The sequence below is a fragment of the Acinonyx jubatus genome, chromosome A3 (assembly GCF_027475565.1).
Source record: "Acinonyx jubatus isolate Ajub_Pintada_27869175 chromosome A3, VMU_Ajub_asm_v1.0, whole genome shotgun sequence".
NCBI classification, from domain to species: domain Eukaryota; kingdom Metazoa; phylum Chordata; class Mammalia; order Carnivora; family Felidae; genus Acinonyx; species Acinonyx jubatus.
Window position 1 is genome coordinate 20,949,797 of NC_069388.1, and position 69,287 is coordinate 21,019,083.

The 69,287-nt window shown below is 53.4% G+C and overlaps 1 protein-coding gene and 1 long non-coding RNA gene across 3 annotated transcripts; one reads left to right on the forward strand and one right to left on the reverse strand.

Moving 5' to 3' along the window:
* The first annotated feature begins 8,099 nt into the window (after positions 1-8,099).
* KIAA1755 (KIAA1755 ortholog) lies at positions 8,100-48,748 on the forward strand. Of its 2 annotated transcripts, XR_003424009.2 has the most exons (15): positions 8,100-8,441; positions 19,095-19,292; positions 24,188-25,517; positions 25,964-26,152; positions 31,087-31,210; positions 33,709-33,802; positions 34,643-34,729; positions 36,275-36,391; positions 38,116-38,214; positions 39,162-39,310; positions 41,302-41,440; positions 42,686-42,808; positions 43,500-43,703; positions 45,058-45,297; positions 47,514-47,629. XR_003424009.2 is itself a non-coding variant. In XM_027070070.2 (14 exons), exons 1-14 carry the CDS (start codon positions 8,439-8,441, stop codon positions 48,099-48,101), a joined length of 3,444 nt encoding a protein of 1,147 aa, XP_026925871.1. In that variant the 5' UTR covers positions 8,128-8,438; the 3' UTR covers positions 48,102-48,748. The 2 variants fall into 2 exon arrangements, 1 of the variants encoding a protein (XP_026925871.1); XM_027070070.2 differs by lacking the exon at positions 45,058-45,297 and having other exon boundaries at positions 8,128-8,441; positions 47,514-48,748.
* On the reverse strand, positions 35,305-36,374 carry LOC128311121 (uncharacterized). The gene is made up of 2 exons (XR_008289112.1): positions 36,167-36,374; positions 35,305-35,874 (listed from the first exon to the last, which is right to left on the reverse strand). It is a non-coding gene; the product is annotated as an uncharacterized LOC128311121 (long non-coding RNA).
* Positions 48,749-69,287: the final 20,539 nt, after the last annotated feature.

Consider the following 69,287-nt stretch of genomic DNA (forward strand, 5'->3'; position numbering starts at 1 on the left):
TGATCTGAGCCAAGGTCAAGAGTTGGATGTTTAAATAGACTGAGCCACCCAGGCGCCCCTAAAGTTTCGGATTTCTTTGTTGTTCTCTTTATCCATAAGGTCTATCCCACTAAGGGGTCAGGACTCAGTTACTTGGCCAAAAGTGACTTGAATGAATTCTTTTCTTTGTGTGGCTATACTATTTACTCGACATATGGTTAAGCTCATGTTTTCTCTTTGTTTTCAAGTTTAGAGTTTGGGTTTTCATACCTTTATTTAATTTTTGAAAATGTAAAGTGTTTACATAGTCAAACCGTCAAGATTGTATTATACAAATATATTCAGAAAAATCTCACTGCTAGTTACATAAGCACACACATAGCACAAATACATGGTTTTTAAAAACTTTTTCTTAAATGGAAAATAACACACCATATACAGTCTTTTATACTTTGCTTTTGTCTTTGGTTTTGCTTAACCATATGTGCTGTAAATCACCATATAGGTTCATAGAGACCTTCCTTCCTGCTTACATGACTGTGTGATATTCCTTGTTTGGTATCATAGTTCATTCACCCCATTTCCTATACATGGATATGGCTATTCCAATATTTTGCTATTGCAGATAATGCCTCTGTGAATAAATTTGTGCACGAGGTCTTTTGTTGTTGCTGTTGCTTGGTATTTGTGGGATTGTATCTTCAGGATAAGTTCTGGAAATAAAAATCCTGGGTCGTAGGGTGCAGTGTTTGTCATTCTGCGAGGTATCATCAAATTCCCTTCTACCAGTGAGCGTTCCTACCAGTGATGTGTGAAGGTGCCTGTTTGCTCAAAGCCCCGCCAGCATGTGTTGTCGAGCTTTTGAGCCTTTGCCAACTTGATAGACAAGAAATGGCATTTCAGCGCGGGTGGATGAGTATTAAAGCTTTTCCTACGTGTCAGGCTCATTTGTAGATACGTTTCCCTGGGACACATGCTGGGCTATTTCAAATAATCCCAATGGACTGGATCTCAGGGTTGACCTAACCCATGAGGGGCTGGTGGCTGTGGCTCCCCATCACGCCGGGGGCCAACGGGGTCCCCACAGAAGATTGAGCCAAGGGGGTAAGTGCTTCCTCCGCACAAAGAAGACTCAGTGAGGAGGGTGACTTGCTCTCCGAGAAGTGCTCAAGTCTTGACCTCCTCCACAGCCCAGAGGGCCAGTCGGGGCTGGGGAATGACAGGGCCAGAAACACGGGGTGCAAAGGATAGAGTCAGGCTGCTGCTGGGGGAAGCTGGGTCTGGAGACACGAGGCAGCCCGTCTCCCCAGAATGACTGACACAGCCACTTGCTTGGCTCTCAGCCCCAAGGCTCGTCAATTCCATCGCCCCCTACCTTGCTGCCTGAACGGCCCACCTAAAACTTAGATATGACTGTGGCAGTCCCGGATTACAAATTTCTTTTGGCTTTCCAGGATCTGACCCCCCTCTTGCTTTCCCAGTAGACTCTCTGTCCCTACCTCACACACTCTTTATCCATTCATTCTATCTATCCCCCCCCCCCAATCCTGGGTTGGAGGGTCCACGTGCGGCCCGTTCCCACGGCCAGCAGGTTGGTACCGACCGCCGGCGGGAGGCTTCAGCTCCCCGCCACATGGGTGTTTCTGCAGAGTCACTCGAGCGTCCCAACCACACGGAAGCCGCCTGTCTCTTACGACCTACTCCCGCCAGTCCCGTGCCATCACTTCCTCCACGGTTTTGATTCTTGCCAGGTGGGTGTCTAAATCCAGCCCACACTGAAGGGGGCCCCACCTGGGGAAGGCAGGAGTGCTAAGACATTTGTGGACACCCTATCCATCCCGCCGGCCAGCATTTACCGATCACCTGCTGTGTGCCTGGTGCGGTTAGCAGCTTGCGTGGTTCAGGGCCTTGGGAAGCGTCTCGTCCAGATCAGGGGCGCAAACTTGAATGTCTGCAGGGTCCAAAAAGTGACTGAGGAAGTGTCAGTGAGTGAAGTGAGCCAGGAGTATACCAAGCACCCGAAGTGCACGAAGGGAGAGGCTGCTGCCCAGGTTAGGTAAAGCCTCCCTGTTGTTAGATGTTGACAACTAGTTCCGCTCTGGGTGTTTTTGTTTTGAACCCCGTGTTTGCCTGGTTCGGCCCATACATCGCCACCTTTGCAAACGGATGTGGCCCTCCTGAACTTCTTCTCCATGTTCTCCTGAAACCTTCCTTCATTAAGGGGCGCCTGGGTGGCTCGGTCGGTTGAGCGTCCGACTTCGGCTCAGGTCATGATCTCACGGTCCGTGAGTTCGAGCCCCGCGTCGGGCTCTGGGCCGACCGCTCGGAGCCTGGAGCCTGCTTCACATGCTGTGTCCCCCTTTCTCTCTGCCCCTGCCCTGCTCATGCTCTGTCTCTCTCTGTCTCAAAAATGAATAAAAACATTAAAAAAAAAAAAAAGACGTTCCTTCATTAAAAAACGCATGGGGGTCCCTTTCGCACATTACAGAAACGACTCACAAACACAAACTGTGTCCTTGGCCCGGAAGGCCTTCTCTTTCTTCCCAGCCTCCTCTGACCCTTCTCCTGGGGGTGTTGCTGGTTTCCTCCTGAAGCCTGTCACCATATTTGTGTCCCCAGTGCCATCTTTGTACTCCCCTGCCTCCCTCACCTTGAAGAGGGCTCCTGAGGGCTTCGTGGAGGGACGGGGTTGTTGAGCAGAGGGGGCGCGATCAGGGGTAGCGCGTGGGGAAGAGCTTCCCAAAGGAGGTGGTCCTGGGGGGGGGGGGCGATGCAGATGCAGACGGGGAATCCCCCCGCAGGAGGGAAGATGAACAAAATCAGAGGCAGGAAAGCGTGGGTGGCGCCTGAGCTGGCAAAGCTCCAGCTCCTTTCTCCCCAGACTTCCCCCCAGCTGGAGGGGCTCTTGGCTGCCTTCCTAGATGGTGAGGGGCTCAAGGAGCTCTAAGTAGCTGGGGAGGGGGAGGGGGCTGGAACAAGAAATCCAAGTCCTGGATGAGTCATGGATGGAGTCTGTCCTACAATAATAAGAAAAGGGCTGGACTGGGAGGCAAAGAGAGACCTGGGGGGCTGGGGTGCAAGCCCAGAGGGGTGGGGGCTAAAGGATGGGGTGGGGGAGTGGGGTGGCCCTCGGTGGTCCCTGCCCTGGGGTCTTGACTCTTGGTTTCCACCGTCCTTAGAGCTCTGCCTTTCTCCAGCTCTTCGTGTCAACCCCTTGCTGGTGGGTGTCCTGGCAGCCTCTGCCCCACCCCCCACCCCCAAGCAGCTAGAGGAATCTTTTGGGGAAAAAAGCCTGATCACATTACTCTCTTCTTTGTTCCCTCCCATGGCTTTTCGGGGCCCTAAGGAGAAAAACCTCCCCCACCTCTTCTTGTGTTCCTGTCCCTCCCACGGTGCCTCTTTTGTGCCTCCGACCGTTCTCCTGCCCCAGGACTTTTGCACATGCTGTTCCTTCTGACCGTAATGCTCTTCTCTGACTTCTTTCACTAGTTCATTCTTTTCTGTCTTCAGATCTCAGCTTAAGTTTTCAGAGGAGCCCTCCAAGACCCTTGGAATCTATTGGGTCCCTTTGATATGTGCCTTTCCATACCACACTCTGATGCTTCGTTATTACGACATGATCCCCTACTGCCCTGTGAACTACACGAGGGCAGGGCCCATCTGCCACGTCCACCCTGCTACTCCCAGCACTCAGCACACTGTCCCTGGCATACAGGGGGTGATCAATAAATGCATCTCTGCCTCTTGTAGGACACGGCCAGTGCTCATGACCACTGCCTCACAGCAGACAGGGGACGGAAGCAAAGCAGAGATTCTTGGCTCCGTGGCACAGCTGAGAAAACTGACATTTGGATGATTTAAGTAACCCCCCATGAACCCCCAGGAAGTTAGTTAGTGGGAGGGCAGGGACTTGAACTCAGGGCCCTGGATATATATCATGGGCTCCCCTACCAGGAAGCAATGTTAGCAACAGTCTAAGACCTGGTATCAGGAAGCTGATTTAAACATCACACTTTCACCTCCAAGAAGAGAAGGTCCTTGAGGGATAACACCAAGCCTTTTCCGTCTTTTCTCTTCCCACTGTTTATGAACTGGGCAATGATCCCCCAAGCTTTTGTTGGCTTAACCTGTGTTTCCATCCCCCTCCTTCTCATTTCTTTGAGGAACGTCTCCCCACACCGTGCAGTCCTAACAGAGGTACCATCATGTGCTCTCACGCAGGGGTGGGCATAGAATCTATTCCAATGAAGCAGAATATCCTCGCTCCCCTGACCATGGTGATTGGCTTAGGAATAGCCATGGGGTCCAGACAAGGCCAATCAGGGTCTCTTCTTTAGGATTAGTATATAGATGTGGGGGGGGGGGGGCGGGGCTGGTGCCAGGGGTGCTGAGTTGAGATCCTGTAGGCCTGGAATTCCTATCGGCCATCTTCCATTGGACAGGAGAGAAACTACCAGAAGAATGATGCCAGATATCTGGCACCCATTCTCACTTTGAAGACCCTAAATTCCCTTTTTTTTTTTTAAATTAGGTTGAGTTGAACTTCTGTCATTTACAACCAAGATATGGGCAAGGCCAATTTCACCGCGGGCGGGCCATAGGTTGTTTCTCTACTCGTCAGCTTCCCTGTTCTGGGTCTTTGCTTCCGGCCCTGACAATAATCTCTGTGCCTCCCCTTAGTCCCAGCATCCCGGAGAGGAGCACACTCCCTCGTAACCCAGACTCAGGCAGCTCAGTGCTGTGTGAACCGCATCGTCTCCAACAGATGTCAGAGACAGAGTTAGAAGGGCAGGCAATTTGTTGGGGGTGATGCCTCTGAGGATGAAGGGGAGCTGGGGGCAGGAAGAGCCCGGGAGAGCCTGCAGACCGTGCCACAGTCCTGGCATCTGCGAAAGGAAGAGGGGACGAGAGAAGGACGGCGGAGAAAGAATTTCAGACTGTGGGACAGCGCTGAGAAAGTCTCGGCCAGCCCGGTGGGGACCTCTGGCACAAAGATTGTTCGTAAGAGAGCCCACATCAGGCAGACATGGTGACCCCTTGAGCACACTGTGCTCAGCCGGACGCTACCCCAGAAGCCTGTATCCTAGGAGAATCCACGACTCATGGAACTTCCCGCCAGAGGATCCTTCTTGAAGGGATGTCTAAGTGGGACACTCCATGGCTGATACGGTGCCTCAGTCCCTACTCACTCTAATAACGGTCTACAGGGGATTTTCACGCAGGAGTCAGACCCAAGCCTTCTGCCTCCAGAGCCTGTGCTGTTTGCAGTGTTAATCTTCCTTATACATCAGGGACCGTAAATAACAAATAAGCACTGTCTTAATGCCAACTCACATTGATTGGTAGTGGCCGCTTGGGCTCTGTGTTGAGGGGCGTTCCGAGGCTGCTTCTAAGTTCTGCAGGAAGTTCCATGATTAGTTAATGATGTCTACCATGGGTAGGGAAGGGGTGAAACGTGCAAATGTGTGCCAAGTATTTGCTATTCTTATGGAAGGAACAGATAAATATGTATTGAAAATGAATGAATTCTGAAGTAGGCAACTCTCTTCCCCCAAGTGAGACCGTCTCCGGGTGAGGTGTCCCGGCACCCGGCCCTGGGGATCTCAGAATCATAGGGACAGCTGGCATTTGCTGAGGACCTACTCTACGCCGGGCACCGAGCTCAGCTCTTTCAATCATTATCTCGTTGGGATTCTCCCAAGAGCCTCATGAGGAAATGATGAGAGCCTCCATTTTACACGGAGGAAATTGTGGTCCCCAAAGAGGAAGGATCTGTGCAAAGCTACCCAGCGAATCAGTAGCAGAGACCCATTTCTACAGCGCTTCCCCTTATACACCACACCAGCGTGTGTAAGACCAATGATGGCTTTCATTATTTCTCTGAATCTGGTGTAGCAAGCGGAGCAGTATTCAGTGAATCGTTTGCCAAAGAGAGAGGAAATACTTTGAACAGTCCTTGGAAAGTCCTCTGGAAAGTCCCTGAGAAATACACCAAATCCAATCCAATAGTCAAGCCTGTGTAGCTGGAGACTGATTTCACCACCATTGGCCCCTAACATAAAAACACCATTTTTCCGGGTTCTGTATTGATGCTGCTGGGTACCAGAAACAGTGCAAAGCGCTTTACAATCATTAGCTCGTTTGATGTCCAGCATGGTTTCGTGAGGACGGAAGTTACATGCTCTCTGTCTTACGAAGGATGGATCTGACGCTCAGAAAGGTGAACTTCCTTGAGGTCACACCCAGAACAGAGCCAAGCCATACAAGGCTGTAGGTAGGTGTGTGCACATTTTTGGCTGCGTGCGGAACAGCACCAGGTCAACAGGGAGTATTTTTGGAAGAGTGTGGATGGGAACAGAGGTGCAAGGATGTTGAGGGGCCCAAGGGCTGGACTGTTATGAGTACTGATATTTATTAGCCATTTCAGATCCAATCCTACCTTCTCATGCAGCCTAAGTTCCCTTTAGGTGACCAGCTCTTCCCGATTATGTTCAGTGTTAGGGGACCTTGCGCACACGGCCCGATTAGAATCCCTCCGTTAAGTCTCTGAATCTGCCAGGGAGCAGCACGCGGCTTGGGATTCATTCAGGTAGCGCAGGAAGGTGGCTAACAACATGATTTCTGGGAATGGACAGCCTCGTTCAATTCCAGGCTCCACGGTCAGTACCTATCCCACACTGGGCAAGCTACATAACCTTTCTGTGCCCTGGTTTTTTCATCTGTAAAATAAGGACCGTAACAGAATCGGCTTCATAAATGTTACACACGTAGAGAAGTACTTGACACAGAGAAGGTTCTCCTTTGGCGTGTTTTTCTGTCTTGTTGCATTGCCATCAGTCTTCAAGGGTTTGCAATTCATTCCCACAATGAGACCCCCGGCGCATCTCATTTGGTTCCTGTGCTTTCCAGAGGGCGGGTCCCTAAGCCTTTTCATTGGTTCTGTGAGCTCCCGAAATTCTGCTAATCCATTGTTTCTTGATAAACGAACTCAGCGTCAGTCTCTGTTGCCTGCGACCCCAGAACACTAGATGTAGATGTCATGTCAAATCTGTCTCCCTGCAAAGCTGGGACTCTGGTCCCTCCAAGCTGCGATCCCTCCAATTCCCAGTAAATTCTGCACCTGACATCAACAGGGCTGTTCTCTCCCAAGTTCACGTCTGGGGCAGTGTTACCAAAAGCAGACTGGCTCCTGAAGGTTGGAGATGCTTGTTTGATTGCTTAATACAGACTATCGGGGGATTCTCTGGGCTGAAGCTTAATGGTATCTCAGGGCCTTTGCACATGCTGTTCTTTCTGCCCGGAACTCTGTTTCTTTCCCCCAACCCTACCTCCACTCTTCACCTAATTCCTTACCCTCCTTCAGTCTCGGCTTCTCTGTCCCTTCCTAGACCACGAGCTCCAGGATGGTCCCCCACAGTTCCCAGAGCCAATATTTGCCTTTGCCTCGGTAGCTACCACACTCAATTATTATTTTTTTCCTGTTTCTCTGTTTCCTTGTCCAACTAGGTTATACATTACCTGAGGGCAGAGACTCTGACTTATTCTGGCTCAGGGCTTGGACCCTGTTTGGTCAATATATGGATGAATCCCAGATCATCCAACCAGAAATCATTTAGTTTCTAGTCTCGCTCCAAAGCGGAGGAACAATGGCTTGACCAAGGTCACAAAGCTGTCATTTTCTAGGAGAAGGAAGCCCAGAACTCGCCAACAGCCACTGTCACCTCTAAGTCTTGAATTGAGCCATCGTGATGGTGTGCAACGTGGGCTTCACAGGGGAAGGACGTTGGGACAGATGCCTACTCCTCGCCACCAACCCTAAGAGGCAGATACTATCACCATCATCACACTATCGCCAGCAGCATCACCCACCCCCATGTTACAGATGAGGAAACTGAGGCTTACGACACTTCGTGACTTGCCCAAATCGCCCAACTGGGAAGTAGACGAGGAGGAGCCTCGAACCCAGGGCTGATGCCCAGGTCGGTGCGCGCCTCACCCGGCGGGGGGCCTGGCTCGTCTGTGCAGCGGGAGCTGAAGGGTTGCGAGGACGGAGGGGAGCAGGGGAGCGGTCGGAAAGGCGGCGGGCGGCCCAGCTCCTCTTGGCAGCCGAGGCCCTGGCTGGGAGGGGGCGCCTGCCTGTCATCCCGCGCGGCGGGCGGGGCGCGGGCGAGGCGCCGGCACAAAAGGGCTGCCGTCGCGCCGCCCCGTCCCACGCGGGGAGCAGCGCTCCGACCCGCCCCTGCGGCCGCCGGCGGCCCCCGCTCGCCTCGCCCTGCCGCCAGTCTCCTCTGGCCCGCCGCCTCTCTCTGGCTCTCTCCCTGGGTCCCCGGCCTCCCCTTCCCCTCCCGGCCAGCCCGCTCCGCTCGCTCCAGGGCTAGGTGGGGGCTGGGGCTGCGCACCGGATAGACGGACCCGCGGACCGACTGACCCGGCACCAGCTACAGGAGAAGCCCGTCATCATGGTAACGCCTGCCAAGGCCTGGACCACCTGGCGCTGTCCCCTTTTGGTGGGGGTGTCAGGGCAGACCCCAACCTTTTATACTATGACCCTCGGCACCTCACCACCGGTCCGTGTTAACGGGTCGCGGGGCGGGGCGGGGGGGGGGTTGGGAGGGAGGTGGGCTGGCGGTGCCGGGTACCCCCCTTCTGGCCACGTCCTCTCTCCTCTCTGGGCCCCGTCGATCGTCGATCGAGGCGCGAAGTGGATGGATAAGATTGGATGACTTGGGAACTTCTGATGTTGCCCCATCGCAGGCACAGATCAGAGCTGAACTCCAGCCCTTGGGCCTTAGACGAAACAGTGGGGGGCTGTTGCATTTTAGACTTGGGGTGGAGGGTTGGGTATGCCCAGTGTCCCCGCACAGGGTTTGGATGGAGAGGGGGGTTAAAGGCCCTTCCCAGTCCCACAGAGCTGGGCAAGGTGGGTTAAGGGTGCCCAGGGGAGAGGAGGGAGCTGCTCACCAAAATTTGGGGTGCTCTTGCCACTTGAGAGTCAGGGCAGGAAAGTCAGATGTGCACATAGGCCTGACATGAGGTGGCCCCATGGGAATCGGGTGGGGAGGTAGGCCTAGGAGGAGGGCAGGGGGAGGGCAATACCTCCACACTGCCGCTTCCTCAGCTGGCACCTCGATAAGATTGGGATGCTCTGGGAGGGGTGTGTGTGTGTGTGTGTGTGTGCACCTCACGCATGCCAGTATCTGGGAACAGGGGATGAAAGAAAAGTCTGTTTTCAGGGAATCCCAGCCCGGCCCCGAAGAGGCCCTGGAGCCCCGGGCGGATTCATGGGAGCCGTGGGGATTTGGAAAAGTGCTCTGAAGACAGGCCAAGGCTTTAACCTCTTAGCTGTGATCGAGCGTGTCGAATTGGTGTGGGCTTTCACTGGGTGCACGTTCACACGCAGACTTCTATTTAGAGACATGTGTGCACCAGGCTGAGCACACCAAAACGCGTTCCACTGACCTACGTGGCCGAACCCACGCGCCCTCTCGCGCACACAAGCCTTACCCACCTGCTCTCTCTACCGCTGAAATATGGGCGCACACCGGCGTGCGTGCCGCAGACCTATTGCAAAACCAGGCTGCTAAATCCACACGCCCGCAGGACAGGTGGATTCGCACATCGCTCTTGGAGCTGTTTGACGGTAACCTTCATACGCTAATGGGTATTCACCTCTCACCACAGGCAAGGTCCTGTGCTGTGGGATTTGTGTGCAGGAGCTCGCGTAGCTCACACCAGCTCTAAGAAGACACCTGCTGGTATCTCCACCCCCACAGATGGGGACCTGAAGCTCTGGGAGCTTCCGTGGCTGCCCAAGGTCACCCAACCAGAAAGCAGGAGGTAGGATAGCCTGAATTCTGAACGTGCATTCAGCTGTCACGGCCACCCCAGAGCCACACCTGCACCAAGCAGTGTTTGCTAAGCTTTACCTAGTTTTGGACCTAACTCTGTGATTACTTTTTTAAAATCCAGAAATTCCTTGCTGAACGCCAGACTCTCAGATCAAGAGTCAGGCCTTGGGGGGGGGGGTGCTCCTTGAAAAGGTTTAGCAACTCCTTCCTGAATAGGAATGACGGACAGATTTTTCTCCCACCACCCACCTACCTCTCTGCTCTCACCTCTGTACTTCAGCTGCTCTGACATTGGTTCAGAGCCTTGTATGTTTCAAGCTCCCTCCCGCCACAGGGCCTTTGCATATGCCGTGCCTGCTGGGTGTCACCCCTTCACCTAAAGAATTCTTATCCCTCCTATAAATCTCCACCCCAATATCGTGTCCTCAGGCAAGTCCCACTCTAGCATGCCATGTATCTTTCCTTCGTGGCCCCATCACAGTTGTCCTTTTCATGGGACGATTTGATTAAAGGCTATGTAGTGTTCTGAAGCAGCCCAGTGTCAGAGCACCTTATGGCAGAGGGGCTTCGGGCTTGTCCAGGTTCATGTTCCCGAAATTTTAGTATCATCGTGAAATTTTTTGCATCTTCTCTTACTGGATAAGGTATTAGAAAGAAATAACACAATCTACTATTTATTCTTTGCTTACTATTTCTCTCTGAATCAACTCACTTTATAAACGTAAAGATATATTTAAACAAGACATTTTATATCAAGACCATGAAAAATCTGTACCCATTGTCATCAATACAAAGTCACTATAAAAATGTATACCATGAAGGCGAATTTGTATCCGTCAATTCTGGCCGGAAGAGGTCGGCTGTGGATGATTCCAAGCCAGGGGGCTGCTTTCTTTTTGTTAAAAGGAATAACCGCTCAGTGTCTGGGAGGTATTTTAAGATATACCGGCACTGAACTGAGACCGTCTCTTTGGTGTTACCGTGAGGACTGGATGAGACTTGGGGTAACTTTCTTTCTGTGGTTTCACATAGAGTTCAAGTCCTCCCCAACTCATCCTGTGGTTACCCGCCATCCTATCCCAAGCTTTGAGAAAAGCCGGTTGAATCCAATTGAATTCATTTAACATTGCCAAAGCACTTACCTCATGGCGCTCCCCCGAGGTGCCGGGCCCTGTGTAAGGACCCGAATGAGAAAAGACGACGCCCTGGGCCCTGGCCTGGGGTTACAGTGCCCACTCACTGAGATTTCCAGGCTGGGTGATGGGCGGCGGGAGTTCCTCTCTTTGCCTAGAAGCATAAGTGTCATAAAAGAGAGATGCGGGTTGCGTGGGTCTCTGAAGGGTGGGAAGGAGCTCACCGGATCCAGGGAGGGGCGCAACGCGAGTTCAGGCAGCGCTTTCAAAGTGGGGCACCTGCCATGGGTCCCGGGGGGGGGGGGGAGGGGGGAGGGGGAGACTTTGGCTACACATTTATTGTTCTGCAATTTTTCAGCTTAGTGTTAGGAAGGTAATTTAAGCAGCACAAACACGTGATAATACATAAAAATCAGTGGATTTAAGTCGGAAACAAATTGGCCGAAAAGACAAATGTGAAGTAAGCAACAGTCCATATCAAGGAAAATAAATTGGGGTATGTAAGCCGCAAACAAAACTCATGTGCGAGGCGCACGGGTGACTGGGAAACCCCGGGCCAGGGTGTCTGGTGTGTTAGGAGAAGCAGAAAAGGTGGGCTGGTGTGGACCGATGGCCGCTATTGGCAGGCTGAGTTGTTAAGACGGTGGGGAGCCACTCAAGACTGTTGAGCAGTGAGGGTCACAACCGGGTCTGTGTGTTAAAAGGCCATCGTAGTGGCCAAAGGAGAGCCTGGCCTGGTGTGAGGGAGCAGGGGAAGGGGCAGAGGAGCTGGTGGTGATGGGCGCGTGTCGATACCCCAACTCTACTATTTGCTGGTGGTAGAGAGCCTTGGGCTCAGTTTCTTACCCTATGGAATGGGAATAATAATACGTATCCCACAGAACTATTGGGAAGAGGAAATCAAATAATGTTAATAAAAGGGGGCGCCTGCGTGGCTCAGTCGGCGAAGCGTCCGACGCCGGCTCAGGTCATGCTCTCACGGTCCGTGAGTTCAAGCCCCGAGTCAGGCTCTGTGCTGACAGCTCGGAGCCCGGAGCCTGCTTGGGATTCTGTGTCTCCCTCTCTCTCTGCCCCTCCTCCGCTCTCACTCTGTGCGGCTCTGTCTCAAAAGAAATAAACATTAAAAAAAAATTAATGTTAATAAGAGAATGGAAAATGCTTAGGATAAAACCCGATACAGAAGCTTGCTCAGTAAACAGCTCTAGTTATAAGTGCTATTATCATTATGTTTTCTGGGTGGCAGACGGTGAGCCCCAAAGCAAAGGCCAAGGGGACGGGGAGCGAAAAGAACAAACACAACACGAAGCCCCAGACAGGTGAAGGGACTTGCTCAAGGTTACCCACAAGACGACACATGACAGAACTGGATTTCTGAATGTGGGTCTTCTAACACCTACTTGCTTCTCAGTTCACTGCATCTGGGCTGTTTTTCCAGTTTCTGAAAGTTTTTTTTTTGTTTTTTTTTAATGAGGAGCCAATTCTCACTCCTACCTCCACCCACACACAAATACAAGGGATTTAAAGCAGGAGAAGTTTTCGTTGGACATGATCAACCACTTCCTGGCAGCCAGGGCAGCAGAACCCTGGTTTCGGGACCTCCAGCCTGGAGAAGTTCAAGGGCAGAGTCCCCGATCGTTGAGCCTGGCGGCCACAAGCTGATACCCGCTGGGCTGTAGCTGAGTCACAGACGTATTTGGCTTGGCTAACCTTTAAAACATTGGGAGGCTTTACTAAAATATCAGCAGATCCGGCAACATTGGGCCAAGGCAAGGCTGGGCAGGAGCTGATGAGGTGGGGCATGTGTCCCAGCCCCATGACTCCCTACTGCTTCCCAGACACGGAGGTTGACTGTGAGGGGCCACTCACCGAGGGACCGGAGGGGTGATTTTCTCACACTTGGCCTACTTCTGTCTTCCCTGTCACCTGTCGGTCCCCTGTGGGCATTTGTGTCTGTGGCTGGTGGTGTAGACTCTTCCTGGGCTGAGTACAGAGATGGAGAAGGGTCTTTTCGAACTTTCCCACCAACTGAGGATTACGTGGGTCCCATTTAGAAACCACGTCCCAGCTCCAGACCTTCTGGAGTCCGATCACAGCTTGAATTCTAGAATGGCCCCGACTGGAAGGACCCTTAGAGATAGATAAGCCCAATGCCCCCATTTTACAGATGGGGGAATTGAGGCCATGGTCACCCCGTGAATCAGGGGTGGAATGTCACTTTCCCTAGATGTTTCTGCCACAGAGGACAGTAGGGGATGACAGCAGCCCTGGGACACTGCCTGCCTCAGCTTTTCCCAGGCTTCTGTCTTCCCAAGCTAGGAGGTGCTGATGCTAAGTGATGCGAAAAAGCTTTGTATCTTGTGGTAGATGGGTAAATCTGGGCCTTTAAGAAGAGTTCAGCACACATCTCAGAAAGCCCAGCTAACAACATCTGGTGAGACCATTTAAAAAGGGAACAGGCCTTAAAAACACACGCAATCGCACTTTTATTTTTCCCCCTTGATTATAAAAGCTACCCAGGCTGGTTACAGAACGTTCGGAAAATCCAGCAAACTATGAAGAAAATTAAAACGGTGCCTTACGAGGCCCCTGCCCCTCACAGCGCTCAGGGGTGACTACAGTTAACACTTTATTTCATGGCCTCTTGGCTTACACGCGTTTTTACACAACGGAGATCACACTGCATGGGAATTTTTCTTTTAAAAACTCCCAACAGTTGGAAGAGTAGTTACCTTCGGGGGTGAGGGCCGTGCCGGGGAGGGAGCCGTTTTCTGGGCTGGTGAGATCCTGTGCGTTGACCTGGGTAGTGGTCACAGGGATATGCACGTAGGTAAAGATGCATCGACCTCGTTTATTTTACTGTAAAATAATAATGGAGGCTCCTTGCAAGAGGCTGACACAGAATTCTAGAAACCCCTTTCCTCCCCGCTCCTCTCATACCCAGAGGGAACCACTGGGGACAGACACTTTTCTATGTGGCCTTGAGCTCCATACCAGGTTCCCCGAATCCACCCAGAAGGCCCCTGCACGTCACACATAGTTCTGCGCCCCCGCCCCCCCACGGGGGGCTCCTTGTCTCCTGCCTGGGAGGGGCTGGAGGGCTGAGGACAGACGGCTCTGGCTTGTCTCAGCTTCTCCCTTTCCAGCTTCACGCTGGCTTCTGCCGAGGAACAGTTAAAGGCCCAGCCTGGCTACACTCACTGGGAAGGAATGGAAACACATCGATTAAGTTTCACGGAAATCATTTTGAGGGGCCCACGGCTGGCCAACGGTGTTTGGGTTCCTGCGGTCCCGGGCAGGGCTGCCCGATTGATTCTGAGGGGAGAGTGGCCAGCTTTCCTTCCTGCAGGCTCCTGGGCTCGTTATCCCGTACTTGGACAGCTTATGACGCCCTGGGGTGCGGGCCCGTAGCAGGTAAAGCTCTGGCCAAGAGCTTGGAGCCCCATTAACTTGGAACATTCTTGTTTTTTACTGGCCGCCCCTTAAACGGTTAAAGCGTGTGGCCAGTGAGCCAATTTGCGAAAGCCAAAGGCGTCCCATCTGTGCACTTTAGTGTGCGAGAAGCAAACAGCTTCTTCGGGCCCCGCTTGAAACACTGGAAGACAGGCAGCTGGGAAGGCCGCCCCAAAGGCTGGTGGCTGCTCGTGGCCCCAAGACAGGCAAGGCACTGGGGGCAGGGGAAGAGAGCGCACCGGACTGGCCAAGGCTGCGTTGGATGCTGGCTCTGTCTTTCCCCTCCTCTCTGCGACCTTGGACAAGATCACCTTTGGCTTCTTTATCTGCAAAGTGGGATGTTCCTTCCCTGCTCCAGTCCGATCATGTGCGGAAGCAAGAGAATGTGAGCACAGGGCCTGGTGCCCAGCAGGTGCCTGGAAGCTGTTGCTGTTCTTGGGGTAACGGTAGTGGGTTCAGGAAGGGATCAAGAGGGGGCCTTGTCTTCACACAGAGGCGGCGACTCTAGGCCGCTGTGACAGGAGCAGTAAAAATAAAAAACAGGCGGTCGTACCTTTTCCTTTTCGTGGGACCCCTACATCCGTCATCGCCCCGGCACCTGCAGAACAATCATCGGAGCAAGATAGGATAATTCTAGAATCCCCGTTTATAGATGGGGAAACTGAGGCATGTCATGGCAGAGATGGTTTAGCTTGCTGTTGCCCAGAGGTTGGCATGCAGGCCATAGTTGGGCCACACGTGGTCACAGACTGGAGCGAAATAACGCGGGGGACCGTGTGCTGGGAGACTCGGTCCCTTTGAACTTCCCTCTGATCTTCTGAGGACCCCCAGCGAAAACCGCCCTCTCACGATAAGATGTCTTTACCATTACCACCTTTCTAACGCAAAGAGAACCTTAATGAGCCTTCAGGAGGTGACCAGATGTCCTAGAAGTTCATTTGGAAAATGTATTTGTTCTCATGGCTTACTTGTTCTTCTAAAAAGTAATTTATTTTTGTAGAATGAGAACAGTAAAGATGGGATATATTTTACATAACAGATGTGTATTTGTTATATAGTTATAGAGTACATTATTGATGTAACTATATACTGACACAAGGTATATCCTATAGCTCTCTAGTAAGTATATATAATAAATACAAATGGAATAATGTAAAAACCACCCAAAGCCTCGTTGGCTTATTTTCGGAGTTCCATTCTATTTATGCCAGTTGATGCTGATTTTTTCCTTTTAACACGATGACAGCCCTGGTAATGGCCAGAAACATGGCAGCAATGGCTGTGGCTGAATGGGCACCTGCAAAGCACTAGGCCTGTGCAGAGACCCTGCGTGTCCCATCTCATTCTGTCTCGCTCAGCTCTTTAAGGCAGGTGCGATCACAGGCTCCGATTTCCCGGAAGTTGAAGCGGAGAGGGCTCAGCAGCTTGCAAGGTCTCATCACCAGGAAGTGGCAAGAGCCGGGATTTGAACTCGGGCAGGCCGGCTGCATTCTCATAACCAGTATGGAGGCATTTAGAATGCAATTATGTAAGCTTTTAAAAAGTGAGTGGATTCACAAACACAACACACAGACAAACCAGTAAGCGCCCATAATGCAAATGGTACTTGGAGATGCTAAAATTCGTGACGATGCCAGTGAATGATTAAATTTCCAAAACCAAGATGAAACAAACCTAGCCCAATGCAATGTGCACAGGAGAAAAGAGGCCCAGAGAGGGAAGGCATCTACTCAAGGCGGCACAGTGAAGGGGAACCCAGGAAAGGGAGTGCCCCGAGAGAGGCTGGGTGGAGTGGGAGGGCATGTGGCCGGGCTTACCTGACTTAGTGTGTGTGTGTTCACCGATGTCAGACAGGGTCCTCTAACTCTGGGTCCCCATTCCCACTGCCGTCCTCATGATTGCATGGGTGAGGGGGTAACTATTAGGGTTTGGCCTTGCTTTGGAGGGGAAGAGCATTAGGAGAGGTCGCCTGGCCAGAGGAGCCTTTCCTTACTCTGCCAAATCGAAGACGTCCCCCTCCCCCCTTACCTGGCCCCTCAGTGTGAAAATAGCCCTTCCGGGGCACGCGCAATTTTGTCATCAAGTGCCTGCCTGCAATACATCATCCCCGTTGGGTTTCTGCCACATCGGGGGCAAGACCCTCCTTCCTTCAGAATGGGGGTTGCAGACATTCATTCATTCCTCCTGCAGAGAGTAATGGGGGCCCTACGCTGTGTGGGTGCTGGGGACAGAACGGTGACAGGGACATTTGTCCAAACGCCGTGGGCTAGCGTCCCTGTTTTACAGCCTCCTGGCTTTGGACTCTTACTGAGGTAGAGTAGTGCCATGTTCCTCCTCCTCAAAGTCCCTGTTTAATCTCCCCGATTCAAGGGACCTCATTTGTAAAAAAAAAAAAAAAAAAAGTGATTTTTCTGTCTTAAATAAGCTCCTTTGTGCGGGAATCTTATTTACTCTCATCTTCCCTTACATCCCTCCGTGACAGATGGACCCAGAGCTTGCAATCAGTCTGGGCCACCCAGCCTGGCTTCCATTAGGCTTTTTAAGACTCGGAAACCATAACCCATGGGTTCTATTACTACACTTGGTCAGAAACCTCTGGTCTTGTCCAAGCTGTTTTTACAGATGGAAAACGTTGTGGTTCAGAGAGGGACATTTTGTTTGTCCTTCCACAACATCGACTCAGCCCCTATGTTGGCCCAGGCCCTGTGCCAGGAATGGGAGACCCCAGATGAAGAGAAGCCAGTGCCTGCTCTGGTAGTTTCTGTCGCTGCTGAGGGTGGTCACAGACTCGGTAGCTTAAAGCAACACACAGTTATTGCCTGGCGGTTCTGTAGATCGGAAGTCCAACGCGGGGCTCGCTGGGCTTAAATCGAGGGGTGGGCAAGCTGCATTCTTTCCAGGAGACTCCAAAGGAGAGTCAGCTCGCCTTTCCCAGCATCTAGGGGCAGCCTGCATTCCTTGGCCCGTCCTCCGTTTTTAAAGCCAGAGACGTCACATCTCTCGGATCCTTCTTTCATCACATTCCCCCCTGACGCTCACCTCTCCGGTACCTCTCCCACTTTGGAGGACCCTTGCGATTGCGTGGGGCCCACCTGGAAAATCCAGGAAACTGTCCTTATTTTAAGGCCAGTTGATTGGCAATGATGATTTTATCTGAAGCTTCAATTCCTCTTTGCCTTATGAGGTAGCATATGGACAGGTTTTGGAGATTAGGTCACAGGCACCTTTGCGGGGGGGCATTATTCTGCTTACCATTCCCGTCCTCAGGGAGTCTAGAGTCCTTGAGCGGGATGGCAATCAGGGTGGAAACTGCTATGATAGGAGCACCATTGAAGCCCAGGAAAGGGGGCGCCTGACTCGGGTGGTGTGGGAGAGGGAAGTCAGAGAAAATCCCATGGAACAGATGAGGGCTGACCCAAATCTTGACAGGTGAGAGGGAGTTAGCCAGGTGGAGAGGGAGTGGAAATGGAAGGCATCCCAGGAGGAAGGTACAGCATGTGCAAAGGCCCAGAGGTGAGTGAGAGAATGCACTGTGGCTGAAGCATGAGAGAGGCAGAGAGGCTGGGTGGGGAGGGGGTGGGGAGGCTGAGTATGGGATGCCAAGATCACAGGGGACCTGAATGCCTGGAGGCCAGTGCTTTCCTGAAGGTCGTGGGGAGGGAGCCTTTGAGGGTTTTGAGCATGATACATCCGTGATCAGCTTTGCATTTGAGGAAGTCACTGTGGGGTCCTGGTCTAGCATGGTTGGAAGTAAGGCAGCCTAGAGATTGGATGGCAATGAGGAGGGGATTGAGTGGGAGAGCCAGAGGCCTGAGTCAGGGCGGGCACAGGGCAACAGGGTTGAGTGGGCAAGTTGGTGAACTCTGGAGGTGAGACAGTTATAGGACATGGCTGAGGATTGTGTGTGAATAGAGGAGGCAAGAGGAGGGCGGGATGATGAGCAGAGTTCTGGGAGTCTGAGTGGACCGTGGGGCCATCACTGAGGTAGGGACATGGGGGAAGGGTAGGTTTAGGGAGGTATTGAGTTGGGTTTGACGTGTTGATGATCTGTGCCCGATGGACATCTAGGGGAGGCATCCAGGAGGCACCTGGTTATGTGAGTCTGGATATAGGAACTCACGAGGCAGCTACAGTAACTTCCATTCATCAGTTACCGCTGTGTAACAAACCACCCCGACACTCAGTGGTAAAAAGCAACAATTATTTATTATCGCTCACCCACCCGCATGCTGACGCACCTGCGTGTCGACTGCAGGTTGGGCTTCACTGGCCGCTCGGCTTCAGACAAGGTCTGCAGGTCTGTCAGGTGGTGGGACTTATGGACGCTGAGCTCCCCTTTCCTTCGGGCCCTGACCTGAATCCCCCCTTACTCTTCCTCCACTCTGCCTTGAGCCTGTGGGTGACATTTGCGCAAAGACCTGCAGGAGGTGAGGGAGTGAGGATGTCTCGAGGAAGAGTATTCTAGGCAGGGGGAGCAGCCGGTGCAAAGGCCCTGCGGTGGAACGGTGCCCGCTGTGTTTGAGGAACAGGAAAGAAGGCCAGTGTGGCTGGAGGGCATGATTGAGGGGTGCAGGGGAGGTCAGGGGCATCGGTCATATGGGGCCCGGAAGGCCATGGCAAGTGGCCACTACCCTTATTATTGCTGCCACTGTCACTTTTCACACTCTCCTCCTATCCCCTACAGGACCCCCCGTCCCTGGACACAGCCATTCAGCACGCCCTGGCAGGCCTCTATCCCCCTTTTGAGGCCACAGCGCCCACCATCCTGGGGCAGGTATTCCGTCTCCTGGATTCTGACTTCCAGGGGGATGGGCTGAGCTTCCTCCTGGATTTCCTCATTCCTGCCAAGCGCCTGTGTGAGCAAGTGCGTGAAGCAGCCTGTGTAAGTTGGAAGGGACAGTGGGGCCGGGGGACAAGCTCTCCCAGAACCGCGGGGCTGGCGCTGAGCAGAGAAGGAAGCGGGCCGGTGCGTGGCTTGTCTCAGAGCGAGAACTGAGGACACGGGATGGTTCTCCGGGTATCACCGCTCGCCCAAGGGAGACATCAGCCCCCCAGTGGAGCGGGAGGTTCATTTGACCCTCTGCTCTCTGGCAGCTAGGAGCCAATCATGCCTATGCTTTTATCCAAGAGGAAGTCCTGGATAAAAGACATCCCTGCGTGATGGCCCCTCGGAGCCTGCCCTGGGGCTGGCATTGTGGGCAACACCAGGCTGCCTTGGCCGAAGCGGGTCAGCTTCAGTGGAAATAGAGAATGTTCCAGATCTTTCCTGGAGCCCTTGAGGCCTCAGGACTCACTTTCTTCCCAGCAGACCCCTTTGAACCCAGATCTCAGGGAGGCCTCTCTAAGGCAAAGTGAAAAGAAAAGTGTTTTAGGTAGGGCTCATTGGCTGCAAATAACCCGTTCTTTACTCAGACCGGGACAAGGTAATCGGTCTCAGCCCCGAGTTGATGCACCAATCAAATGCCGTAAGGGGTTTCTGTCTCTTGTCTCTGCTTCTCCTTGCTTGCCAACATCATTCTTTTTTTTTTTTAATTTTTTTTAATGTTTTTTATTTATTTTTGAGACAGAGAGAGACAGAGCATGAACGGGGGAGGGGCAGAGAGAGAGGGAGACACAGAATCAGAAGCAGGCTCCAGGCTCTGAGCCATCAGCCCAGAGCCCGACGCAGGGCTCGAACTCACGGGCCGCGAGATCGTGACCTGAGCCGAAGTCGGACGCTTAACCGACTGAGCCACCCAGGCGCCCCCTTTTTTTTTTTAATGTTTATTATTTATTTTTTAGAGGAAGAGAGAGAGACAGCATACAAGCAGGGGAGGGGCAGAGACACAGAATCCGAAGCAGGCTCCAGGCTCCGAGCTGTCAGCACAGAGTCCGACGCGGGGCTCGAACCCACGAACTGCGAGATCATGACCTGAGCCGAAGTCGGATGCTTAACTGACTGAGTCACCCAGGCGGCCCTTGCCAACATCATTCTTATAGGCTGTCTCCACACGCCTGGAGCCCAGGGCAGCCCTGGGTTCAAATCTTGTCCTGGGGAGGAGAGAGAACTTTTCCCCAACAACAGCAGATAGAAAAGTTTCAAGGAAGGATCCTGATTGGCCAGGCTTGGGTTCTATGTCCATCCTTGGGCCAATCACTGAACCAGAGAAATGGGATAGCAGGATTGGCCGGGCTTGAATCATACCCCTACATCTATGGCCAGACGTGGTGACTGTTGTAAGGGTGGGGACAGGCTGTTGGAGACCACACCCAGGAACTTATGCACACCCTTCATGGGATTGCTCGGTCCCTTGCAGCTCCTGCCTCAGGAATCGCTAAGAGGGTCCCAGAGGGTCCCAAAAGGTCCTGCTGGCTGATGTGCGTCAGGGACACGATACCTCAGGCACAAAAAGTAAGAGCAGAGGCTGTGTGCATCATTGCAGTGGTAGAAAGAAATGGAATGTGGCAGTAGCTAAAAGCTCGGGTTTTGGAGCCAGAACTAGAGATGTTGGACCTGGAAGAAGATGGAGGCCATTCATCTCACGTGCTTAGGATGGTTCCTGGCACAGAGAAGCAGTGAGGTACAGTCATGGTTACTGCAGAGGGAAGACTCACACCGAGCTTATGCTGCCGACTCCCACATATCCACCCCGACACTATTTCACATACGTCCTTCCCCTCCTGACGCCTTCCCCGTGGCAAGCTTTAGAAACTCCCGCTTCCCTTTTCTGGTCATTAAAACTGCATTTTCACGGTCTCCTTCCCTGTTTCTCCCGGGAACAAGGGTCACAACGTTTTAATTTCTCTATTTTCAACGACAGGCGACTTTAATTATAATTATAGGTGACTCCCTATCACCTCCGAGCCAGGGGTGGGATCAATAGTTTGGTTTCAGGAGTCAGGTGCCCCAGGTTCAAATCCAGCCTCTGTCACTGTGGAGCTGGTGGGGGGGGGGGGGTCCGTGTCGCCTGTCTGAGCTTCACTTTCCTTAATGGGAAAGTGGGAATGTTAATAACACAGTCCCTACCTCACAGAGATGATGCGCGCAGCTTAGCACAGAGCCTGGCGTGCAGTGAGTGCTTAGTAGCTGTTGGCCGTTTACTATCACACTCTCGCCTCTCTCCCTTGGAAGTAATGCGCCAGCTTCAGTCTGTCCTTGTAACCTCCAGCACCCAGAGGCAGCCAGCACCCTCAGATGTAGTCCCCTGGGGGTTAGGGACAGACACAGGTGTCCGAGCCTCACGCCCCCTGAGCCTCAGTTTCCTCGTCTCTAAAGTGAGGACAGTGATGCCTCAACTCCCTGCCCCACTGAGTTACTGCGACATTCAGATAAGACGATCATCACCATCATCTCTATGGTGCGTTACCGTTTGCAAACTACGGCCGGGTTGTCCGGCCTCGTTCAATGGGACGGTGAGGGACAGCACGTTGTCAAAAACAGAGCACTAAACGAAAGTGGTGGAGGAACTCACGGACTCATGGGGTTGATGGATGTGAAGTTTCCCCGAGGCAGCTGAACTTACAGTGTCACTGATGTGAACCGGCGTATCAACTTGGGGTACAAATATGGTCGGTTCTTGATATTTCCCCCAGTTCATAGTCCCAGGAAGCACCTGCTTCATTAGCGGGAACGTCAGCGTCATCGTGTGGAGGTCTCCCCGCCCCGACACATCCAGATTACATAAGATTATCCGGGTTCTACTCAATCCGAAAGAATCCGACCCTTTTCCAAAAGCCAGGTAGCGAGAGACCTGTTGTCAGTCTGGCGGGGCTGTTGTTGCCACGTGGGGTCACTGCTGGACGCGGGTCCCGCACCACCCAGTGGAGCGGTCCCACCAAGAGGGATCGTTGTGTTCAGAAGGGCTCCTGGATGCCCTGCTGTGTCTCTACAGAGAATTGCTGGCACCTTCTGTGTAAACAAAGCTTTTTTTCAGTTTCGCCTCACCTGCCACGTTGTTGCCCAGGAAAGGGACATAAACAAGGAAGTAAGTCGATCATAAACCAGGAAACAATACACATTCAGGCCCAGAATAATGGAATGATTTTTTTCACGGTCATCCAGCAAGTTAGTGGCAGGGTCAGATTTCCTGATCTTTCTCTCAGTATTGTTTTGACCTCTCTGTAATCTCTTTACCTAAAAATTAGAGAATGGTGGTGGTGCCCGGAGCGCCTGGGTGGCTCAGCCAGTTAAGCGTCTGACTTTGGCTCAGGTCACGATCTCACAGTTTGTGGGTTTGAGCCCAGCATCTGGCTCTCTGCTGTCATTGCAAAGCCCACTTTGGATTCTCTGTCCCCCTCTCTCTCTGCCCCTCCCCTACTTGCACGCTCTCTCTCTCTCTCTCTGTCTCTCTTTCTCAAAAAGAACATTAAAAAAATTATAGAATGGTATAAATGCAGTAAGTGGCCGTTTTATTTTATTTTTTTCAAGTTTTGTTTGAGTGGGGAAGGGGCAGAGGGTGAGGGAGAGACAGAATCCCAAGCAAGCTCCGGGCTGTCAACACAGAGCCTGACACGGGGCTCAATCTCACGAACTGTGAGATCATAACCTGAGCCAAAATCAAGAGTTGGACGCTTCACTGACTGAGCCACCCGGGGCGCCCCTGGACTGTTTTATTTTATTTTATTTATTTTATTTTCTAAAAATGTTTTTATTTACTTTTGAGAGAGAGGGAGAGACCAAGGGTGGGGGGAGGGGCAGAGAAGGAGGGAGACACAGAATCCGAAGCAGGCTCCAGGCTCTGAGCTGTCAGCACAGAGCCCGACGTGGGACTTGAACCCACCAACCCATGAGATCATGACCTGAGCCAAAATCGAGTGTTGGACGCTTCACCGACTGAGCCACCCAGGTGCCCTTAGACTTTTTTATTATTTTTTAAAAAATTTTTAATGTTTTTATTTATTTTTAAGACAGAAAGAGACAGAACATAGCAGGGGAGGGGCAGAGAGAGAGGGAGACACAGAATCCGAAGCAGGCTCCAGGCTCTGAGCTGTCAGCACGGAGCCTGACGCGGGGCTCGAACTCATCAACCATGAGATCATGACCTGAGCTGAAGTCGGACGCTTAACCGACTGAGCCACCCAGGCGCCCCCAGACTGTTTTATTTTTTAACTGAAAATTCCCACAATCTTTCAAAGGGCAAATGTCGAGAGCAGAGGAAATGAATGTTTGTTGAACATCCACTTAAGTAGTGTATGCCAGGCATAGGGTTGTGGATTTTTGTTTTCACACACACGCACACACACACACACACACACACACACACATAATCTCACTTAATCCCCCTGCCAACCCAATCATATGATACGTATTGTTATTCCTATTTGCAGATAGGAAAATTGAGGCTGGAAGCAGTTATATCATCTGTACAAAGTAGTGATTCAGACCTTGGAACGCACGTCTCCTGGCTCCAAAATGGAGGGCTCAGTCTTGAGCGAGGTTGAGAGAGGTTTCAAATAGGTGGGGAGAAGGGACTGTGACCCGAGCAGAACGGTCTTCATGGGAAAGGCACCTGCTAATTGGTGCCTGCCACGCAGAGCTTTTACCCCTTGGGCTAGTAGGCTAGCAAGCGTTTTCAAGGTCACGACCGGGACTAGGGCGAGGCAAGAGAAGGCACCCACTCTCAGGTTTGTGTGACTTGCAAGAGACGGGCTGTCCTTAGGTGCTGCGCCTCTTAGAGGCCAGGCACCTCTCTTGCCCGAACTGCTCGAGTCCATCTGGGAGAGGGAAGGGAGCAGACCCTCGGGCAGGGGCAAGGTCTTTCAGGGCGGGGCTCCCTGACATCGCCCTTCTGTCCACAGGCCCCGTACTCACACTGCCTCTTCCTGCATGAGGGCTGGCCACTGTGCCTGCGAGATGAGGTCGTGGTGCACCTGGCCCCCCTCAACCCCCTCTTACTGCGCCAGGGAGACTTCTACCTCCAAGTGGAGCCCCAGGAGGAGCAGTCCGTCTGCATCATGGTCAAGTGCCTCTCCTTGGACCTCCGCACAGTGGACGCAAAGCCTGTTCCCACGTCATCCTACCCTACGCTCTTCACCCAAACGTGGCTGGAGGCCATCAACAGTGACTTTGAGGGAAGCCCTCTGCACAACTGCCTGGTAGCTTCCGAAGATGGGATTGCCCCTGTGCCCTGGACCAAGATAGCCAGCCCAGAGTTTGTGGATGACAGACCCCAAGCAGTGAACGTCCTCTCCCGGGCCTGGGGGTCCCTCGAGTTAGAGGCCCTCGATTTGAGCAGCCCTCCAGAGCCTCATCAGCCCAGGCCCTCCGGCAGCCAGGGGCTGCTTGCCCGGAGCTTGGCCAAGGGTAAGGGCAGGACATATGGGAACAAGTACCCAGGACTCATCAAGGTGGAACAAGCCAGGCCGGGGGAGGTGGCCTTTAGGATGGACGATGTGGCCAGCCAGGACTTAGAAGGAGACTATGTGGCCCTCCTGGAGAGCAGAGGAGGGCCTCCCAGTAGGGAAGTGGAGACGTCCAGTGGGTGTCCTTTGGGGGCACTGGAGGAACCATCCAGAACTAAGGAAATCCTGCTCTCTCAAAGGATGCCGCCCCTCTCAGGGGCCAGGGGGGGACCTTCCTTGGAAAAATGGGCTTGGGAGAAGCCAGCAAGCTCAGAAGAGGAGCCCTGCAGGTTGGGCTCGAGGAGAAAGGTCAACTATAAAGTTAACGCATCCACCCAGGACTCAGAACCCCAGCCCCAGGAGCCCTACCTCTGCGTCCTTGAGGAGCCACCGCCCTGTGCCTCTGGCCTTGAGGCAGGTGGTTCCTCCAAGATGCAGGAACCTCTGGGAAGCCCAGAAAACATGGCGCAACTCAGACCTGCACCAGAACGAGCGTCCTCCCTGCACCTGTGCTCGGCTTCCCCTCCTGCTGCTCCAGCCCCTGAAACCAAGTTGGAAGAGAGGGCCAAACAGGGGCACGGGAGACTTCCCAAGCCTGAGACCGGCCCCAGGCAGAATACCTCCTCTTCTACATCCCCTACTTCTGGGCTCAGATTCTCCCTCTTGAAAGGGCAGAGGCAAGCCCCTGGGCCCCCAGAGAAAGCCTCCCTCCAGCCCGACAGGCCCTGGAAAGTCTTGCATTCGCCCTCGTCTCCCACGACCAACCGAGCCAAGAGCGTGGGGAAAGGTAAGGTGTCCGCTCGCTCAGCCGGACGGGGGTGCTGTTCTCTGGATGTGACCAGGCGACAAGGTGGCGCGGGTCGCCAGGGACGGAGCCCCTCTGAACTGGCTCAGTCTCGGGGATTTGGTGCACAGGTGGCATGTCGAGAGGCTTGAGGTCTCATGGGTCTGGAACTGGCTTGGGTTGAGTGGGCCTGAGTCCACGCCCAGCTGGGTCTGGGTGACCTTGATCAAGGGCTCCTTCTCTGTGCAGTGGGGGCCTCACCTGCCTCCCAGAGTCGTTTTGAGGTTCAAAGACACGCCAGAGGTAACGAGCTTAGCACAACGCCGGCCACCCAGTAGGAGATCAACAGCCGGAAGCTTCATCATCAGTCAGAAGGTGAAAGAGAAGACATTTCCTTTGGGAAAACCCAGAGGATTAATACCCTTTTCTTTGTTGTCGTTCATCCCCAGCTGGAAAGACTCAGACCGAAACATCTGGCCCGGCTGCTGACTCAGGCCCACGGACTGGGGAAAAGGCCGGCTTCCCAGAAGTCCCTCCAGAAAGAGACCCCCCTCTGGATGAGGGGCCCCCAGGGCCTGAGCCTAGGATTGGGGCTCTGAGTGTGGAGATCCTCCAGTCGAGGATGGCATGCCTGCCAGGTCTCGGGGGTCGCAGGGCAGCTGGAGGTGAAGGGGAGGGTGCTGGTGGGGGGGGGTGGGGGGGGGTTAGGGCGGCCTCTGAGCATCCTGATGCTGGTGGGTGTGGAGGAGTCAGGGAAAGTCCTAGAGGCTTGTGTTCTGGGCCAAGCCTCTCTGAGACTCAGGTTCTTCATTTTTCCAGCGAAGGAGTTGGATTCTATGAAGCAATTTCTAGATACCCGTCCATCCAGCCAGCCAGCCAGCCATCCTACTTTCAATGAGGCAGCCAGGTGTCTTAGGTCAGTTCCGTGGAAGCAGGGCCTGAGGCAGAGCTCCTTGGGAAAGCGATTTGTTGAAGGTTGCTCTCAGGAGAAGGGGAGTGAGCGAAGCAGGACAGGGCAGGGGAAGAGCTAAGCAAGGATGTGGCCTGACCCTGTGAGGAGCATCAATTCATACCACAGAGCCGGTTCCATTTTAAGGTGTAGGGGGCTGGGCTTTTGTAGGCTTGGGTCCGTTGGTCACCACCCCAGGCTGATCCTGGGATGGGGGTGCATGATCCAGGATGCATGAATGATGCCTGAGCCCATGATCCAGTTCAGTTGGGGGCAATTCTCCAGAGAAGGGAACATCCGTGAGCCAGTACAGCCAACGGCCAACCGCCTCTGGGGGATGGGTATTCTGGTCTGGCAAAGGGATCGGAGTGGGGTGTTACCAGCATCCAATACAGACGGTGTTATCACTCCTGTTTAATATTTATGCATCTTTGCAATAAATATTTTTTTAGTACCTGCCGTGTCCAGCTAGGCTCTGGGCTTAGCACTGAGGACTCAGCAGGGAACAAGTCTGATGTGGGCTCTGCTCTCAAGAAGGCTATATTCTAGTGGTAGAGAAAATTCGACAGTTTTTTACAGCAGGTTATTACAACCCCGTGTAAACATATCGCAGCTGTGGGGCAGTACAGGGCTCTGTGGGAGGACAGATGCGCACCGTGGCCCAGGCTTGGGGTGGAGGAGAGGTCAGGGCAGAAGGAGGAAGCAATATAGAGCTCGGTCCTGTGGTATGAGTAGGTGTTATCCAGGTGAAGGGGTGGGAACAGTGTTCCAGACAAAAGGAGCAGGATGTGCAAATGTCTGGGGTTAAGAGAGACCACAGTGGTCTTCGGGACCTACTGTCTTGAAATTCTATTTTACCTTATAGACTTCGGCATCTCTGCAGGATCCGGGACAGTGCTGTGTCTTTTCGAAGCTCCTAGGGGAGCACTGTCTGTCTTCTTCCTGGTCATCTTTGTTGAAGCTCATGCTGTTTTTTCCCCATATTAATTGCACACAAGGGATCTCACAGTCCTTTTAGGGCTGTCACATTCCAAGCGCTCAGATTGTATCCATCGAAGGGCCCTGCTCTGAGAGGTGGGAGACCATTCTAATTTCAGATCTGTCAGCTTCCTGTGTGATCTTGGAGGAGTCACTTGCCCTCCCTGAGCCTCAGGCTCCTCCTTGTGTAAAAGGAGAAGCAGCAGGCACGACCTGGCTCACCATCACTCTTTCCACAACGACTCTTCTTGGAATTTTGGGACTTGCAACATACACTGATGGGTCCCAAGTGCCTGGAGCAGGGTCTGGTACATAGTAGGTGCTCAAAAGGCATATGCTGAGTGAATGAATATTCTCCATGTAGATGCTTCTTCCAGTTCCTCCCTTGACCTCCTCGTCTTCGGTGATCTTGTCCTCACTTCCCCAGGGACTCCTGCCACAGCCACCTCCGTAATTACACCATACTGCCCCTCTTCCCTGCTCCCCCACGGGCCCAATTTTAACCCTCTTTTGGTCCCCCAGGCCCTCAACCTGTCGGTCCGACCGCCTTCTCATTGTCCCTCCTCACCTCCACCCTGTGCTCACTCCTTCCCAGCGTAGATCCCAGGCTCATGACAATCTCTCCCTTTCGCTCACAGGCCCCTAGCCTCTCCCTGCCACCTGCCAGCTTCCCTGGATACATCCCGGCCCTCCATTAAGTCCAGCTCCCTGCCTGTCCCCGACCCGCACCCTCATAGCTGGACAAAGCCCGGGATTCACACAACGGCGCTGACCGGTGGCCTGTCAGACTAGTGACCGCTGACCGGCCATGGGGCCCTGTGGTGCTGTGGATCCCCTCACCTCCCGAGTCCTAAGTGCATTCCCCCACCGGCCTCATCGATGACTTTGCACTCCACTTCTCTGACCTTCCCCACTGCCTCCCTCAGCTTTCCTCTCAGCCCAGAACCTTCCTCTGTCTCTCAATGAGCAAGGAGAAGCAACCCAAAGGAGGCTACAAACTCCTGCTGCCCCACGTAGCTACCTTCTGGCCTCTGCACAGCCAGCGTGAGCCCTCGCCCGTGCTCCGCTGCTGCTCACCTACTTAGAGACATCCCTCCAGCAAGATTCTCCTCTCTTCCTTACGTGTTCACCTTCCTCTTCTCTCTCGGACCAGTCACACCAGCATAAGATGTGCTGGTACATTACCCATCTGTCTTCCTACCTTTCTCTGACCGCCTGAAGCCAGGGAAGGTGTTCGGCTTTTAAGGATCCCATGATTAGATTAGAGTATGTGACTAGAGTGCGTGACCCAGGCTAATCTTCCAACTGGAGGTCCTGCTTTAATCATATCTGCAGAGTCTCTTTGTCCGGTAAGCTGGCGTTACTCACAGGCTGTGGGATTAGGACATGAGCATCTTTGGAACCATAACTCTGCCGACCACAGGCCCAGGCCTTTGGAGAGGGCTTCTCAGAGTTGTTGCAGAGAAACCCCGGATGCAGAAGAAAGTGAACAGGGCCCCAGGGGTTGAGATCTCACCCCCAGCTCTCAGTTGCTCTGCACATATCTTTGAAATCTTTTCCGTCTTTAAAATTTCTGTCCATTTTGTATGCTACTTAAGAATACATTCGTATGTGTTTCAGTATTAGAAAAAAATGCTCTAAATTGCTTGCCAGTTAGATCACATACCATTTCCCCCTGAACTGGGAGTGAATAATGCTGCAGAAAAGTGAAAGTTTTTTCTTAACGTTTCTTTATTTATTTATTTTTATTTTTATTTTTTTTTTCAACGTTTTATTTATTTTTGGGAGAGAGACAGAGCATGAACGGGGGAGGAGCAGAGAGAGAGAGGGAAACACAGAATCGGAAACAGGCTCCAGGCTCCGAGCCATCAGCCCAGAGCCTGATGCGGGGCTCGAACTCACAGACCGCGAGATCGTGACCTGGCTGAAGTCGGACGCCCAACCGACTGCACCACCCAGGCGCCCCAACGTTTATTTATTTTTGAGAGAGAGAGAGAGCTCAAGCCGGCGAGGAGCAGAGGGAGACGGAGGGAGAGAATCTTAAGCAGACTCCATGCTCTGTGTAGAGGCTGATACAGGGCTCGATCCCACAACCGTGAGATCATGACCTGAGCCAAAATCAAGGGTCAGACGCCCAACTGACTGAGCCACCCAGGTGCCCTGCAACAGGTTTTTGGTGGCTTTCGGTACCCCGCCCCCCTCCAGCAAGGCCTCCCAGCAAGGCCAACTTTCCACCCGAGACTCTGAACCCAATGTGAACAGCGCAGCTTTGAGCCAGGTCTCCGAGGCGCGAGTGAAGGCCTCCCTGGCTCCAGCTGTCAGCCGAGGGAGGCATCTGGGGGCAGAAGGGCCTCCCAGCTGAAGGCACATCAGGGGACAGCTGCCCATGGCTCGAGTGGACCCAGCCAGCATCTGGGTGCTCAGCTAGCCCTGGTGGTGTGCAGGCCCTACCCCAGGCAGGGCTTCGTGGGGAACCAGACACATGAACAGATAGCCGTGTCCCCGTGAGTAATGTTCCGAGTACTTGAGCTCTCTGCTACTCAAAGTGTGGTCTGGGGACCAACTATGTCGGCATTTCCTTGGAGCTACGGAGAGATGCAGACTCCCGGGCCCGGTGAGTCAGAATCTGCGTTCTAGCGGGATCCTCAGGCACATGGAAGTTTGAGAGGCACCCCTCAAAGTTTGGGGTGCAAAGTTCGAGGTCTGCACCCCTGTGTATGACAGCACTTGTGAAGGTAGTTAAGTCTGTGTCTGAGACTCCACGAGCCACAAAGGGTCTTACACACTTACACACTGTAGAGGGTTGTGCCCACATGGAGTGGGGGGTGACCATTGCAGGAAAGTTCTGTGTGAGGCGACTCTGGGGGGGGGGGGGGCAGGGCTCTGAGCCCTGAGTGTGAGACAGGCCCCGTTTCCACGGGTCTGAGCCTTTTATTCCCATCGTCCTTCTCCCTTGCCCCGGTGCGACCGGGCCGTGCTGGTTCCCCGGACCCCGGACTCTCAACCCCCGTGGGGAGAGTGGGTCACACAGCCCCAATTCCTGGAACAGGAAATAGTCTGTGGACAAGCCGTGGGTAAAAGTCTGCAACAGTAAATAGTCAGCTGGCGGCCGTGGCTGCATACCAACCATGCGGGGGGCAGAGACGAGGACAGGATGATGATCCTTAAAACAACCGCTGTCACCGAGCCCTCGGCTCAGCGTCCTTCTCAGGAGCTGTCTCCTTTAGTCCTCGAAATCACCTAACAAGCTCAGCATTTTATTCTCCCCATTTAGCAGATGGGGAAACAGGCTCAGAGGCACATGGACCAGCCCAAGGACACACAGTGAGTCAGTGCAGAGCTGAGACTTGAACCCATCCACGTGGCCGCAGTCTGTTCTGCGACCTGTGCCTCCCAGGGTGCCCTGTGCAGGGTCCACAGAGGGGGAGGCTAATTCTGCATGCGGGGGGGGGGGGCATTCAGGGACGGCTTTTCTGATGAAGTGGCGTTCAAGCTGGGTCTTAGAGGCTGACTAAGAGGTCAGACTTCATGGGGGACGAGAGAAAGGGTATCCCAGGTGGAGAGACCCGGAAGCCCCAGATCAGATTCCTGGAGTGAGGGCTCCACCAAAGTTCTCGCTGCTCACGTGTGTCCTGTCTCCTCCAGGTGGTCGGGACAGGGCCGGGAGGCGCCTGCTTCTGGTGTCAACCACCGAGGGGGCCTGGGAGGCACCGTGGTGCACGGCCTCGGAAGTCACCAAGCTGCTCTCCTACCTGTGCACTGTCCCCAGGTAAGGGGTCAGGCCAGCTGGTCGCTCTGTCCCCCGTCAATTTCTTGGTCCAGAGCCCAGGACCGGGGACTGAAGGGAGAGACCCCAGGAACTTCTGTTCCCAGAGCCAGTCCCAAGCCAGATGCTGGGGTGACGGGGGGGTGGGGTAAAGCAGGACAAACTTAGTCCCTGCCATCAGGGGGTTCCCAGGTTGATGGGGAGGTGGATGGTGTGCAAGAAACAGCATGGACAAGAAGCGCTCAGGGGGGTCTGTGTGTTGAAGAAAACGGGGGGATGTTGTAGATCAGTGGCTCGCAAACCCGAGCATTGCACGAGTCACCCTGAGCGCTGTTAAAAACACATCACCGGGTCACACCCCAAGTTTCTGAGCCGCTAGGTCTTGGGCCTGAGAATTTGCATTTCTAACAAATGTCCTGATTCTACTCATGCTGCTTGGCCAGGGACCCATTTGGAGAACCACGGTTGTAGAGTGGGAAGGGTGGGTGACGAATTTCAATTGGGAAATCAAGGAGGGCATCTCCGAAGAGGTCATAACTGAGCTGGCAGGTGATAATCATAAATACTGTTGAACAAATAGAGGGCGAATGGGTGTGAATGCGTGGATGAGTAAGAGAGTGAAAGGAAGAAGTTGTGAGTAATGGGCGATCCAGGCTGATGCTAATACCTCTCCTGCCCCCACCGCTCAGACTTCACATTGGACCGGCTGGGGAAAGTCACCATCTTTCCTCGCGAGTCCCAGCCCCCGGCTAGGAGGGTCTCAGAAGTGGTGTCTGCTCAGGACCGTGGCGATAGACCCCAACCCAACCTAGAGGTTGTGCAGCTAGGGGTAGGGGGTGGAGGGACTCGTGGAACCCTTTGGAACCTTCTCCCCGTGCTCCATCTCATGGGAGCTATCACTGCCACCTGCTGGCCATTGAGATTTTTCTTCCTCGTCTCCAAAGTGGTGTGGCTTCTCTGGCCTGAGGGGGGTGATGGGACCCCCTCTTCCGTGCTGAGAAGTGGCCAGTGTGGTAAACAGAGCCCTGGAATCCCACCAACTTGCCGTGTGACCTTGGGGCGGTAACCTCCCCCTCTGAGACTCCCGATCAAAAGGAAACACCAAGTGGACTCCGATGGCCAGTGTGAACTGTGGGGTGCTGGGCGCAGCTTCACACTGGGACATGCCAGAGACTCTGACTCCTCACATCGGCCGCTGCCCCCCAGGGGCCTCCAGGCTGGTGGCAAGGCAGGGGTGGAAACAGACCGCTCTCCCAGCACGAACACAGCCAGAGGCAGGTGAGGTGTGGGACATGAACACAGGGGCTTCATCTCCAAGAGCCTCTTCTCACTGTCTGCTACGTTGCTGCTCTGTGCCTCAGTTTCCCTTCTAGGGGAATAGCAACGGAAGACATTTATATTCCTCTTACTCTACAGCAGTCCCTGAGTGCCTTACGCTCATGAATTCATCGGTCCTCACCGCAGCCCCACAGGGCCGAAACTACCATTCTCCCCATTTACAGATGGGAAATTTGGCTCTCGGCAAGATGAAACAACTTACCGGGGTGACCAGATACTATGGCAGTGCCGAAACCCCACCTCCACACTGGCGATCTCTGGTTTTATCTATGAACTGGCTGGACATAAGGCTGGAAGGCACTGGGGGTTATTTTCCCAACCTGCCTGATCATCAGGATGGCCAAGGGCACTTGGAACCACACAGACGCCCTGCCCCACCCTGTACGTGCAGGGCCAGACGTCTGGGGGCTCGGGGTAGGGGCGGAGGTGAGGAATCGATATTTTTAACAACTCCTGACCACTGAGCCAGTTTGGGAAATCCTAACGTAATCGCTAATCGCTGAAAAGTACAGACTGAACCAGTGACAGCGTTTCGGCTGCAAGTAACAAATTCCAATTCAAAATGTCTTTACTCATAAGGAAATTTATTTCTCTTGGTCTCTGCTTTAGAGCTCTTACTAAGAGCCTCTTCAAGGAGAGCCTGTCTTTCCCAGAAGTCCCCTGGCAAACGTCTCCTCACTCCTCATTGGACAGAAACATGTCACGTGACCCCTACGTAAAGCAACCATTGGCCAGAGGAATTGGCTCGCTACTCTCGGCCTCAACCAATCAGAAACCAGCGCCTGGGGGACCTGTTCTATGGAGGGAATTGGATTCTTGAACGAAACCAGAATTCTGCCCATGGGAAGGGGGTGGGGTAAATGCTGGGCGACTCACCCACCGCAACTGGGATGGTGGCTTATAGCTTATGATTGTTAGGGTGTGAGAGAGGGCTGTGTGAGGTATTGTGGGAACACCACAGAAGAAGCAATGGACTCTGCCTGGAGAAAGATCGTGGAGGGCTTCCTGGAGTGGGGTGGCCATGGGCAGTCGGTCTTGCGAGATGAAGAGCTCACCAGTACATCAAGGCTCTGGCAGCCAGCCCCCTCCCCTTCCACGAGGTCCTTCCCCCTAGAAAGTCCCATCCATCCAGCAAGACTGCCGATTCCGTTTACCACCCACAGGCCTGAAGATAAAACCAAGGGGCTGGCGGTTATGATTGATTCCAGGAAACAGCCTCCACACCCTGGTCTGGTCAGTGCCCTGCAGGCCACCCAGGTGAGTGGGGGGCCGACAGCCTCAGCCTAGCAAGGAGCTTGGGAGCTCCAGGGGACTTTTGACATTCATGGGCCCCAAGGGGCACAGACCTGGGACTGGAAACCCCAGGCAGGAACTCTTCGTTGCAGATACAGAAATCCCAGCCCAGGCTTGAAGACAGAGTGAGCTCACTGGTCCATGTGACTTGATAATCCAGAAGTGAAATGCCTGGTTTCAGGGGCTCAGATATTGTCACCAAGACCTGGTTCCTGTCTCCATTTCTGGCCGAGTTCTCCTGGGAGGGCGCCATTCTCAGCCAGGCTTCCCGCCCTGGTGGCAGTCTGGTTCTCACTTCCCATGGTTTTTCATTGAAGCCCACCCAGTAGGAAAGAGTGAGAGATTCGCTTCCCAGAGGTCCCAGGAGGTTTCTTTCTGTCTCCTTAGCTCAGGTGTTCATCCACCAACTGATCTCTGTGGCCACCCCAATGGGCTTAGACTTAGGTCCCATGAGCCTCATGAACAGAGGAGCAAGGAAGAGGTTTGTAAGTTGCTGGCTTAGGCAGCGGAGAAAGTGGAAGGTTGGCATACACTTACTTTATGGTCTGATCCCCTCCTCTTCCTTCCCCTCCTCACTTTATAGATGGGGAAACTGAGGCTCAGAGGGGACTGGTCATCTAGGAAGCTTGCAACTCGGCTTGGACCTGGTGCTCTATTGACTTCCAACCATTCATCTTCCAAACATACCACATAAACGTCCCAGCCGGGCCCCCCCCCACCCCGCCCCAGCTGTTTGCCTGAGTCTTAGCAGGGGGCTCAGTGAAGGTCTAGACAGAGCACCTCTGAAACGGTTCTCTCTGACAGGCCCTGGCCCCAGCCTCCATCCGTGCTGTGTTCTACCTGGGAGAGAAGGAGGCTGCCCTCCAGCTGGAAACATTGCCTGACGTCCAGGTGAGGGAGAGGCTGAGCTGAGCCGGGGTGCAGAATTCACCAGCTGGGACCCGCCTGGAGTGACCTAGTGGAGGTCAACAAATACAAGGCTGGGCGTTACAATTGTCAGCCCTGCCTCCGTGGCAGGTGTGGCCAAATCAATCATCTAGGGCTCGCTCTCTGGCAATCCCAGAAGCTCCTGGTGGGCTCTACCACGTGACCGAGAGGTGCCTGTGGCATGAAACCGATTTTTAAAGTTTCAGCTCCTCGACCCCTCCCTCCTTTTCAGATGGGGAAACTGAGGCCCAAGGCCACCGAGTAAGCTAGAGGCAGAGACGCCTTTTCCATATTGCGGCCTTGATCTTCCCGCCTTTCTCTCCCTGGTTTCTCTCTCACCATCGCCAGCTCAGAGGCTGAGATGACTTGGGACTTTACAGCAAAGAGCCCTACAGTTTTCTTTAATTAGCGCCGTGTACCGCAATCATGAGCGTGGGCCCCCTGCCCTCTGCCCTGCTTCGGGAAAGGATTTTCAAGGCCTCCTTCCTCCTCCTCATTGGTGCAGAGTCGCATTGGGAGCTAGAGATGTGCTTTAAAAAAAAAAAAAATTTAATGTTGATTTATTTTTGAGACAGAGCATGAACGGGGGAGGGGCAGAGAGAGAGGGAGACACAGAATCTGAAACAGGCTCCAGGCTCCGGGCTGTCAGCACAGAGCCCGATGCAGGGCTAGAATTCACGGACTCTGAGATCATGACCTGAGGCAAAGTTGGATGCTTAACCGACTGAGCCACCCAGGCGCCCCTAGAGATGTGCTTTTTAAGGGTTTATGTGCCAGTGAATCCCTTGGGGACCTTGTCAAAGCGCAGGTTCTAATGGAGTAGCCCTGGATGGGGCCTGGGATTCTGCATCTCTAACATGCTCCTAGGTGATGTTGATGCTGCTGGTCCGTGGACCACACTTTGAGTACCGAGGATAACAGATGGGCCCAAACAAACAGAATCCGCCCAATCCCAAGCTTAGGTATCTGGAGCTGTTCCTAGCATAAACCTCCAACTTCACCGTCCGGGAGAAGCAGCCACCTCGTCCCTCCTCCGTGTCTTAGAGGGTACGGTCAGGATTTGGTGACCTTTCTCAGCCCCAAGAAGGAGACGGCACCTTGGTGGGTCACTGGAGAACAGAACAAGGATTACAACAAAGAAGTTACGTGACCAGGGTCAGCTTTCATCCATTTGTGTGATTTCCTGGAGATCTGTGTTGGGAAAGAGCCCAGCTTAGAGGGAGTCAGTGCGGTGATTGATTAATGATGTCTGCCTCGGACACACACTGGGGAAGGGGCAGTAGGGGTGCTGTTTACTTACCATTCCTTAGCCAGGGTCTCATTCTGAATTTTGATTTGTCAGACTTTCCAGAGAAGATCCTTGCCCGGAGAAGCAACTCTTAACGCCAGGGCCAGCCTTACCTGTGGCAGATGGAGTGGTGTTGGGGCAGGGATCTGGCAGGCCCTTCTCAAACAGGTGTGCCCACGCTGAGTCCCCTGGTCATCTTGACTGTCTTCTTTCATCTGCAGGTAGAGGTGGTGACCTCACTGAGAGCTCTCAGCCACCATGTGGACCCTGGGCAGCTGCCCACAGCCCTGGAAGGCCCCTTCCCCTACTGCCACAGCGAGTGGGTGCAATTCTTCCAGGTGCCTACCCTCAAAGCCTTTACCGCCCACCCTAACTCCTTCTCTTCCTCCTTCACTCTCCCGCCCCCTGGACCTAGTGACCCCGTCAGGCCCAGAGACAGTCATCCAACATACATTTATGATGAGGGTGCGGAGTCCAGTAACGAGGAGCTCAAGCTCTGCACCCAGACTGCCTGGGTTCCAGTCCCAGGACTTGGGGAAGTCACATAGCTTCTCTGAGCCCTTTTCCTCCACTACAAAATGGGGGGTAATGGCAGTACCTCTCGAGGGGGCCCGTTGTGAGGTTTAATTGAGTTCATGTGGGCGAAGAGCTTAGAAGAGTGTCGGGCGCATGCTAAGAGCTGTGTCTACGCTAAGTGCCAATGAAATTGACGGACATTCGTTCTGTGGACCCACGCAGCTCGGAGAGCTCAGGGTCTGGTGAGGGAGGCAGACTCGTTCCCTCCTGAAAGAGGGAGGGAATAAGGAAACTCCTTCTCCCTATGATCTCAGGCTCTTCTCCGCACAACCCTGGAGGGGGCATTTCATGCCCACTTTAGTACATGAGGACACACAGGACGGGGGTGGCTGGCACAAGAACACACGAGATTCCTGGCTTAACTCGCACAGAAAGCAGTGCCCATAAGTGCTGCCCTGGACTTTCCCTAGACCAGGGCTGCTCACCTTCGGCACCAGTCACGTTTGGGACTGGCTGCTTCTTTGTTGTTGGGGGTGATCTTGTGCACTGCAGCGTGCTTAGCACCGTCCCTGGCCACCACCCACTCTGACAGGAGCACCTCACAAATGATGACAAGCAAAAACATCTCCAGACATTGCCTGTTGTCCCCTGGGGATCGAAATCCGCCCCCCCCCGCCCCCCCCCCCCCCCCCCGTGAGAGCCACGCGTCTCCACTAACAATCTAATGTGGTGCTTTGTTTATTTGTTTTTGGCCCCGGTGCTCTCCTGCTTATCATGTGTCTGTTTTTGAACAGGCAGTATGTGAAAGCTTCAAATGGTACTAAAGGGTGTATATTGAGTGGTCTCCTTTCCTACTCATCCCACAGGCGCCCCCCGGTTCCCCTCTGGTGAATCCAGTGGCCTTTGAACTGTATTTTCACTTTAAAACCTTCCCTCGAAATGACATCTAACCTGTAGACCCACAATGTGAAACTGATAATGATGTTGGCTGATAGGATACACTGAGCACCTCACACAAATGCACATGTTTCATCCTCACGCTAGCCTCTAAGGTAGGAACGACTGCGATCCCATTTTACAGAGGAGGATGCCGAGGCACAAAGAGGTTAGGCGATTGGCCCAAGGTCTCACAGCTAGTTGGCGGGGAAGCTGGGCCGAAGTGGGACTCAGCAGAAGACGCCCCCTAACTGTGCCCTCCCCCATCTGCTCCTTCCCCTTCCCCAAAGTATCCCCTTGGGGGCCTTCTTTCTCCTCCTCCTTTCATTCCCAGCACCAGTGGTTCTCAAAGTATGGTCCCTGGACCAGCAGCATCGGCATCACTTGGGAACTTGTTAGGTGCACATTCTCAGGCCCCACCCAAAAGGAATGAAACCGGGGACTCGGGAGTGGGGCTCAGCAGTCCGGATTTTCTCCAGACCTCCAGGTGATTCTGATGCAGCTGAAGTTTGAGAACCACTGCCTAATGCCCTCCCTGTGTCCTCCTGGAGTGGGCAAGTGGCCTCACTGGCCCGGGCTGACACTCCCACTCTGGCTTTCCATCATGCAGAAGCTGGACCCCTTCCTTGCTGACCTGCACCAGGTCTCCTCCTTGCTAAAGGCTTCCATCAAGCAGTTTGAGAAGAGTGACCTCCCTGGAGGGGTGCAGGTGAGCCAGGAGCATGGGGTGGGGAAGCCTCACTATACCCCAGATTCCGTGGACCAAGGGCTCAGTGAGGGGGGCAGCCGGGGTGGGCGTCATCATCCCGTTTTTTTTTTTTTTAATCCGCTCACTTGACTGATATTTACTGGACACTCACTATATGTCATATCCTGGAGACCCAGCCTGGGGCACACTGTCCTGTCCCTGCCCTCATAGGGTTTAGGGTGCAGAGGTGGGAGTAGTCATTAAGAAAATAAGCAAAGAAACGGGTGCGTAGTTCCAAATTGTGCCAAATGCCATGAAAATAAGATTGAGAACAATGGGGAAGGAGGGAGGGCCTCCCTAAAGAGATGGCATTTCGGTTGAAGATGAGAAGGAGCTGGCCATGGGAACAGAGGGGGACTGCTCCACCTGGAGAACAAATACGTGCCAAGGTGCTGAGGTGGGGTGGTTCTGGTATGTTCGAGAATAGCATGGAGGCCAAGGTAGAACAGAGCGGTGGGAGCGGGGCAGGAGAAGAGAAGAACTAGAAGAGAAGAAACCAGAAGAGGCTGCATCAAGGACTTGGGTTGGGATTCGACTCTAAGCCGGCAGGAAAGGTCCTGGAGAATTCTAAGCAGCAGGGCGAACACATAGCCGCTTTGAGATCCTGCCAGCTGCCATGTGGGGAAGAGACTGCAGGGGGAGCCAGAGAGCAGCAGGGAGACCAGTGAAGAGGCAGGGGTGCGTGTCCTAACAGGAGGTGTAGACCCTGGGTTGGCGGGGGTTGCTCCCGTGAGGTTGCCATGGTGACAAGAGGAGGCGTGGCTCGAGGAGATGTTTTAGCGATAGGAAGGATAGACTTGGTGCAGGACCTTGAATGCCGAACTGGGGGAGTCGGGCATGATCCGGGTGTGGAAGGCTGTAGAAGGAGAGTGGGGATGGGGCCTCAGGCCACCTCCCTACCCTGGCAGGAAGCCTCCAGGTGTCTGAGCAAGTCCAAGGAGCTGATGGAGGCCGTGCTGAGGGACCCAGGGCTGCTGGGCCTCCAGCGGGAAGGGGGAGCCACTCTGGCCAGGCTACGGCAGGAAGCCAGTAGGCTGGACTTCAACCCTGACGTCAGGTATGAACAGCCAGGTTTTTCCTCCCCAAGTTTTGTCCACTGGCCTGGGAGCTGGGAGCGCATAGGGTGGGCCCTAAGGATGCCTAGCATGGGGGCATTTGCAGGGTCCGTATCCTGGGCTGAGCCTTTGGTAAGGTCCCTTCTCTGCTGCCCCTCCTTCAGCCCCGGCCATCTTCAGCCCAAAGTGGGCATCAGAGGACAGCCCCTGCTCGTTTCCAGTCACCCCCAAGCACTTTCTCTGACTTTCTAAGACACTGGGCTGAATCCCTTCAAGGGTCCATCTCGATTCCTCAAAAGAACCTTGTGAGGGCCACATCGTCCTCATTTTGCTGATGGGTAACCGAGGCTCAGCGAAATGATAGATGAGCCAGGACATCTGAGCAGTAACCCCTGCACCGCCCGGCCTTCCCTGGTGGGTTTCTCAGCCTGGCGGAGAGAACCGTCAGCCGTGGCCACGGTCTCAGAGCCACAAAACAAAAAAAAAATACACATTCCTGGAAATTACGGGTTTTCTTAAGTTTAGGGGCGGGGGTGCCAATCAGTAATTAAATCAGTCAGTAATTGGAGATATTTTGTCTCCGTTAGAACAAACACAATTACTAAGTTCGCCTAAGCTTCCAAGAACAACTTGTTTATTTAACTAACACCTAAATCGCGCTTAGTACGAGCATAGCCTTGTGCTAAGGGCTTTGCAAATATTAACATGTCTAATTCCCACTAGGTGGAGTCTCGTATTATCCTCATTTTACAGTGGAGGGGTCTGAGGCTCAGAGAGAGGTTAAGTGACTTTCCCAGGGTCACACAGCTGAGATGTGTGGGGGTCAGGACTTAACCCAGGCAGCCTGGCCCAGAATCTCGAACACACCGCCCTGAGCTGCGTCCACGGACAGATTCGCACTGATGTGGGTCCTGGTGCTTGTCACACAGCCTGGCACTGTCTTTCCCAGCGTGACCCCGCCTCACTGTCCCTGTCGGCCATAGGCCTCCCCAGACTGTTGGCCACCAGCAGCTCCACCAGGGGGCGGTGTGGTCCCACATGAGCCGCTGCGCTTGTTCTGCAGAGGGGTCCCTGCAGCTCCCGCCTGCCCACCCCTTCCTCCTGGTGTCCGCCAGGCTGGCTGGCATTTTCCATGCACCGACCCTGGGCCTTCACCCCCTCCTGGAGAGGCAGTGATCTGCGGGAAGCTGCAGTCAGATGGGGGAGGCCCAGAGCAAAGATGGCAGGCTTTCCTTCCGTGTCCTTTTTTCCCTTTTCCATCTGAAATAAGACCCTGTAGGGCAGAGGAGGGTGGGGTGGGATGCCGGAGAGTCCTCCCCTCACCGGAGTGTCACCGTGCCTGACTCCCGTCTGCTCCCTTTCATTTATGTCTTGCTGGCTTTGACTATTTTTTTTAATTATGTGCAAAAAAAAGCTGTAGACTGGATTCCAATTCAGAATGCGATGCGTGAGAGTCAGTTCCTCTCTCTGGACCTCAGTTTTCTCATCTGTAAAATGGAGGCTGTGGTGGAAAGGCGGGTTACAGCCACTCACCATCATTACAATAGGAATAATAAGCACTAACAGTGGGTGTTGGATACTGTTAAGAGTTTTGAATGTGTGAGGGCTGGTTCTCAGCCCTTGCTGCCCTCCTGAAACCATCTAAGAAGCTTTAGAAAGTGCTAATGTGCAGGCTGCACTCAGAGCCTGACTCAATTGGCTTAGGGTGGGTGTTGAGATTTGAACCCAGATCTGTCCAACTCGGATTCCCAGGGCATCTCCCAGGGAAGGGGAGGGTCTTTCGGTTTCCCACGGTGTCCTCTGGCCTTCTCCGTCCCAGGAAAGGCCGAGTCTGAGGCCCAGAGAGGTATAGGGACCTGCCCAAGGTCACCCAGCAAGTCGGCAGCTGGAATACCCAGGCTGGACCCACGGAACCGGTGGGGGTCGGGGGGGGGGCAGGCGTACTGGTGGGGAGGGCATCTTGGGCCCTCTTGCACCCTCTTCCACCTCCCAGGAGCCATCTGGCCGAAGCTGTCGCCTGGTACGGCCTCGTGGACGAACAGCTGCATGTCCTGGTCACTGCCTCTAACCACCTCCTGGGGGCGCTGGAGCTCCGCGTCCGCCTCGGCCGCCTGGAGGCTGCCATCCACCAGGTGAAAGGGGAGGCTGGCCTCTGGGTGGGGGAAGGCCCTGCTCCAGACCCTGCCCCAGCCAGGCACTCTGCTCTGGTGTAAGGACACGAGGCTGGCCGTTCTTCAAGAGCCAGGCGGGCGGCCCGTGACGCGGCGTATGACAGGGCGTATGACACGGCACTACAGAAGTGCTGCGCGGGTGAAGACATAACCCCGAAAGCTGTTCTCATCCTGCCGAGCCCCGGGCCAGAGGCTTTGCGTATACAATGATTTTCCAACCTTACCGCCTACCAGGGATGGGGGAAGATGCTAGGACTGCTCCCGCTCATCGATGAGGAAACTGAGGCCGGAAGACATTACGTCACCTGCCTGTGGTCACACACCTGGGAATCTGATCTTGGAGCCCACCCCCGGCATCACCTCATCCGACTGCCGGCGTCTAGAACCAGTGCAGCCCTTCGTGCTGGGGGCTGGGGGGCACATGGATGGCCTGGGCTCTAGTCCTGGCTCCAGCACTGACCCGGACCCCAGACAAGTTATTTAACTATTCGTTGCCTCAGTCTCCTCATCTGTCAAATGGGGGGATAATAGGAGTGCCTGCCACGAATGGGCTTTTCGAGGGTAAAGGGAGTGAGTACATACTCTTTAAGGCATCCCAGGGTAAGAAGGGGACTTCTGCTCCTGGGTTCGAGGGCCGTTTTATCCCCTCTGTCCCTCATCGAATCCTCACGCCTACCCCACTTTGCCACTGAATAAACTAAGGCCCAGAAAGGGGACGCGACTTGCCCAGTTCGCACAGTGAGTTAGTTCACAGCGGGCCCACGCACCTTGCTCTACAGAAGGCAGCATTTCCTGTTTGCATAGCCCCGGGGATGAGGAGCTCATTACTCTCAAGGCTGCCTCTTTTCTGATTAGCAGCACTGAGTGGTTAGAGGAAGCTCAAATTTGCCACCGTGAGACTTCATTCAGACAAGCGCGCACGGACGGCCTACTTCGTGCATGGCACTGGCCGGGCCAGATGCCCCCTGGGGTCCCACTCAGAGAGTCCTGCCCCCTTCAGCTACTTGAAGAACATGACAATGCACCCACCCTCCCCAAACTGTCCCTTCTGCCCAGAACCGGGAGGGTCTCGGTCCAGGCCAACGGGCGCAGGCCCCGCCACCGAATCAGTGAGGACACGATCCCCACTTCCAAGGGAGCGGGGAGCTGGCCGAGGGACGTCTCCCCAGGCACCCCTCATGTCCGCACCTCCCTCCCCTGCCCCAGGTCAGCAACTGGATGGAGCAGGAGGGGAGCCGGTGCCTGCAAATGCTGACCCCCAAAGACAGAAGCTTGGAGACTGTGGAGAAAGCCCACGCGGAGTTTGAGGACTTCTTTCTCCAGGCTGCAGTGCGTTCCTAAAGACGGAGGAGCAGGATCGGAGCAAATGGAGAGGGCCGTGGGGGGGGGGGGGGGAGGGGGCACTGCTAGGGCAAAGGTGTGCAGGTGGGAAAGTGCAAGGAAACGTCCGGAGACAGTGAGGAGACCGGCATGGATCGGAAAGGGTTCCGCTTAGATGCTGTCTCCTCCAGGAAGCCTTCCTGGATCACCACATCCAAAAGAAGACCTATCTCAGAATCCCTGGAAGATTTTATAAAATGCAGACTCCAGGGTCCCACCAGAGACCTATTAAGTCAGCCTCACAGGTCAGGGGCAAGGAATTTGCACCCTTGATGTACGGGAGCCTAGGACACGGGTGATTCAGCCCCTCTCAGCCCTCAGGGAGCTCCCAGGCCAGTGGGGGCTAGGGATGCCAGAAAAACAGGGCAACAAACAGAAAGGGAGAAATGTGGGGACACATGGCAGGAGTCCCTAACCCAGACCCTGGGTCAGGGAAGTTTCCCCGAAGGAGGTGACAGCGAGCAGAGTCCCAGCTAGGCATGGACTGCTGAGGCGGAGGCCCGGTGCCCATTTTGTAGATGACACAACAGAGGTCTGGGAAGCGCGACAACTCAGCAGTGGGGCAGCAGAGGTTCCTGGCCTCTGAGGGACGCCTCAGCTAAGATGGCACCCGAATGGACACCTCTCCTCTCCCGCTCAGGCCCAGTACCGCCGGGGCCTGCAGCTGTCCAAGCAGGCAGCTCAGCTGGGAGCTGCGGCCGGAGGAGCAGAGCTCCCGGAACTGGTGGCCTTCACCTCCACCCAGCGGGCCTTCCAGGCCAAGCTGACCCACTTCTACATGGCGGCCGAGCGGCAGCGCACGGACCTGGAGACGCTGCTCCGTCTACACCACTTCTGCAAGAAGGTGAGCCTGTGGCCGCCCGCACAGACCCTCCCCGCCCCGTCCAGCTGGGAGGGGAGGGGGGAGGGGGCAGGGAGCAGCCCACACACAGCACGAGGCTCTCTGGAGGATTCATTCTATTGTCACCTGCATTTTCCAGAAGAGAAGCAAGGTTGGAGAGGATAGGTGACCCCTTAAGTCAGTCCCAGCCGATCTCGGACCCCAGCTTGTCCCATTACACCAGGCAGCCTCCCAGCAGCCTAGAAGTCAGCTCTCAAAGGACACTCAGATATCATCTGCCTCTTAAACGTTGGGATTAGGGGAAGGGGACCTGGTATTTCCGAGAGTCCAGTCAAAGCCATAGACTTCCTCTCTACGCATAGCTCTCTGCAGACAACTTCAGGCGGTCAGACCAGCCTAAGAAACTTCCGTTGCAGAGCTGGGGAAACAGGATCAGAGAAGGACTGACACTTAGCCAGTGTCACACGGGAAGCCCATGGCACCATCGTAGTGCTCTTTTCCATGCCTCGCCTTGCCTTACACAGTGGGTGGGAGCTGGGGAAGGAGGGGACAGTTGGCGGAGGGTGGGCCCGGAGTCTCTTCTGAGCACCCCCAGAACAGAGGCCTTAGTCCTGGCCAGGAGCCCAGAGTTTGGCCAGCAGTGGGGAGGAAAAGACAGGGCTCCTCCCGGGGAGGGGATCGGGGGCAGTGCTGGGGTCGGAGGCAAGACGAACTCCGCTGCTTTGCATCGGTCGTCTCTGGGCAATCCAGTGTGGCAAGGCAGAGTGGTCCCATTTTACAGATGAGGATGCTGAGGCCCTAAGAAGAGAAGGGCCTTGCCCAAGGCCACACAGCTGCAGAAAAGAAGAGCTGGAATTTGAACACAGATGCGTTCCTGCTCTGTGTTCTTCTCCAAAGGTGGGGGTGCGGATGGTAACAGGTTCCCATGTTCAATCAGGTGTGATGATGATAGGATTATTATGAGAGTAGCCCGCATTCGTGACTGTGGACTCCCTGTTGGACACTCTTCTAAGTGCTTCACAAACCTTATCTGATTTGATCTCACCGTATCTTTCTCTTTTTTTCAATTCTTTTTTTTTTAAGTAGGCCCTATGCCCACCGTGGAACTCACACTCACAACCCTGAGATCAGGAGTCACATGCCCTACTGACCGAACCAGCCAGGCTCCCCTAATCTCACCATATCTTTATGGGGGAGGGGCGCGAGCATTGTTTCCATTCTGCAGATGAGGAAACTGAGGAATGTGCCTTGCACAAGGTTCCCCAGAGGGCCGATGGTCAAGCAGGGTTTGACTTAAGAGACCCCACCCCCCAATCCATTTGACCAAATCTCTCACTTTTCTCCTGGGGGCACTGAGGCCTAGGGGGACCAGCAGCAGCCTGGGAGAGCTGTACCCTGGATGGGACAAGAACCCACAGCCCTGGTGCAGGCCCAGCACCCCCAGACTCGCCCCTGAGGACAGAGCGGGGGAAGAGCCTGACCCCAGCCTCCCAGCTGTCAGGCTGGCTCAGCACACAAAGGATGGAGAAGTCAGGATGCTTCAGAGGGGAAGCGAGAGGGACTCTGCTCAAGTCCCCCTGGGGCACTGGGAGGACAGGTCATTTTCTCTGTCTCTGAGGCACAGCAGGCAAGGGATAGGGACGGTGGCAGCCAGGGGATCCCGCTCCCAGCTGACAGAAGAGAGCCAGGCAGTGGCAGAACCTGAGGCTTAGAGCCAGGGGCGGCTCCTGCCCCCCGAAGGCTGTGTGACCGCAGCTACGGTCTTCACTGCCCTGGGCCTCAGCTCCTCGTCAATAATAACGATCAAAATAGTAATAATAACCAAAGCTTCTGTAGCTCTTTACTATGTGGCAGGCCCTGTCTGTCATTTCACATGTCATTTTATTGCCACACCCATCCTCTGAGGCAGGTGCTGTTATTATGCCCAATTTACACACAAGGAAACACAGAGAGGTCAAATAACGCATCCAGGGTCACACAGCTGGGAAATGGCCGAGCTGAGATTCAAACGCAGATCATCTGGCTCTTGCTGGGTAGTGAGAGAATTAATGTAAGTAACCACCCCCCCCCCAGGCTTTACTCAAATTTGGGATGGTTATTATTAACGCCAACATTATTATCATTAGCAGCAGTAGGAGTGGTAGCAATGCCCCGAGGGTCAAGGGCAGCTGGCCCCTTCTCTCCTCGCGTGCTGATTCCGGCTGATCTCAGCCCCATAAAACACACTTGCTGCACCTCTGGGCCTTCTCACTTGCCCTTCCCTCAGTTGGGAACGCTTTTCCTTAAGACCGGCTGGTTTCTTAACTTTCTCCAGTGCTCAGCTCACATGTCCCCTCCCCGCCGAGGCCCCTCCTGGCCCCCTGGCCCCCATTCCCTCTCGTCCCCCCCTGTTTTTCTCACTTCAGGGTGCTCACCGTGACCTGGAATTTTCCTGTCGCCTCCTCACCTGCTTGTCTGTTGTCAGTGACCAAGTGGATGGAGGAAGAGTGAGGAGGGAGGAGGGAGCAGGAAGGTTGGGGGCATGTGGGAAGATAGAGCCCCACCCAGGCCTGGGAATCCTACAGGAGGTGGCACCCTGACCTTGAATCCCACTGCGGGTGGCCCTCTCGCTGTTTGACCCGGTTCCTCTCCGGCCCCGGATCTTCATCCGCACAACGAAGGGTTCGGCAGGCTGCCCCCATCCCTGTCCAGCTCAGCCTGGAAGATCAAGTGCCAGACAGACAGACAGACAGGACAGCCCTGTGCTGGGCCCATCCCCGGGCAGAGAGCGCGCGTGCGGCGGCTTTGGCACTAAATAATAACACAATCGCGCCGCTAACAGAGATTTATGGAGCCCTTTCCCAGCCATGAGCTCCGTGTGCTTCCGCGAATATGAAGCCATTTATCTAAAGACAAGTTCCCTTAATCCGCGGAAAGATGGTTTCCTTGGAGAAAACGGTTCTCCAATCCCCACAGCTAACAGCTCGCTGTCGGTTCTAAATTAATGGAGAGAAAGATTATGTTTTTCACGAGCTGCTGGGAAACGTGTTGGCTCCTTTGCAGCCTGCAGACATTTTGTGGGTGAAAGAGGGACACGCAGAATCCCACAGTGGGGCAGAGGCCGGGCTGAGGGAGGAGGGCCCCTCCCCCCCCCCCCCCCCACGCCGGGCCGGGTTGGCTGATGGTCTCTGCAGCGACTGCTCGGGGACGCAGCCCTGCCCGGGCCGGTGTCGCCCGGGCAGGGAGGTGCTTGCAAGATACTCTGTCAAAGACTGGATACATCTGAGTTCAGATCCCACACTGAACTGCATTGTGACCCGGGGCAAGTGATTTCCTGTCTCTGAGCCTCGGATTCGTCCTCCGTAAAACGGGCTGCGGGGTGCGGTTCAGTGGGATCGCGCGTGAGATGCACAGAGCCTGGCCAGCCGAAGGTGCTCGATAAACATCAGCGCGACGCCTCCCTCTGCGCCAGTCGTGAGGGGTGAATGCAGTCGTTAGGACAACCCGAGGAGCCGAATGCCCCGCTCTGGATCGCCCCCCGAGAGGGGTGAGGCTTGGCTGGCCCCCAGGTCATGCCTGAGGATCCCCAGGGGCTGGGGGCTATTTGCTGGTCGCAGGTGTGTTGACCTCAGGGGCGAGAGCGAAACCGTGGCCTTGGCGGCGGCAGAGACTCTCATGACCCCACAGAGGAGGCCGGGGCATCGACTGGGCAACGTCTTAAGAATTCAACCCGGCAGTCCGTGTTTTCTGCTTGGAGATGCACATCCCGTCCTCATGGAGCCCCACGGCCCCGCTCCCAGCCTGAACCCCACATCCCTTTCTTCTCGCCCCCAGATAACCTGGTTTCACGTGGACTGTCAGGACCTGATGAGGCAGCTCAGGCTGGGCAAGACCCAAAGGGCCAGCCCCGGAGACCAGCGCCTCGTCCACCGCTACTTGCGGCGACTGGCATCCGAGTTCCCTGCTGAGAAGCTCACGGCCATGGGGCTGCAGGTGGCCTCTCTGAGCCAGGAGGGCCCCGGCCAGGCCCTGTGGGAGGAGGCCCGGGTGAGACACGAGGAGATCCAGACCCTCCTGAAGAGGGCACTGGCCCACTGTCCGTGCCCAGCGGGGCCCGCCGCCCACTCGGCACACCCAGAACTAAGAAAGGCAGTGGCCGAGGGTCGGGGTCTGAATGCAGCGGTCGCTTCTAGGGGAAGGGGAAGGCGGGACCTGCCCCTCCGGGATTCCCTGGGCCTGGATCCACCGCCAAATTCCTATTGGCCTCGGGCCCCCCAAGAGGGGCAGAATGGAAGTTTCCAGGCAGGCCTTCTGGCCCAGGAAGCTGGCCAGGCTGTAGAGGCTGATGAAGGCAAAGGTCCCCGTGAGCCCTTTGATCCTGCCTCGGAGCCTCTCCTTGCCCCTCTCGTCTCCTGGCAGTGACTCCCCAGGCAGAGTCACACCCCCCACCCCGCTGGAGGCAGCTTCTCCTCAGAGGGGACAGACTCACAGACGTCTCTGGAGGACTCACCCCGGACAAGTCTCCTGCATCTCTCTAGCTAAGAACCCCACCACTCACACCAGGCTCCAGGGGGTGGCCGGGGAGGGGCTCAGTGACAAGAGGAGTTCGGGAGCCCTGGCTGAGCCCCTCTGGATGTGGCTCCTGACCCTTGCTGTATGTGTTGCCAGGAGAGGGCAGGAGCCTGAACCCGCTCTGAGATCCAGGAAACTCCAGGAAACTCCAGGAAGACCCGACTCACATAGAAATAGGGAGTATGGAGGGCAGGGCAGGACAGAGTAGAGCCCGGGACCCCGGGACCGACTGCATAACCCCCGGTCCCGTCGTGGAAAGAGTAATTGGTACAGACCCTTCCAGAAGTCTCAGAGGCAACCACCTGGAGTTCAGGGGTGCACAAGCTTCCCCGTGGGGCCCGCGGGGCACCCTTGTCGTGAGCGGGGGGACTCGGGAGTGGCTTCTTATCTGAGACACGGATTCCAGTGCCTGTTTATCTGGCGGTGAACTGAGGATCCTCTGGTGGAGGAGTAGAGGGGAGTCTGGGAAGGGAATAAAGGGTGTGTTGTCAGGCAAATCCCTGCACAGCCGGCTGTTTGTTCTCTGGGCCGTTGGCCTCCGCGAAGAGAATCATCTCCTAGAAGCCAGTTAGCGCACCCCAAAGGAGTGAGAATGCACTCTCCGCTCTGCTCCTCCCACCGGCGAGGGCCCTCTGTCTCACCTTCCAGGAACCCCACTTGTCCTGGCCCTCCAGAAAGAACCCGCTTCCCTTCCCCACATGTCTTCTCAGACTCTATGGGGTCCACTCCCCCGACCCCCGGATGCTCTTTAGGCACAGCGTCATGGGGTTCTGCTGTGTGTTGGGACTGGGTGAGAGTGGGGAGCCACATCCCTGTCCAGCAGGGGGTCAAGGTGGGGAGGCCTTCACACCTCTGATCTCAGAGTATCTAGAAGGCAGCCGGCCTTTCACATGGCCCAGAGTAACTCCTGCTAGCACCTCCCCGGAATGTCCTGATGCTGAGAAACTGTGAACCCCTGTCTCCACCTCCGGTGCGTTACCAAGGTGGCCCCTGGCAGCCCGGCCCTGGAATTTTCCTGGCTCCGGACAGAGGGTGGGGCCCTTAGCTCATCTGTGGAAGGAGAGGGAGGCGGCACTGGTGTGGAGGACAAGGCGAGTTTTTCCGGAGACAGCTCAGCAGGGAAAGCAACACAAACCTCAGTGCCCAAGTTGGCTTTCAGGAATCTTCTAGGACTTAAGATTTTGGCAAGTGTGGTCTGTGGCCTGCCTGCCTCAGGACCGCGAGCAGAGCTGATCAAAGGCAGCCTCCTAGGGGGTCCCGCCCAGATAATTAAAATCAGGCCCTTGGGGCCAGGGCATGGCTGGAATCTGCATTTATAATCGACCGCTCAGGTGTTTCCCATGTGACACAGCGAGGTGGGGTGCTGCTGGGCAACACTTGGGGCTGGGGTCTGAGCTGGCTCCCCACCCCAGGCTAGCTCTGTTTCTTGCATTCCACTCTCCTGCCTTGCAGTCCAGACGGGCCTGAGGATACAGGAGGCATTTGATAAGCCCCCCTCCCTCCATCCATGCCTGTCGCCTCAGACAGGGGGCCGAAGGCTCTTAAAATGCTGTTGCTATAGCAACAGCATCCAACCAGTGGGGACCACAGGCAGGGAGCCAGGGCACCTGGGGTGCAAGGATGGAAACTAACTTCTGAGAGAATACAGACACTGCGAGGGTTGAGGGGGGCTGAGGAAGGGGACGGATGGTCCTGGAATTCTTGGAAGGGAGGGCTCCCCAAAGCCATCTTGCACATCCCTCTGCTCTCTAAAAAGAGCCAAATCCCATCACAGTAGCCCATGGAGAGGGGAGGCCGAAACGAAATATAATAACGAATAAAATAATACATAATGTAATAGCTGACGTTTACTCTGCATTTTCTTCCTGCCTAGCTCGGTGCTAAACACCTGAAAAGCTGTACAGGGCTCACTGAATCTTTCACGACAGTCATGTGAGGCCAATACCAATTTCACTCCGTTTTACTGAGGAGGAAACAGACTCCGAGAAGTGCCACACAGAGAGTGGCAGAGCCAGGACCTGATAACACGCCGATGCTTTGGACTCACCTCGGGACAAGCCCGGGCCGATCGCTGCTTCCACGGGGGTCGCAGCTTTGTCCCCTCGGAAGTCCTGCGGAGCTTGGCCGCTGCTGTGTGCCCAGCTGTGTGCCTAGGCTGGACCAGGCTTGGTCCTTTGGGCCCTTCACACCTGGTCTCTGGTAGTGCGCGAGCCAGTGTGGCATTGTGGTCAGTCACGTGGCTCTGGAGTTGGGCAGACTGGATTTCTGCCCAGACTCCGCGGCTCACGAACTGTGAGTCCTTGGCCAAGTTGTGTGGTCTTTCCGTGCCGTGGTTTCCTTTCTTGAGAGAATAATCAGATCTCAGAGGCTTGCTGCGTTACGTGAGTTAGTATGTGGAAGGTCCTTAGAAAGGTGCTTGGAGCATAGTAAGTGCTCATTAAATGGGTATCTTGTATTATACTTTGGCCCCGGCCCGGCCAGCCCCTGCTTTCATTATCTAGCAAGCCAAGGGAGACATTTCTCCAGAGGCCACCAGTAGATTCCCAAAGAATTTTTTGGTCTTTGAATCGTGTGGATCTCTTAATTAATTTTCTGATTAACTGACTTCTGCCCTGACCCACCCGTGGAGGGGGCGTGGCGTGGCCTCCCCCTAGAGATGTCGCTCTAGTGACAACAGAGCTTTGTGTCAGCAAAGCCTCAGCTCCAAGAGGCTGCTGTGCAGAGGCGAAGGTGCAGTCCCTCTGTGCCGGTGGGAGGAAGGTGAACCATTAAGGAACCCCGAGTCCTCCAGTGACATGACGGTGACAGGAACCCCTTTTTCGTGCTTGAGGAGTTGCAGGAGGAGCACGGCCTGGGAGGCAGGGGCCTCAGGTGACGCACCATGTTGCAGACCGCCTGCAGGACCCCAGGCGGGTTGCTTTCCCCTCTGGCCCTCAGTTTGCCCTATCCGTCCATCAGATCACTAAATGGATAAGGATTTTTCTTGTCTTTGGACTCAGAGAGCCCTGCCTTTGAATCCAGGCTTAACCGCCTGGCGGCTGTGAGCAGGGCAGCCTCTCAGTTTTCCCCACCTTCCAATGGGTTTATCAAGCCTCCCGGGCCAGCACGATAAGATCTCCGGAACCCCGAACTCCATACCAAGCGTTTTTCTTCTCCAGAGGGGTGACTGTCGTGTCAAGGAGCAAAGCCTTAGGAATCCACTGGGCCGTGGCAAGAAGCAGGATGAGCCCAGATTGAAGTTGAGGCACTTCACAGTTTAAAAAGTATTTTTTTTTTGTCCGTCTGTTTTTTCCTCTGAGAGTCACTGCAACCCCGAGGGCACCAAAGTCATACTCTGGGATGTCCCCGTGTTGCAGTTGAGAAGACGCAATGAAGACCGGAGAGGGGAGGTGACGTCCCCAAGGTCAAACTGCAAGGAAAGGGGTCGCAGGGCAAGAAGGGGAAAGCCCAGAATCTTGTCCCGCTTCTGGTCAGTGCCAAATCTGGGGGCGCAGATAAGCCTCCAGTTGTCAGCCACTCGGAAGGGGGTGCCCCACACCCTCCTGCCGTCAAGTTACCCACACCAGACCCAGACAGGGCAGCCGGTTGGAGTCAGGGCACAGGCAGCCGTCATAAAACAGAGATATTCTGTTCTCTGGGGGCTGTGAACTGGCTTCCAGCCCAGGACAAACCCGTCTGGCTCAAACCCCCGCCCTCTCCTAGCTGACAAATTAGCTTTCTGAGGCTGGAGCCAGTGGGTCCCCCAGAGAGTGAGTCTTCTGTCTGGGCAACAGGATTCCTGAAGTCCTGTCCCTTCTGTTTGCGGCATTGTGGGGGGCCCCGGGGGAACCACTGCACCCCTCAGGCCTCACTTCCTCCATCTGTGAAACGAGGGGGTTGGGCCCGAAACGGATGGCAAGCTGGGGTCGTCTTGCATGTGGAACTCTGCTCTACTGTCCCAATGCCGCCTCCTCCTCTGTGCACTGCCCACGCATTCAGGTGCTCAGGCTGGAAATCTGCAGCTTGTTCTTGAACTTCCCCACAGCCCTGAAATCCGCCTGCCTATCCTTCTCTGATGTTCCATTTCTCTCTCCCTCCGCATCCCCACCGTCCTCCCAGCCTCCATCCTCTCTCCCCTGGACGGCTGTAACTGTAGCTTCCGCGGTCCTCCCGAGCCACAGAACCTAGAGGAACCTTTACAAAACGTAAGATAACGTCGATGTCACCACCCAGTGGCATCCCATGGCTCTCCGGATGTAAACCCAGCCCTCGCTGTGCTGCATGAAGCTGTGTGTGGTCAGGCTTCTGCCTATCACTCTAGCCTCGCCATGTGCCCCAATCTCCACATTCTCTCTGAATTGTGGCAACCCTGACGTCCTTTGAGTTCCTCAGCCACTCCAAGCTCTTTCTGAGGTCAAGTTCCCCTAAAAGCAGAACCTGGAGATGAGGCTCCGGTGCTGGTGATTTGTCAAAAAGGCGATCAGGACAGAAAGGCAAGGAGGCCAAGGTGTAATTGCAGAGCAGCGTCAGCCTCTGGCTGGTAACACGGAGACGCTGGAGGGCATTTTACACCTGCAAGGCACACGGGCTGTGTGCAAAATGTGCTGCGCTAAGCAGGGTCCAGGAGCCCGAGGGCAGTCTTTGGAAGTCTTTGCAGGTGTGGGTCCATCCGTAAAAGATACTATTCTGTATAAAGAATATGCAGGAAGCTCTCACAACTACATAATAATAGTGAACAATTTAAAAATGGGCAAAGGATCTGAACAGGCCTTTCTCCGAAGAAGAGACACAACATGCCAATGTTGGAAAGCAATTTTCCAGGTCCTCAAGTGGTTACCATATGACCCAGCAATTCCAGTATGAGGAATATACCCAAGAGGAAACGTGTGCCCACACAAAAATTTGTACATGGATGTTTACAGCAGAATTATTTATAGTAACCAAAAAGTAGAAGCTACCCAAATATTGACCAACTAATGAATGGATAAACAAAATGTGGCATATTCAAACAATGGGACATTATTCAGCCATTAAAAGGAATGAAGTCACTTCCTCACTTATTCTACAAAGGCACCATTATCCTAACGCCAGAGCCAGACAAAGATATTGCAAGAAAAGAAAATTATAGACCGACGTAACTTATGAATGAATATACATACCAAAATCCTCAACAAAATATTAGCAAAGTAAATATAACAGCATATTAAAGAGATTATACAGTGTAACCAATTGAGATTTATCCCAGGAACGCAAGGGTAGTTAAGCATATGAAAATCCATCAATGTAACATACCATAGTAGTAGAAAGAATGGTTCAAAAACCCACGTGACCATCTTGAGGCAGAAAAGACATTTGTCAAAATCCAACACCTCTTTGTGAAAAAAAAAATAGTCAGAAAACTAGGCATAGAGAGGAACTTACTCAACATTCTAAAGGACACTTAAGAAAAACCCACAACTCATCCCCAAAGGCAAGGAAATTAAAATCAAAAATGAATTACTGGGACCTTATGAAGATAAAAAGCTTCTGCACAGCAAAGGAAACAACCAACAAAACTAAAAGGCAACCAACGGAATGGGAAAAGATATTTGCAAATGACATATCGGACAAAGGGCTAGTATCCAAAATCTATAAAGAGCTCACCAAACTCCACACCCGAAAAACAAATAACCCAGTGAAGAAATGGGCAGAAAACATGAATAGACACTTCTCTAAAGAAGACATCCGGATGGCCAACAGGCACATGAAAAGATGCTCAACGTCACTCCTCATCAGGGAAATACAAATCAAAACCACACTCAGATATCACCTCACGCCAGTCAGAGTGGCCAAAATGAACAAATCAGGAGACTATAGATGCTGGAGAGGATGTGGAGAAACGGGAACCCTCTTGCACTGTTGGTGGGAATGCAAACTGGTGCAGCCACTCTGGAAAACAGTGTGGAGGTCCCTCAAAAAATTAAAAATAGATCTACCCTATGACCCAGCAATAGCACTGCTAGGAATTTACCCAAGGGATACAGGAGTACTGATGCATAGAGGCACTCGTACCCCAATGTTTATAGCAGCACTCTCAACAATAGCCAAATTGTGGACAGAGCCTAAATGTCCATCAACTGATGAATGGATAAAGAAATTGTGGTTTCTATACACAATGGAGTACTACATGGCAATGAGAAAGAACGAAATATGGCCCTTTGTAGCAACGTGGATGGAACTGGAGAGTGTGATGCTAAGTGAAATAAGCCATACAGAGAAAGACAGATACCATATGTTTTCACTCTTATGTGGATCCTGAGAAACTTAACAGAAACCCATGGGGGAGGGGAAGGAAAAAAAAAAAAAAGAGGTTAGAGTGGGAGAGAGCCAAAGCATAAGAGACTCTTAAAAACTGAGAATAAACTGAGGGTTGATGGGAGGTGGGAGGGAGGGGAGGGTGGGTGATGGGTATTGAGGAGGGCACCTTTTGGGATGAGCACTGGGTGTTGTATGGAAACCAATTTGACAATAAATTTCATATATTGAAAAAACAAAAAAACAAAAAAAAATAAAATGCCATTGATGATTAGAGAAAATAAAAAAAAAAGAAAAAAAAAGAAAAACCCACAACTAACATCACACTCATAGGTGCAAGACCTATGATCTTTCCCCTGAAGCTTTCCCCCTAAGATCAGGAAAAAGGCAAGGAGGCCTGCTTTCACCCTTGCCATTCAACATTGTACTGGAAGTTCTAGCCAGAGCAATTAGACAAGAAAAACAAATAAAAGGCATGGACAATAAAACTGCCTCTATTCACAGATGACATAACCCTGTGTATAGGAAATCCCAAGTAACCCGCAAGAAAGCTACTAGAGCCAATAGTTGCAGGGTACAAGATCAACACACAAAAATAGTTGTGTTTTTATACACCAACAATGGATAATCTGAAAAGAAAATGAAGAAATCAGTTCCATTTACAATAGCATCTAAAAGAATAAAAGCTAGGAATAAATTTAACCAAGGAGGTGAAAGATTTATATGCTGCAAACTTTAAAACATTGCTGGAAGGGCACCTGGGTGGCTCAGTCAGTTAAGTGACCCACTCTTGATTTCAGCTCAGGTCGTGATCTCATTGTTGGTGGGTTCGAGCCCTGCATCCCCACTATCGGTGCGGAACCTGTTTGGGATTCTCTATCTCCCTCTCTCTCTGCCTCTCCCCTGCTTGTGTTCTCCCTCTCTCTCTCTCTCTCTCTCTCTCTCTCAAAAGTAAATAAACTTGAAAAAAATTGCTGGAAAAAACTAAAGAAGACCTAAAAAAATGGGAAGACATCTTAGGCACATAGGTAGGAAGACTTAACATTATTAAAATATCAATACTACCCCAAAGCGATCAACAAATTCAATGTAACCCATATCAAAATTCCAACAGCCTTTTTTGCAGATATGGAAAAGCCAATCTTCAAATTCCCATAGAATTTCAAGAGGCCCCAAACAGCCAGAACAACTTGAAAAAGAAGGACAAAGTTGGAGGACGTAGAGTTCCCAGTTTCAAAACTTACTACGAGATTACAGTAATCCAAATAGTGTGGCATTGCCATAAAGACAGACATCCAGACAAATGGAATAAAACTGAGAGTCCAGAAATAAACCCATATATCTACAGCCAATTGATTTTCAACAAGGGTGCCAGGTCCTTTCAACAAACCGTGCTGAGGCAGCTGGATTTCCACATGTCAGAGAAGGAAGCCGGACTCCTACTTCACACCATATACAAAATTAACTCGAAATGGATCAACGACCTAGATGTAAGAGCTGAAACTATAAAACTCTCAGCAGAAAATATAGAACTAAATCTTCATGACCTTGGATTTGGCAGTGGACTCTTAGATATGACGCCAAAAGCATGAGCAACAAAAGGAAAAATTGATACATTTGAGGGGCGCCTGAGTGGCTCAGTCCGTGGGGCGCCCGACTTTGGCTCAGGTCATGATCTTGCAGCTCATGAGTTCGAGCCCCACGTCGGGCTCTGTGCTGACAACTCAGAGCCTGGAACCTGCTTCGGATTCTGTGTCTCCCTCTCTGCTCCTCCCCCTCTCGTGCTGTCTCTCTCTCTATCAAAAATAAATAAACATTAGAGAAAGTTGATACATTTCACTTTATCAACATGAAACCTTTTGTGCATCAAAGGACCTTATTCAGGAAAGTGAAAAAGACAACCTAGAAAATATGTCGAAATCATATATATATTAAGGTTTAATAGTTAAAATCTATAAAGAACGCTTATAAGTCAACAAAAGGATGCAACGCAATGTAAAAATGGGTAAAGAACAGGTATTTCTCCAAAGATACACGAATGGCCAACAAGCACGTGAAAAGATGCTCAACATACTTAGTCATTAGGGAAATGTAAATCAAAAGCACAGTGAGATACCACTGCATACCTGCAACGAGGGCTATAATCAAAAAGGCAGAAAATCACAAATATTGGTAAGAAGGTAGCGACGTTGAAACTCTTGCCTTGCTGACAGAAACGTAAAATGATGCAGCTACTGTGGAAAAATGTGAGGATTCCTCCGAAAGATCAACATAAAATGACCCAGCAATTCCACTCCTAGAAGCATACCCCAAGGAATTGAAAATGGGGACTCAAACAGACATTTGTGTGCCAATGCTCATTGCAGCATTATTCACGACGGCTAAACGGTGGAGACAGCTGAAGCGTCCATCAACAGATAAATGGGCAAACGAAATGTGGAATGTACGTGAAATGGGAAATTATCCATCCGTAAAAAGGAATGTTCTGGTGCATGCCACGATACAGGTGATCCTTGAAAACAATATGCTGAGTGACATAAGCCGGGCAAAAAGGACCAATAGCGTATGATTCTGTTATACGAAATATCTAACACAGGCAAATTCATAGAAATATAAGGCAAGTTGGAAGTCACCAGGGCTCGGGAGGAGGAAGGAATGGGGAATTATTGTTTAATGGGCACAGCGTTTCTGTTAAGGTGATGAAAATATTTTGGAAATCGTGGTGATGATTGCACATTTCAAATGTAAATGAAGGCCACTGAGTTGCACACTTAAAAATAGTTAAAATGGCAAATTTTATGTTATATATATTTTATCAAAAGACAAATTTTTTAAGGAAAAAGTACTGATAAGTGCTACAACATGCATGAACCTTATAAAGTTTAGGTTAAGTAAAAGAAGCCAGTCTTATATATGTTAATATATAATAAGAGATTATATATCATATGATTCCATTTACATGAAATGTCCAAAAAGGTAAATCTGTAGAGACAGAAAGTAAATTAGTGGTTGCTTAGGGCTGGGGGTGTGGGGTGGGAGAGTATGAATCCTTAAAGGGTAAAGGGTTTCTTTTGGAGGTCATGAAAATGTTCCAAAATTGACTGTGGTGGTTACATATATCTGTGAATACACTGAAATACTATTAAATCATACACTTTGCATGAATTGTATGGTATGTGAACTCTACCTCAATAAAGGTGTGTGTTCTTTCTTTCTTTCTTTCTTTCTTTCTTTCTTTCTTTCTTTCTTTCTTTCTTTCTTTCTTTCTTTCTTCTTTTTTTAAAGCCACCAGAAGGATGCAGAGAAACAAAAAGTGATCACAGGGAATGTGGGTGTAGCAGTGACAATGTCTGCTTACAAGCTCTTCCTTGTCTCAAGGCCTGGAACGTTCTTCCCCCACCTTTTCAATTAGTTAAGCCCTTCTCATGCTTCAGATATCAGTAACATCAGCCTTTCCTGGCCGCTGTGGACAGGTCAAACCCCTTTTGTGTTAGAACCAAGGGCTTCTCCATCACGGCACTTATCCCAACTGCCGTTTTGGAATATTTCATTAATGCTCACGCCCTCTTCTAAACTGTGAGTTTCGTGAGAGCAGGAACTGAAAGTCTCTGTTCAATATATCCTTGGCAACCGGGGAAGAAACTCAACCAAATTCATCAGATGGATGGATGAATGAATGCCAACTTTGATCAATTAGTAGGGACTGCCTAGAGTGCACGTTGGGCTCAGTAAAAAGAAGTCTATGATTGATTAATGATGTCTGCCATGGATGCCAGTATAGACAGAAGTAATAGATGTGTCCCAAAGTTGCCATCCCTGAGCCAGATAGGGCCATGCCTCAGGGCCCCCATCAGAGGGCGCTCTAGAAACAATCTCATCTCCGCCCAGCTCCCAGGAGGGGAGTGCAGTTGTCATCCCAGCTGGCCTTGATAATCAATCACACAGCCATGCGGTGCCCGTTAGGATTCGTCACCGACCACATCCAGGTGCGCCAGGCAAGAGCAGGCAGGTTCATTTGCATCTCATCTGCATGGACATTTGCATACGCCTCCACAGCCCCGTCTCCTTGCAATTTTCAAGTTAAAATGTCATTATGGCTCCTGTGAAGCCTGTTATTTCTTGATTTCCTTCTCCCTGCTTCTCTACCCCCACTCCCCCCACCCCTCAGACACTCAAGTCAGCAGGGCTGGGAGAAGGACCCGGCTTTGAGCGCTGGTTCGGCGGCTAATTCACTTTCGACTTCCCTTTTCTCAGCCACGTGTGGGCCACTGGGCACAGAGGCAGGGCTGTGGCTGCAGCAACCACCCTTCAAGCCGCCACAGCGGGGTTGACACGAACTCAGCCATTGGGTGCCCTTCACGCAAAGCCTCCGCTTCCCCACCTCTATGTTTTTGCCCCAGCGGCGCCCCCCTCCTGCAAAAGCGACCTCCCTTTTCTGAGAGTGGCGTCCAACACCCTCAGCCAGGAGTCCTCTGGAATCCCAGGTCCAGGGTCGCTGCAGCCGGTTGGATGAGGAGGAGACATGTGACCCAAGTTCGCCAGTAAGATTCTTTCCCCAGGATTTGAATTTGGGAATCGGCGATGCCAGGCAGTTTCTGACTATGACTATGACTTCTGACTCTTACAGAAGGTCCTGGACCAGGGCCCTGCCCAGGGGCTACCTCTTTCAGGAAGCCCACCCTGATGCTCCCAGCCAACTCTGGCCCTCCTACATCTCTGAACTCCACAGCCCTGGGTCTGTCTTTCAAGACTTCATTCCCACCAGAGTGTGCCTATGGGAGGACAGGGCCCTACCTGAGACCTCAGAGGTCTGCCCCTTTCAGTGCCTGGAATCATTCATTAATAACAATAAAATTAATACAAAATAACAATGGCCTCTTATTCTCTGAGCCTTTAATCTGTGCCAAAACTGTTGTGATGATTCCCCTGCATTATCTCAGCTCCCCTTCACCTCAGTCCTTTGCGGGTAGGTCGGTTTTATGGATGAGAAAACTGAGGGTCAGAGAGGTTAGGTAAGAGACCTGAGCTCACACAGCCCTCTCTTGAGGGCTGATTCTACTTCTTAGTAGAATCAGGAGGTGAACCCAGACAGTCTCATTTCAGAGTATGTGTTTCTGAAGCTCTGCACATAGATTTGAATCCCCCCAGGCATGTCCTAGGACTTGAGGGGTTCTCAAAAATATATCTTCCAAAGAACTCTTTTGCCCTAGTTTGTGGCCGGAGCCTTGGTGTCAGACATTTGTGCTTTTTGCACTTTGAGCTGAGCAATTAGCCCAGCAGTGCAGTGATCAGACTTCCCTGTTTGCCTTAGAAAGCCTAGGTTAATGCCTCCTGTCCCCACATAATTAGTAATAGCTCCCCAAAGCATTCTGCTTTGGACAGTAAATTACATGGTCACCCTACCCATCTGCTACCTTTCATTGGAGGACAACGCTTCCCCAGGAACGGGGAAGGTCTGGTGCCTTCCTCGCTGCTGAGGAAGGAGGCTGGGGTAAGGAGGTTGAAGCTAGAGCAGCCTCGGGGCAATGGGGATGTGGGGATGAGTCATGGGGACTATCTGATCAGTTGATGTCTGCAGGGAAGGAGCTTCTGGCTCATTCCTGTTATTCCATCATTCCTACACATCCTAGTCACCCTGGGGAAGCAGCCGTGTGGGCAAGATATTAGGTGGGATCCAGCTGCGGCTTGTGCTCCCCGCCCTCCCTCCCCCCGCCCCAACTCAACTCCTCCAGAAGAGGAATAATCTGATTTTTCCTCTGGGCCTCAGTTTGCCTATCTGTTAAAATGGGGACAATCATCCTGACTCTGGTTGCCGGGAGGCCGGGATACAATGGCTGGGAGCGGGATGTCTGTAGGGACCACCTGCTTCCACAACCCCCCACCCCCACCCCGAGGAACTCCTGTTGACATAGCCACATCTGGCTGGGGTTCTTGGGAGGTCTAGTCGCCAATGATCCAGGGCAGGAAGTGCCAACACGCTTGAGCAAGGACTGGGAATATGCCAGCATGCCCAGCCCTCTCAGAGCACGACGCTTCCCTCTCTCGGAGTGAGTGAGTGCCAGGCTCAGGGTCTCATCCCTGCTCAACCCACCTATTTGCTGTGTCAGTAACAGCCCCCACCCTCCCGCCCTGCCCTACCCTACTGTAGGGCTGGGTGAGGAAAGGCATGTAACGCTCAGCCTAGGGGCTCCACGAATGGAAGGTCACATTGTTATTAACATTTGGATCCATTTACAAGAGACTTTGAACCCTAAGAGGACTCTGCCGGGCCACCTCAGCAGAAGAAGGCAGAACCCTGGGTTCAAGTCCCAGCCTGGCCACTGGTTTACTGTGAGCCCTTCCCCTTCTCTGAGCCCCAGGCTCTTCTCGCTCTGCTGGGGAGAGTAGAAGTCGGGAATCAGCTGGATGTGATTCTAGGGACCTGTCGTTAATCTAACTAGGGGGCTGGCCCACCTCTCACATCTGCCCCCAGAACCTCAGCAACCCCAATCTCAATGGCTCTTTCCACTCAGACATCTGCTCACAGCCAGGTGACCCTCGTGTGCTCCTGGCCTCTTTCAGAGGCCCCATTTTGACAGCCGGCTCTCTGAGAGTCTCCCCGCTTTGGGCCAGGCCAGGACCCCAGCTCTGCCCTCCAGCCCTTGCGCAATTGCGTCCTCTGGCTTGAGGAGGCGTTTCCCAGCTGGTTTTGTCTCGACATTTCCCCATCTGTTTGGCCAGCCCTCCTGCAAATGCTGGGGTCACAGGGCTGATGTGTGTGTGTGGGGGGGATGGGGTTTGCTTGTGTTTCCTTCACTGTTTGTAAGAAAAAGACTTCACCACTCTTCCCTCTGCAGGAAAGGTCCGAGGATCAGCTCTGCATGGAGACCTGGGATTGAGCATGGGCTGAGTTGGACCAGAAAAGTCTTGACTGGGTCTGAGGGAGGGGTCTGAGCAGAATGGGCTCCCAGCGACACCGCTGGTGCTGCCTGGAACCGGCAAAGGAGATCCCGGGCCCAGACGCCTCTCGGGGGCTCTCCTACCATGCATATGGGACAGACTGTGTTTCCCAAAGATGGGCATGACATCTCCCACGTCCTCCATTTTTCTTATGATGTGACCCTGACTTTCCTTTCATAGAGTGGGGGGGGGGGGGGCAGGCGGGGTGTCTATATTCCTTCCCCTTTGTGACTGACCAAAAGAGCCCGGCCAAAGTGATGCCATGTGGCTCTCAAAGCTAAGTCTTAAAACCGCTCATCTACTTTGCTCGCTTGGAACCCAGCCACGATGCTATAAGGAAACCCACACTAGCCCACAGAGAGACCCTGCTGGGAAGGGTCCCGTGGAGGTGTTCTGGCCAGAGCCTCCCCGAGCCCCCAGCTGACAGCCAGCGTTGGTCGTCAGATCTGCAAGTGAGGACGCTTCTGGATAGTTCCAGACCCTCGCCATTGAATCATCATGCCAGTGTTCCCAGCTGACATCATGGATAGGGACAAACTGTCCCTAATCGGGCTGGGTCTGAATTCCTGACCCACGGGACCTAGGAGCATCATGGAATGGTCATTTTACCCCATGGAGCGTTGAGTGGTCTGTGATGCAGAGAAAGTACTGGAACAGCGTGCCTTGCTGAGGGTTTCCCACCCGAGGTTCTCAGGTCTCCCCACCATGGCTGCTCTCCTCCTCTCTCGTTACCCAGCCTCCCCTAGAACATCCCCTCACTGCTCGGGTGAAGAAACAGATTCAGAGGGACCAGGGACTGGTCCGGGGTCACACAGCCTTGGGCGGCTAAACGCTCTGCGGCAGGGGAAGCTCTGATTAAACCAGATGCCTTAGAGCACTCGGCCCAGGACAGCCTTCAGGTTGGGCCACCGCCTGTTTTCGTAAGCGGGTTTATTGTAACACAACCACACCGGCTCACTTACAGAACTCCCGTGGCTGCTTACGCTACGAGGGCACAGTCCAGGATGGTCCACAAAGCCTAGAACATTTATTTCCTGGCCCTTTCCAGAAAGTTTGCCTTCCTTAAAGGCCCGGGGAAACCGCAGCCCCTTCTAGAAGTGCAAACCTCCCCAGAGACACATTGGAAACCTCTCGGCAAAAACAAACAAAAAAAAAACTTCTAAGTTTGTCCCCAGGAGGCCTGGGTTCTAACCTCCTTCTCTCCAGGCCTCGATTTCCTCTTCTGTGAAATAGGGCAATAATTCGCTGCTTCTGACAGGTGCTAGATGCGCTGAAGAAGTGATGAAGATAAAACCACACTGTGCCCAGGCATGTGGCAAGACTTTGCTTCTCTTCCCTTCTACCCAGAGAAGTTTCTGGCATGAAGGGAGGGGCAAGAATGGAGCTGGAGCCCCCAGAGAAATTAGTTCCTTGGCCTGGGTGGCTTCACCTCATTTGTGATGTTAATCGCATAGATTTGCATAATGTGCTCACTGAGGTGTTATTTTACTCGCACATTTAAATCATTTAATCATCTGTGTTTTCCCCCTCTTAATCTTGATGAGGCCAAGAGGGGGAGGGAGAGGAAGAAGAAAGAAAGGAGACAGTCTCTAGGTTTCTTTCTGTCTCTGTGTCTCTGACTCTCTCTCTCTCTCTCTCTCTCTCTCTCTCACATACACACACACACACACACACTGACAAAACACACTCCTGAATGCAACTCCGATGCTCAACACACTCTCCCTCTCCCTCACTGGACTCCAGTCAAGCCACACAGGCCTTTTGACATTCCTCACACATTAAGCACATGGCTGCCTCAGGACCTTTGCACTGTCTTCCCACCCCCCCCCCCTTTTTCCTGCTTGTATGATAAGGAAAGATAGGATAAATAGGCAGAGAGGCAAAGGTTAGGACCTGAGGGCCCTGGGTGGGGAAAAATACATATTTTGGAACAATGCTGTTAGCGGTTGACCACAGCAAACCCCATAGGGTGCAAGGGCCCTCTTCGGAATGTGACAGACATCACCTACTCCCCCTCAGTTTCCTCTCAGGAATTTGACAATCCAAATACTTAACTAAAAAAGGTAAACCATAAAACTTGTGTCATACAAGGGACAGTATGACCAGTCTGACGCCTCACGCAATGGAGTGGAGCCAATCAGGAATGGACCACCCAGCACCCAGTGATCCAGCCAGTAAGGACAGGGCCTGAGAAGGAACAAGGGAGAAGGGAAAGGAGGGGGGGTGGTGGTGCTGACCAGAACCTTATAAAGCAAGGACCCTTGTCCTTGACCCTTGACCCTTGACCCTTGAATGCCAGGGGGCATTCACCTTTGAAAGCCCCCTCTCTGTAAAGAGAGCTCTCCTGCTATTCTTAACTTTCTGATCTTCTGATCAGCTTCCGCCTGCTGCTCATTTTGTGTCCCACCTCTTCTTTCTTGGAAGCGGTGGGACAACAAACCCCCGGTATTGAGGTAAAAAATCCTCCAGCGCCTGGTGTATCCTTTCTCCACGTAGTCCCCTCTCTTACCTCCTTCAGGTCTATCCTCAAACATCACTTCTTCAAAGAAGATTACTACCTTGACACCCCTGTCTTGTTTGCTGGCTCCTAGCCTGGATTTTTCTGCAAAGCGCTTGTCACCGCTGGCACTGTGGTACGTTTGTCTGTTTGTCCCTCGTTCACCCCCTTAGTCGAACGGAAGCTCCGCGAGGACAGGGTTCTTGGTTTGGTTTTGCTCTGCTTGGTTTTTTTCGGCTACGATCTCTCTTAGCGCCCAGGAGAGTGCCCGGCACGTAGTAGAAAGTCAGTAAATATTTGTCAATAATGGACACCCACTGGAAGCTCAAAGACCCTCCCAGGATACGATGTGATAACTATGCAGTCATGGATGGCCCAAGGACATACACCGAGGCACTCGTGGCTCTGTGAGCCCAGGACCCAGCTTTGCTGCCACCGAAGGCAGACTTTCTCCAGAAATGGAGCTGTTTCTGCAAGGGCCCTCAAAGCGGTGACCCCAGGTCAGTTTCCCCTGGGGGCTGACATTTCCCAGGCAGGCAAGAACAGCGGTCTGGGCCAAGCGGGTCTGGACAGGCCGTCTTCTGGGGAAGTAGGCAGTTTTTTGCAACCCGTATGTGACATCATATGTGGGGGCAATCGGAGGTCAGGCTGCTAAGCCCGGAGGTCACTCACTATCTGACCACGGAGCACGCAAAGGAAGCATCTGTGGGTCACAGGGACAGAGGTCACTGAGAGCCCTTAGATGGCTGCCGTTGCCACTTGTTGGTGGATATTGTGAGGCAGCGGTCAGGTGGAAGTCCAAATTTCATTGTACGCATGAGGAAACCGAGGCTCAGCCTGGAGGATCTGCTTGTTCAAGTGTCCCGAAAAGGACCCGCCTCACCCAGGACGTCCCAGGCTGAGAAGCCCCGGTCAGAGAAGCATCGGGCATCTGTTCCCTCTAACTGTGCTGTACCTCTCACTCCTCCAGGTCTCGGCTCAGATGTCATTCCTCAGGGAAGCCCTACCTGATACCCCTGACTTAGGTCAAGTTTCTTTGCTCTCCAAGAATCGCATTCTTTCCCTTCAGAGCCTGCATCTCTTTGCAGTGACCATCTAGCTAATCTGGCACCCGTGTCCCCAGCCAGGCTCCAAGCTCGAGGCGGGCAGGGACCATGCAAAGCTGTTTCGGTCACCTCCCTGTCCCGAGAGCCTAGCACACGGTGTGTGCGTTGCGGGTCTTGCTGACTACGGGTTGAGTGGCTGCACACAGCAGGAGCAAATGTGTGGAGGCGGGACAGTGCGGAAGCATTTTGCAGATGACAAGGCGGCCACAGGCACTGGCCCGGGGACAGGGATGGTGCTCAGCTCCTCTAAGCACGGGTAGCAGAAGCTCGTGGGCTTTACTCGGCCCAGGCCCTTAGCTCTCTTTCCCATTTTCAACACACCAACTCTGGATGTGCACGCACTCCCAGCAACCTGCACCTGTGTCTCTGTCGTGGGCGGCCTCAGGCCATCGGGAGCCCCTTTGCCTGTGGCCAGGGGGCACTGGAAATGCCTGGGCTTTGATGCCCCCTGCCCACTCAGGGCCTGCCCGGACAAGGTAATAGAGACCCCAGCTCTTTGTACCATCTGCCCGGCAGGGGGACTTACCTGGCACACCTTTGCTGCCCGCCTTGTCCTGCTCCCCCACTGGGCTTCTGGTGCTCCTGGAGACAGGCCCCGATGAACCACCTTTGCACAGATCCTCTCTCAGGGTCTGCTTCAGAGGCCCCACCTAGACAGTCCATCCCACTCAGGAGCCCTTGCCCAGCTGGCTGAAGTAGGAGTCAGACACACCTCGGCCCAACCCCCACTCAGCTTCTGACCGGCCGTGCAGCCCTGGGCAACTTCATCGACCTCTCTGGCCACCACTGTGACACAGTGTGGCAAGAATCAGAAACAGTATTTAAGAGGTGCCTCTCCAGGCCAGGCCTACAGGGCAGGGAAGGGGGGTGGGCTCAGTGAAGGACGCGTGCTCGTCACTATCACCAGCAGTGATGAGTTAGATTCTAACTCTGAACATCCTCCCACGTGTTGGAAGCCTCAGATGGGAAATACAGACTCAGGAAGGCAGCCGCCCTTCCCCCGAATACGCATGTGCCAAGAGCTCAGGGGTCTGTTCTAGAAAGTTCCAGAGAAATTGCCAGGCCTTCAGCTTCCCTGTCTTTGCTGATCGTCCTTGGCGCCGTCCCCAGCACCCCTGCAGCATCTCCTGACCTTAGTCTGGGTCACAGCAGGTCCTTGGGGAGCTCAGAAACGTCAGCATCAGGACTTGGGTGGCCAGTGGAAGATCTGGGCTAACTCCTACATACCCTTCAAAGCCCGCCTCCGACACCACCTCCTCCTGGAAGCCCTCCCTGATCATGCTCTTCCCCAGGTTGGGTTTAGCACCTCTTCTGGGTACACCCATCTCCTGTTCCTGGACCACCACAGAGCTGGCCATATTTATACATTTTTGTAACTGCCTCTGGACTTGTTTGTCTCCACGAGAATCGGGACGGGTATGCTTATAACTGAATCCCAAACAGCCAGCATAGGGCCTGGAACACAGTAGGTCGTCAAATGTGCGGTGCATGAATGAATGAATGAAAGAAGACAGAGTCAAAGGTGGGGGTGGGTACAATTCCTTGTGGCTTTGTCTGGTTTTGGTTTCATTTCATTGTGTTTTTTTGCCGTTTCTAAGAAATGGCTTCAGTCTAGAGAGGCCCTTTCTTTTTTTTTTTTTTTTTTAACGTTTATTTATTTTTAAGACAGAGAGAGACACAGCATGAACGGGGGAGGGGCAGAGAGAGAGGGAGACACAGAATCGGAAGCAGGCTCTAGGCTCTGAGCCATCAGCCCAGAGCCCGACCCGGGGCTCGAACTCGCAGACCGCGAGATTGTGACCTGAGCTGAAGTCGGACGCTTAACCGACTGAGCCACCCAGGCGCCCCTGGAGAGGGCCATTCTTAACCATCTCTTTATCAGGAAAGTGTGGGCTCTGACATCACAGGGGCATCCAGCAGGGGTTGGGGAACCACTGACACCTGCTCGCCCCCAGCCTGCCCCACCTTCTCCCGAGCCCCTGCAGCGTTGTGGAGAGAGCTGGACCGAAGAGTCGCGCCGTCTGGGCTTGGCCTGTCCCCTCACTAGCTGACGGACCTTGGCTGACTCCCTTCCTCGCTCACTGCCTCGGTCTCCCCAGCTGTTAAGTGAACAGCTTAAAAGTCCCTGCAGGCATTCTGAGGTTCCTCTGCCTGTCTCTTGCTTCTGGGGGAAATAAAGGACCAAAACACGTGTTCAGGGACAGAACGAAGATCTCGTCTCAGGAGAGAGGGCTGGAGCTTGGGGCAGGGCTGGGGAGCCTCATGCTCTTAGGGCTGAACATCCCGACTAGCCCAACCTCAGCTCTGAAGAGGACAGCTGTGCCACTGAGGTCTCTAGCAGGGCGGGGCAGGCTGAGTCGGCAGAAGGAGGAGGCTTCCCTGGGGGAAGCCCTTTCTTGGCCTGTGGGGCTTGCCCCAGCCCCTGGCACTGCCAGGCCTCAGCTGGGGGTGGGAGATACTAATGGGTGACCCTGGCCTGGTCCCAGTCTTCTGCTCTGACTCTGACCTGGTCCCACTTTGGCCTTCCCTGATTTTTAGCCTGGGCATACATTCCCTGGAGGCCACCCCCCGCCCCCACCCCGATGTTGGTGGTGGTGATGCGGGTTTTTTTTTTTTTTTTTTTTTTACTTCTTCATTCCGAGAGAGACAGAGAGAGTGAGCGGGGGAAGGGCAGAGAGAAAGGGAAAGAGAGGGAGAGAGAGAATTCCAAGCGGGCTCTGCACTGTCAGCGAGGAGCCCGATGCGGGGCTCAAACTCGTGAACCGCGAGATGGTGACCCGAGCCGAAACCCAAGAGTCAGACGCCTAACCGACTGAGCCACCCAAGCGCCCCATGGTGACCGCCCTTTTGAATCCCGGCTCGGTCTTTTAACTTTTCTGGGCCCCAGTCTACTCATCTGTAAAATGGAACTAATAATAGCGTCTGTGTACCTCTTGGGGTAGCTGGGAGGGTTGGCTAAGTGATTGTTGGCTCATAGCAGCGTATGGCACCCAGTCAACGCTCTGTAATAAGTTTGTACTTAGCTCCGTGGATGTGTGGGCCACCACACGTTCAGACCCTTCTCTGAACGTCTGGTCCCTGGAGGCCTGAGTAATCCCAAGAAGATGGGCAGCAGGACAGACAGGGACAGTGTCCAGGGAGCGAGGAAGGAGGAGAGAAGGAGAGTCTCGGAGAAAGGAAAACATGGAGTGGGAAGAGGGAATTTTTCTTTGGGAGGATGGACTGCTTTATGTCCAGAGACATAAAGGTGTGTGCACGCGGAAGAGACAGAGCAGGGGGTGGGAGCCACGCCCCGGGCTGGGTCCCAGCCTCGGCTCAGACCTGCATTGATGTGTGACACAAGAGAGGCACTGCCCATTTGGAGGCCCTTGATTTCTTGGAGGCCCGAACCGTCTGGTCTCAGGGGGTTGCTTCCAGCACAGTCGATGGTTGGACCCAGCTCATCACACTCTGAGCCACTTAAATAAACCGTGTGTCTCCAAAGAACAACGGAGTGTATGTTTACGCACGATGGGGGTCATGTTTGGCGTGACCTGAGCTTAAATATAGGCCGCCTCTGGTTATAGAGCTCGCCTTTGTGCTCCCAGGTCTAGCCAGAGCATCTCGGGGAGAAAGCAGCTACCATTTAGTGGAACCAAGCTACCATCAGAAGGTCAAGTGCATGTTGTTGCAGTCATGTGTCCCGTGGCAAAAGACAGCAGGGCTTATGTGTCTCGTGATGATCGACATTCCCGCTCGGCTGTTGGAGGCAACTCAAACCTCACATGTCCCGGACTGAGCTCCCGTTCTCGCCCACCAAACCAGCCGTCCCATCCCAGACACTGGCGACTGCCTCCTTCCTTCGGTCAGAACCCCTGGAATCATCTTCGGTGTCTGTCTCTCGTGCTCAATCTGTCAGCAGATCCTACGGGCTCTCCCATCAAGATATGCCCAGAACCTGACTGTTTCTTACCACCTGCCCCACGGCCCCCACCCTCTCTTGCCTGGGTTATTGCAGTAGCCCCTCACTCAACCTTCTGCTTCAGACCATCTCTCCAGGGCGATCTATTCCTCCACACAGCATCCTGTTAACATCCTATTAGAACCTAAATCGGATGGTTTGTCTCCTCTGCTCAAACTCCTTCAAGGGCTCCCATCTCACCGTGAGTAAAAAATGATGTCTTTGGAATGTTCTAGAAGGCCTAAACAGTCTAGTTTTCTTTGTTGGCTCCTTATGATACT

Bases quoted from the DNA above. Each gene is read 5' to 3' on its own strand.
- KIAA1755 (XM_027070070.2), top strand. The intron at 34,730-36,274 runs GTGAGGGAGAGG...TTTCATCTGCAG, and splicing joins AAACATTGCCTGACGTCCAG to GTAGAGGTGGTGACCTCACT. The intron at 36,392-38,115 runs GTGCCTACCCTC...TCCATCATGCAG, and splicing joins AGTGGGTGCAATTCTTCCAG to AAGCTGGACCCCTTCCTTGC.